We start from the raw sequence: 60,948 nt of genomic DNA, 5'->3' as shown, positions 1-60,948 counted from the left end.
AATTGTTAATTGCACTCGGCTTCTCCACGCCAAGCCGTTTTTTTGCGATTTACATGGTGACTTTTGATTGTACCTAAAATCTATTCTCCTTACTCCACGTCGCCCATTTACGGCTTGTTTGAATTAGAAACAACAGGCAATTATCGACGTTAGCTTTTGGACGGACTTTATGACATTCATTCTAGACTTTTAGCGAAAATTAGTAAAATTTACTATATTTTCCCTACTGAAGTAAAATGTTCAGAACTTCTGGAAAAATAGAAAATCGTCATTTATCAGCTTGAAACATGGATTTTCCATTGCCCAGACTTCCCAAATATCTCCCAATAACCATTGAACAACCAGTTGAATAGCCCAAGCCTAAAAAATTTATTATAAATCAACCCACAACATGCTGAAAATGACCCCTAAATATCACTTTTTTCATCCAAACTTCAAATGACCGTTGTCAACAAAAGCGAAGCGTAAAATCGCTTGCTGTGACGCAAGTACTAACTAATCTCGAAGAAGCCTGGAGTAAAATCACGCGACGCTAGGCCAAACAGCTGATTAGCAAAAGCCAATTAGAATCGAGGGTAGAGTAGAGTAGATATTGATACTAAAGTCCTGTTGTCACAATATTACGCCTAACTTTACTTATTAATCGTACCTTTTTATTTCCAAGCTTAGTAAATGGCATTATCACATTCAAGATGATGTTGGAACTTTTTGTTTCCCAGTTTTCCTCACATAAAAGAACACCGTGAATGTGCTGCTGGTAATGGCAATTTGGCAATATACACAGAAAAAAATCAAGTTATTGCAAGAGTCATTTGAAAGTCGTTTTCATGATATTTCAAAAGAAGAAGACTCTATACTCGCTTTTATAAACCCATTTTCACTTAGTGAACTAACCATAATGAAGACGCCAAGCATTATACAATTTGAACTAATTGACTTGAAAACTCATCCATCATTGAAAATTAAATTTGATGAGCTTTCTTCAGTCCCAAGTGCATCTGACATGATCAAGTTCTAGCAATCGTTACCCCGTGAAAATTTTCCAGAACTGAGAAAATTTGCCCAGGGTTTTATATGTCGTTTCGGAACGACATATAGATGTGAACAAACATTTTCTGCCATGAAACTAATTAAAAGCAAAGCGAGGTCAAGACTTACAGATTTAAATTTGAAGAATGCACTGCTCCTCTCAGTAACAAACTTAACTCCAAGAATAAAAAAACTGGCGAAAGTAAAACAGCAGCAAAAGTCTCATAAAGGCGGTACTTAAATAAAATTGATCAGTTTTATGTATTATACTTCCTTGCTTAATTTCTATTCATGTGAAGTTGTAAATTGTAAAAACTACATATACGTGTGTATATATGTGTGTGTGTTATAAATTTATATAATTTCAACAAGAAGCGGACATTAGGCGTGGGAATACAAGAGATTCAAGGCGCATCCGAAACATTATGTTTAAAACGTGGCGCATGGTATGTGAAGGGTTGGCCACCCCTGGCCTACACTAATGTCCATGATGTATATTGTAGTAAAGTGTTGAAGCGTAATATTTTTGCTAATAAATACCCTAATCATATGATGTGGATTTAAGCATGCCATTCAAATACAGAAAATATATATTACGTGCGCAAATGATACCTAAGCGTAACCAAGTATCATAAATTACCTGAAGTCAAACAACTTTAATAAAATGGTTGACACAATGACATTAAACAATGTCATTGGTTGACATTTGATGTTGTAAATTACAATGTTATATAGCCAAAATATTGTTGGCTCTGTTACAAAAAGTAATCTTTTTCAGCAAATAAACTGATTAATGCTAACCGGTTCGCTGATCTCCTAAAATTTGGTGAAACGGTTCTATAGAACCGGTGCGAACCGGCTGAATCCCACCAGTGGTTACGCCCCAATACAATGTCACGAAGAATTTCCGGTATCTAAATTCCGTCTAATAAAAGATCTTGCTATCACTAGGGATGTGACCTGCAATATGATATCTCTGCATTGAAACGTATCAATGGAAGATGGATCTCTTTATCGTGCACGTCAATACTTGCCCTATTTTTCCCTTGTAGTTAAAAAAATTACCGATACATCATCGCAAAATCGCGTTTCTGTGACTGTACTAAAACTGCTAGCCTACACAAAACTCAAAATAGAATACCAAGTATGATTGGACCCCCAATTAGCATCCGACCTGCATACTTTCTATTCCATGAAATGATGGATCGCCGGTTTCGAATACATACATGTTACATTAATTTGTGTAGGTACATTAGGTCGTCGTTAACATACAGTGCGATGGCCATGAAGGTCTCCCCGTATTCAGTCACATGCTGGCTGACATCTCGCAAAAATACAAATCTTCCGCGCGTGACGTCAATAGAGTCGTTTGGACTCGACGGACCAACACTTCAGCCTTTGTTCAGTTGTTCTCTGTGGTGATTACTTGGGATTAGTTAATCCGAAGATTGTGGTTATTTTTGTGGTTGTAAAGAAAAATGTGTGACGATCACCATCACCATCACCATGGGCACGATCATAGTCATGATCCTGAGGACAACAGTGCTCAATTCAGTCTTTACATGAAAATTGATTTAGACTCACTTCAATGTTTAAATGAACGCGAAGATGGGTCAGGAAAAACTATATTTAAACCTTGGGATGAAAGATTTAATCAGGAAAAGTGTGTTGAAAGTGACGTTGATGCAGAACTTCTTTTTAATATCCCTTTTAATGGCACAGTAAAGCTTAAAGCTTTGTCGATTATTGGGGGAGAAAATATGTCTTTTCCCAAGGAAATGAGGCTTTTTAAAAATATCCCAGATATGACTTTTGACAATACTGAAAAGGAAGCAGATCAAGTGTTTTCGTTTCCGAGTCCGGGAAATGAATTAATCCTATTAAAATTTCCCACAAAAGCTGCAAAGTTCTCAAATCTAAGCCATCTGTCAATATTCTTTCCAGACAATGGTCGAGAGTCAACTAAGATTTATTATATTGGCCTTGCTGGAGACTTCATGCAGGCACAAAGAGAGGCACTTGTTGTTACTAATTATGAACTGAGAGCAAACCCTGCTGATCACAAAACGTCTTTGTTTGACCAGTCTAGTCACATGATCAGCTAATCCTCATAATCATACAGCTATATCAGTATATAGTGTGCTGGTGTGATTTCAGGATCTGTATGGTGATGTAATACTGGTTTTATGGAAAAGTCAATAAGACTGTAAGATGGCAACACTTGGCAGCTTGGTGATGCAAGGTTTTGGACTATGCCACTCCTTTGTTTGAGATGTAGCCTACTGCTGTACTGTCAGATTCTCCTTTGGAATAGAATACTTTATCCATATTAAAGTTTTCAATCAGAGGTAGATTTTATATTTTCAGATAATTTTTCGAATATGAAAAGTTTGATTCACCTAGATGCCATAGAAATTAACCAGAGATATTTATGATATTTAAGCTAGGTGTGAATTTTATATGCAACATTTTGACACCTATAATATTATGATGACAATTTTTTAAGAACCTACCGTAAGTACTGATACATACACAGTGATACACTAGATGTGACTCAATTGAGGTTGTATTATTGGCATTCTATATCAACTTTGAAATTTTACTACTTCATTGCTTTTGTATAGAGACTCATCTGCTAAGTTGAATTAAAACATTCTCCTCACTCAGCTCCTAGATAGATTTTCAGGTTTTCATTAAAGTTTGATATGGTGATATCAAAGTCAGTTATATGGTATCATATATCTTTGTAATTGTATGAAAATAATTATTCCTGATAAAAATCAATTTTTCAAAAGTTAATAATGTCTTAACAAGCATCAAGAATAATGACTGAATTTTTTTAGCTTCAATTCTTGGCTCCCACGAATAAAAAATGGAAATGATTAGTTGTTTCATATACTGCTAAATTTCTGTCTTCATTGAATAAATATCATTGTGTCAAATTTTTTGCTGGTACAGTTTTGACATATTTATATAAGTTTGGGCTTATATGCTAGGATATCCATATTCAAACTACAGTACAGCATATATATCTTGTTAACAGCGACATACTAGATCTATTACTTATTTTGGCTTTAATAATCTGAATTTTTTATTTATTTCACATCTATTCTGCTAAACATTTTAATTTGATAGGCCTATCGTTTGATTTTTATATGAAGATTTGGATAGATATGATTTCATAATTCGACATCACAGCTTATACAGTTATTTATTTTTAGTGAAAGGCTTTTGCTTACCACCATGGGCTTTATCGATTCAGTGGGCAGAATATAGACTCGTTGCGCTTTCTGTTATACAAAAATGCAAATTTTAAATTTATGCATGAAGTATTTATGTGGAGATCAATTTGAATTAGGTTATGCATCTTCTGCTGCTACAAACAGAGCCATTGTAGGGTAACTTGGTTGGCCATATTCTATGAATAGCATTGTCTTGTCCTTGAAACATTTATTATTTGTTATCACTCTTTGTCACTTGAGGTGACAATAATACTGACTATATTTCTGAAAATGTTGTGAAACTATTGTCCCAAGGTTGATTTCAGTTATCAAATGTGAAATTTAATTTTTCACATCCAAATTCTTGTTTTATTTTTGTTAGAAGCTGTTGTAAATATTGACTGAAAATTTTTGAGCTTAAAAAAGTAAATATAATATAAAGATATGCCTGGTGTTGTTGAAGTACAAGTCAATGGGGAACCCACCCCAGCAATAGATGAAGAAGAAATTATGCCTAAAGGTCCCTATCCTGTTCCCATTGTTGTGACAACAGAAAAGCACAACTTTACTCTTGATGAAGAGAAATTGTCTTCGCTGTTACTCCAAGATTCAATCAAGGATTTACATGTTGCTGTCATCTCAGTTGCCGGAGCATTCAGAAAAGGAAAATCGTTTTTGTTGAATTTTTTTCTTCGGTATCTACAAAGTAATGGGGTAAATTTTTCTTACTAATTAAAAACTCAAGATTTCGTCTACAATACTCTCTACATTTTGATCTTCCACAAATTCAATGAAATTTGTGACTTTTGGTTTAAAAGATAAATACGATATACTTTGGTATGCAATTTCAGCGGATGATTTTGTGTGAATTTAGTTAGGTTTAGGAAACTGAATTCTATGAGAATGTCCTCATGAAATTGAACTCACTCCAAAGTGGTACCACAATTTGTGAGACTGTGATATTTGATGGAGATCACGTGGCAGCAATAAATGACCTGATCATGAAGCATTCCATGGTATATGTTACTTCCAGTTACCGAACATCTATTTCTGGTCCATATTTCATAAAACTGAATGAAACATCAATATATCTTAATAAAGAAAACAAACTTTTATTTTATTGCAACCCATAAGCCATCTTCAAATATGGCCTCTCAATTGACAAATTGAGTCGGATACATTTATTTGTGTTATAAAAAGGTATTCTCTACATTTTTTGTTATTATAGGATGTAGAATGGATGGGCCAAGAAGATACTGAATTATCAGGTTTCTCATGGCGAGGTGGATCTGAGAGAGATACAACTGGTATATTGATGTGGAGTGAGGTATTTACTTGTACCACCCCATCAGGCGAGAAGGTAGATATTTAGTTTCATCCAGGAATGTATCATTTTGGGGCTGGCAAGTGCCTTTTGCTTTGTTGAATCCATTTGTTGAGTATACAAGCAATTGCAAATGACGATGTCAAAAATTAGTGTCAAGTTAGTTGTACACTACATATAAGGATGTACTTTTTATATCTATAAGCTTATGTTGAGTGATGGACATTTTATTTTAATGTGAATTACGATTAATTGCCTTTTGACATCTTCGAAATTCATTTACTGTTCACAGAAAAATATTAACATTCTTGTTTCACAGAGGTAATCTGTCTTTCTATACATATGAATTTTTAAAAACATATGCAACCCTAATTTGATTACGGTGATTGATTATTGGTTGCTGAATCTATGTAGCAGTGGCATAAATAGCAATGATCAATATGCTCATTTTTTATAATGTTTGAAATGACATCACTCTTTGAATTAGGGTTCTGTCCGCAATTTTTCCTTGCATTACTTATTTGTTATATTCAATGTCCCATGTTTAGCTTGACCTTTGTATGACATTTGACAACTTTTATGAATTTACCTCCTGTCTGTTGTTAAATTTTTTACCACAGTGTAGGTTAAAATAAATTATCTCATCTAGTACCATTCATTAATATGGGCTTCAATAATATTCATATGGTTTTTTGTTTCCGAAACTAGTCTGATGGTTCTGTTTAGTTTTCTGTGCATAATGCGATATTATTCAATTTGCTTTTATTCTTTTTTACCTTTTCAATTTCTAGATTGCCGTCATACTTCTTGATACACAAGGAGCTTTTGATTCTCAATCAACAGTGAAAGATTGCGCAACAGTATTTGCACTCAGCACAATGACATCTTCTGTACAAGTTTACAACATTTCTCAAAACTTGCAGGAAGATGATTTGCAGCATTTACATGTAGGTTTGGTGTATTCAGCATGTATTGAAATCCCATTGATATAAAAATCCAACATGAACAGATTTTTTGACTCTTATCACTTTACTTAGATGTTGATAAGAATTTAAAAAGCTGGCAATAAGGAAAAATGCCCTGTTTCATTTTTTTTACATCGATATTGTGTGATCAATCTTTGGTGTGTGTACAAAATTTTTGAGGGAACAGTTTCAATAACACATAATATGAATGTAATAAAATAAATGAAACGGGCATTTTCCTTTATTTTCAAATTTTATTTTAGTCATTCTAAATTATTGTTGATCATCATAGCCTCATACGGGTTTTAATAATCTCCCAACTGTTGTATGTGAGAAAGGAAAAACATTCATAAAGAATGTTTGATCCAACTGAAGATCTTTAAATTGTTTAGTAGACAAATTTAATCCATAAAATTTGACATAAATCACAACTTTGTCACAAATTTTTTTAAAGAAATATTTTTTGACGTTTTTACTTTCAGTCCTAATAAAAAACTTGTCTGATTTTGTATTTTTCCTAAACTTGTTCTGTTTTATATGTAAATGAAATAAAACTAAAACATTAAAAAGATAGCTAGCTGTTTCTATCTTTTTCATTACTTATCACATTGACTTTTGTTGTACTTGTAATGCAATTTCAATTGAATCATTTCGAAAAAAGTATTTGATTACTTCAATGAATATACAAAAACACAACATATTCTCACATGGTACGATACTGTCTACCGGTATATCATAATTGAAGATCTTCAGCGCTTGGTAATTCTAATAGAGTAACTGTAGAATGCTTGGGTCATTTTGGTGCAGAAAACGCATCCAGAAAGAACGCAATTGTTTGTATAATTGTGTGAATAATCACATTGTCGTTTGACTATTTTCTCCGTTAAAGTTTTTTATTGATATCCTTCATGCTTTTTTTAAAAACTTTTTTAAAAAAAGTTCTTCTATTCTTTCATTCTCTTTAGCTATATAAATTTCCGAATTGCATTGTCATAATTATGTAACATGTCATAAAATATTATGTAACTTTTGTTCAAATTATATACTATATTTATCCTCTTTTTTTACAATGTCAAATCGACTGAAATATTTTGTTGCGATACCAATTCGTAAATACCGTATATATCTAATGACGATTGTACTTATACTCAAGCCCACTTGATTCATATGAGTAAACTTATCAAGAGGTCATTGCAATATTACGTGGAACTTGCCAACCAGATTGGTGTGATGTGTGACATTACTCATAATGAATGATAGCTGGCAGACAAAACAACCTAGACAATACAGTTACTGCAGACTGTGATATGGGGATCAATGAGTTTTTAATAATATCGGTGTTGTATTGCAATACTATCAAACGATTATATGCAATTCAGATTTGATGGCTTTGCTAAAGTTGTCGACACCTTTTCTATACACTATACACTATAGTATTTCAGATACATGAGTTAACAATTAATTTGGATCATAAGTAACTTGAACGTAAAATAAGTATATTTCTAATTTTTCTCTGCCATTTCATTTCAGATATCGCTGTAGAGAGGATTAATTTTGAAAAAAAAATTTTTTTGACTATCTATATTCTTGAAAAACACATTCTCAAATGACAATAATTTCAAATTTTGCATGTGAAATTTCAAAAATTGCAGTCTAAAAGCCTTGTTCTCTAGTGTAAATTATAAGTTCTTTATTCAATAATGTCCTACTGCGAAGCCAATTTTTAAAGCTTGTCTTGTTAGCAATAAGAATGAATTAATGGTTTGACCTTCATTATTTGTATGACTCCTAATTAGATGGATATTGAGCTGCCATAGGAATATTTTTCATAATATGATCAGCATATGATCTTGAACTGTTGTCAGTCAGTATCGAATGATACATACAATATGTGTTACAATAATGTGTTTTGAATGCAGTACTTGAATATGTTTAAAAATTGGAAAAAACTTCTGGGTTTCAGAACCATGTTTCTGATGAATACACAACACAAAAACTTTGTTTAATATGTTCATATATTCAGACAGCTATAATGCTTTTCATTAATGGTTCATTAATCATTTGCAGTATGGTAATTAACTGCTAATATAGCCTACTTTAAACTTTTTTAATGAATTCTGACGTCATTTGATGTGTGATGCTTATTTGCGTCATCAAGATTTTGAACCAGAGATATTCAGAAAGTATATAATCCTATTTAATTGAACATATTCGATATAATAATACCAACTTGGTTTTAGATCTATTTTTGATCATTTCGATATTTCATTTTCAGTACTAAAAATGTACTATAGCCTAAAACTGTTATCGGATAAAATAAAATCAATAATGTGATGCAATTTTCATATTATTTTATGAAATTAGTTCAAGAGAAGACTTTACAAATTACCTCGTATTACTAGTCTGAATACATTCTGTAGGAATATGATTAATTGGAAATTCATGGAAATTTAAATTCTGCGTTATTGTTATTTCAGACTGAATAATCCGCAACACTGTCTCTGTATGATTGATTTATGATGGTAAATTTTTATTTATTTTTTCAGCTCTTTACTGAATATGGAAGACTAGCAATGGAAGAGTTCTCTGATAAACCTTTTCAGGTAAATGATCATTTATGAATAAACAGTAAACTACATTATAAAATTATTTAGTCCGACACCTTTATCATGGTATTAAAATAGGACTGGCAGAGATTTACGATGCTATACAGTTTCAACCTAATTTTTAGGTTTTCCAGGAAATGCGTAACAGCTAGCTAGTAAACTTGAACATTTACCGGTGGTAAAATTTTTTATTCAGCATGGCATTTGAGTAGCACTATTTGATGGCTTGATATTTTTTGGCTGATTCCAACCTCTCCTTTTTTAGAGTTTGCAATTCCTTGTGCGAGATTGGAGTTATCCTTATGAATTCGACTATGGGTTGGCAGGAGGAGAAAAAGTTTTGGAAAAGAGATTAGAAACGAGAGAAGAACTTCATGACGAATTACAGAGAGTTCGTTCTCATATTCAATCTTGTTTTTCTGGTAGGTTAATTAGGATGAGACTGATATTGAAATTACACCTTAAACATGTCATAGATTTTATGGATTCTTGTCAAAATTTAATTGCATAAAACGAAATATACTATATCATTATATTTAGTCATAAGGACTTAGGTACTGTACAGTGTTTGATGCCATTCAAAACGTAACAAATGATATTTTGTGGTTCAACAGACATTTCTCTGTAGCCCACATTGATGTTTCACATATTTGAGATGATGTAAATTATAGAGTTGCCTCAAATTTAGGCTAAAACAATAGAGCTTACAAAGTGACCAGAGCAAATTTTAAACATTGGTAAACTGCTGACTATGACTATTCAATATTGATTGATCCAGCAGTAAAAAATGCAATTCTTAGTCCCGACAAGATGACTTTAGTAAAACAATCCTGCTAGGGTCTACAAAAGAAGCTGCTATCTGAAGAATGATTATATAATTGTAGCATGTTAATTGTTGACATCCGACAACGTATTATACTTTATTTACAGGTCTTTCATGCTTCCTCATGCCTCATCCAGGATTAAAAGTAGCCACCCATCCTAAATTCAGAGGATGTTTGAAAGGTCAGTTTGATCAGATTTTGACAATTTGTCGCAATGTGTTTTTAAGCTAGTTTAGATTTAAACTCTGTTTAATGCGGTGGCTTCCTTTTCAACTGCGCACGAGGCTGTAGCCAATCAGCTACACAATGTATCTGTTTTGCAAAAAAAAAAGTTGAAATAACAAACAAATTGCTAAGTACAGTAATTTAGATTCTATGAATTTTCTGAAAGACATGTCGTTTAAAAACTTAAATTCTGAATTCTGTGCACGGTTGCGGTAAACATGCACTGCATAATTTATAGCCTCATTAATAGCAAGCAGTATATCTACATTATCCATCACCAGCTCTTGCACAAAAATTCACATGTGTGTGTTAATGACCTATGTGACCATGTAATGTGATGCTCTCCTTATATAAACTCTGATTTGTGTGTTATTTTCTACTAACATAAATTGGGATTGGACTCTTTTGGTAAGATGGAGTTGCTGATAATAACCGGGGCTTAAAATGCTTTATCAGAATGTCTTAATAGTGATACAGTAGTTCTTAGCTAGTGATTTTTGGAATAGCATCTGTAAAGTTAGGCTCCGGATTCAAATACTAGGCGCACCAGTCCTTCAGTCTGATATTCCTAATGCCAAAACAGTTGGGACATGGATCATTTGTTTATGTTCACTATTTCATGGATAAATCAGTTACTTATTTCCCTGTATTATTTCCATCTAGATATTGATTCTGATTTCAAGACAAACCTCAAAGAGCTTGTTCCTTTATTACTTTCCCCTGAAAATCTCGTCGTTAAAGAAATCAACGGATCTAAAGTTACCTGTAAAGATTTAGTTGAATATTTTAAAGCTTACGTGAAGATATATCAAGGAGAAGAATTGCCTGAACCTAAGACTATGCTCCAGGTATGATATTGGATAATATGTTATGCAAAATAATTGGGTGCGAAGTATAGTATTAAAATAAGGAAGGAAGAACAAAGTCGCAATGATTTTGTTTTCAATTATAACATTATGCAAATTTAGATTCTGAAATGTTCATATTCGGAGTACAATACTATTCCTATATTAATTTCTTGGGAGTTGAAACCGATGGTTTAATCATATAGCAAACTATGATCTCTTGATCAGTCAAATTTCGTTATAGGAATAATTAATTAGTTTTAATCGTTCCAGATTGAAACTCCTGACTAGACTCAGAAGATTGAAAGATATTTATTTCAATGATATGTGGTGAAAATTAAAAAATGGTATTATTTGGGTCATCTATATCAGTGGTTTTAAACTCTTTTTTCGTGCGACCTCAAATTTTATAAATAATAAATTTCATCTTGCAACTCAACCCAACCAACAATAAACATGAAATTGTGACGCGGCTTTACTCGAGCAAAATAGATATCAAAGTTTTTACTCTATGATACTTCCCACATGTACAATTACTATTGAACAACATTTCAATATCAAATACAAAATAAACAATAAAAAATTTTCAAAAATAAAATCCATATCTTTTAGATTTTTGTTGAAAAAACAGGCAATTATGATAGATAATACGATCACATCTATGTTGTGCCTTCATTTTAGTCATATCTAGAAATAGTTTTCATGGCATGCTATGTTATTCCTACATTCAACATGGCCTATTCATTGAACTCATCAAAGCGACTGGGATCCCTATTTGCTATGCAAATTGTTTATGACTCGTCTGTTAAATTCATCTTACTCCTCGATTAAATCATAATAACCTTGACCTTGAAGCTGTTAATCTTTCAATTTGTCCTTAGTTATAATAATTGATCCTACCAATATATCTACTCTATTAATATTGGCAAGTGAGTGATAATGTTGTATTCTATTTTAGGCTACAGCAGAGGCGAACAACCTGGCAGCTGTTGCACAAGCACGAGATCTGTACATTGGTTTAATGGAAAAGGTAAATTAGACTTTGGAAATAAAGATGAAGATTAGTTTATTTCGACTTCATAATCAGCATGACAGGCAATAAAATGGTTCATATAAACAAATAAATAAAAACTAATTATGAAATCAGAAGAGCAAACAAAACCTTGGATAAGATTTAAAACTTACAGAATATGAGATGGAAGGTTTTGCTAAAAGAAGTGGTACGTGTTCACTCACCTAAAATTATTGAGTCAATTCATACACCCTCACACACAAACCGCAGGGCTATAATGAGGTTAGAAAAAGAGAAAAGCTTTGGATAAATTATATAGTAAACAAAAAATAAATAAATATGTAAAAAAAAAGAACTTAGAATAAAAGATACGAATTGTTTGCCACACCATTTTAATAATTGTTTCTAAAATCTGAAATTTTGCAATTAATCATCTTGAAGTGTATTTAATTTGTTAGTGAAATGGCCATAACTGGATATTATGCCATTCTCCCCTTTTTCAATGTATTATTCTTGAATTATAAATATATTATAAATTCGGCCATATTTTGAAGCTAACATCTCAGTTCTTTGTACTCACAACCGAAAAAGTTGTTTATAATCTTCCAATTTCGCCTGTGATCAAATGATACTTTTAATATTACGGTACATACTTTTAAATTTCACTCACAATTACAAGTTTTTCAGCGAAAACATTATAAATTATTTCAAAATACTAGAAAATGTAGGATTTATATCACTATTCAACTATTTGAATTTATATCACTATTCAATTCATTCGGGATGTCCCTGATATATGCATTATAAATTTGAATTGAGAATTACTAAAAGACTCCTTTGGTGGGAAAGTTAGAAGATCTATAATTAGTATTTTGCTTTGACAGGTTTTTAATTTTTTTCCTATATGAACTTGTGATCTCTGTATGTAACAATAAAATAGATTGATTCTGTGTCACTTTATGTAAATTTATGCCTTTGCACCAATGGCAAGCAAAGAGCTATCTGTGGATTTGGGGATTTAAAATAAGACTGCCCATTCAAGGCTCAAGAGGTAGAAGTTGGTGTCCAAATTTCTGTCATGGGATAAGTACATGTTCTATTTATTTTTCAAATGGCTATTAGGTCAATAAAAACAAGTGTTAAAAACAAATAAATCAAAACTGGTTATGAAATCAATTCTTTGAAATATTTCCTTCTGTTTTGCAGGTTTGTGGAGGTGACATGCCTTATGTCAATCCGGAACTTCTAGATGATCGTCACAATGAGATTAAGCAACAAGCAGAAGAACAATTTACCAACACCAGAAAAATGGGCGGAGAGGAATTCAGTGCAAGATATAAAATAAATCTGATAAAAGACATTGATGAAGCTTTCGATTCGTATATAAAAGCAAACGATGCTAAAAACATTTTTCATGCCGGCCGTACACCAGCTACATTCTTTGCATGTGCACTTTTGTGTTACATCATATCAGCCCTTTTTGGTTTTGTGTACATAGACTCGTTGGCAGCATTGTTCAATCTAGCTTTCGTCTCTTGCCTTGCTGGTCTTCTCGTTTGGTCTTATGCACGATTTACTGGAAAACACAACGAAGTTGCTCAAACTTTAGACAACATTGCGAATGCTATTTGGGAAGGCGTAAGTAGAATTTTTATGTTGGTTTGCTTGAACTCGGCAGTGTGACAGTCTTTCCGCACCCAATATTGTATTTCCCGGCGAATAAGTCGCTTTTCTAGACCCAAATTTACGACCTGATTTTGTGGGGGTCGTCTTATTAGGCGAGTATGATAATATTTTTGTTGTCGCCCTTATTATTCAATTCGAACCATAAAATACCTTTAGAGATATCATCCACGCATCCCCATCATTGCCATCTTATTTTAGATCGGTAATGTTCTTTTATGGTGGACGCAATCGCCAGTTAGGTTGGACACAATTGGATTGAAATTGAAAGACAGTTTGAATTCTCGTAGTTGTTATGGATTGAATAGTACAAGAAAAATCATTATAGGCTATTTTAACCAATGCATAGATTGAATATTACGCTACAAGAAGAAGTCATTGCATAGGCTATTTTTACTAATGCGTCAGCTCAAATGTCTCTGCATGGTAATTTGAGATTCTGATGTTGATGCGATTCTACCACCCCGACTTATTGGCAGGTTATATGCAAAAACCCATTTTTTTCAGGCTTAAAAACGGGCCTCGTCTTATTTACCAGGTAGACTTATTCGCCGGGAAATACGGTATGTAAAGCCTATCCCTTAGTTTTAACTCTATATTCAGAGATCAGTGATATATGACTGAGTGGAGTGTGTGTCAACTTCTTTCTTTTTTAAAATGATGTTTGTACATGTTGAACTCGCTGTTTTTTTCATTCCAGACACATTGGTCTTCTTACTTTATTTATAATATACAGAGTCAACTGTTGTCAAAAATTAATATTTTTCATAACCCCGGCCACATAACTGGTCATTTTGTAAACAATTCTAACAATATTTACCGTGTATGTGTGTATATATTTTTTGTAAAGTGTTCAACATTTTGCTCATAATATATCTAGAGACAAGTGAAGTGATATGTAGCTTCCACATTTTGAAATGACTGATTTTGTTCCAATACAGCGAATAGACCGCACAATTATATCTTGAGTTAGGTAGTAGGCATGGGTTTAAATTGTGATCCTCAAATCTACAACGAAAAGGGTCCGTCATGTTTTTTAACCATATTTCTCACCTCATGTTTGGTAAGACTGTATCTGTGTGGTCCGCTCAACAATTCACTATATTTAGGAATTATTACTATTTAACTTTGTATTTAATTCTGTTTTTAGTTCATGAATCATATGTATGAAGCAGCTGTGGAGAAGGCACAGTCGCAACCTGCCGTTCAAGATTTTACTCGTCGATTATCAACTCAAGTGCAATCAAGCTTGCAGAACAAACCTAAAACAAATTAACTGATAAAAATTCCGATGTCTCAATTTGTTCACCTGTGAATTTTTTGCTAAATATTGTGATTTATATATAAATATATTTTTGTGAAAAATCGATTTGCATAAAAGTCTATCACATATCCATTCTATGGACATTATAACACCTGAACAAATACATGCTCGATTTTAGTAGAAAAAAAAATTGTGTTGTGTGTATTAATATATTTCTTGTTGCTATAATTCCTATCTGTATTTTTGTGTGTAAAAGTCGAGCAGATTCCTTCTGTTTTCAAATTATATAGTTGCAAATGGGGTGAATAATTTATATTGTTGTTTGCCAGTAACAGAAGTTGTCTGGTGCGCAATCTTTAATGGTAATCCGCAAGAGTAGATAATATGTAATTTACAAAAGTTCGAACCAAACTTTTCATATTTTTGCTTATCTGCTTTCAGGGTAACAATTTATCGCGTTCACGAAAGTCGCTCTTGATCCACTATTCCATATGTATAGACTGTCATCTTTGTTAATTTTTTACCTCAATTTTTGTTTTTGTGTGGTGAAAAATATGTTCCATATAGGATATAGAACCATATAGGATATAGAACCTAATGTTTAACTCCCACATCATTGTCAGTCATATTGAAATTTAGTTGTCAATTTAGTCATATTGAAATTTAGTTATCAAATTTTTCACCAATTTTGCTTGCGGTGCTATTTTTCTTTATTTGTTTGTTAGCGGTCGACCGTATTCTGCGAAATGTAGTCTCGAACATGACATATTTTGATGCAATGTTCCTATATGATTATTTATATATTTATCGATTTTGTCTATGGGTATCTTTGGTTAATCTTCTAATCTTGCCATCAAAATGTTAGTTACTGTACCAATAAAAATAATTTTTGGTCTTGGTAGTTGAAATTTAAGATTGTAACCATTTTATGGATTGGTGTTTGAGGAATGATGGGTGTTTTTATTTGAAAATGATAGTGTGTTATAAAATTAAATTACATATTCTATTACAGGACTGCATGATGTGAACAAGTTGTTTATTTGTAATGGTGTATTTTGCAATGAAAAGTTGTTTGTGTTTAATAGTGTATTCGGCAAAACCTCATTTTACTGTTGACTGGAAAATTTGATGAGGAAATATGTTCTGGGATCTCAATTTTGAAATATAAAGCAAATTTGGACATATTTCTGACAATATAATAAATATCCCAGTTACTCCTGCCGCTGGTGGTGACTTGAGCATTGCCTTTATTCTGTACAATTTTTTTTTGTTAAATTTCCAAATCGTTGTTTTTGGTTAGTTATTTAATAGCCAATATCTTGTGTGTTTGTGACTGCCATTGATTCTTATAGGTTTTTCCTAAAGTAGATGTGAAAAATAAAGATAATTTATGAAAACTCTCCGAATTGTTCCACTAGGTCCTGCTGGAGAGCTGATAGAAAATAGTGAGTTTTGCCGGGTTGTTAACTTTGTGCTTACGCATGGTAACGATACAATTGCGGAACTCGGAACCCTTGTTCTAGTTTTCAAGATGGGGCGTTCCAAAATTTGTGCTTGTTGTTGTTCTCGTGTAATCTGATGTGTTTATCTGAGTATTTAGTTTAACCTGCGTGCAGAGGTAAGTTTTTTTTCAATTGATAGCTGAATAATGATACACAGCGGTGCAGACATGCGTCCAACATTAGGGGTTTTGCAAAATTACGGTACCATAACGGTATCGGCAGAGCGATCGCGGCACGGACTGCCCTACTGACGGTAAAGTACCGGTATAATAGTCTACTCATTGTTAAATTAATTGAAGGCCAGTTTTATCAATTTTTATCACTGATATGTTAGGTTTTTTTTTAAATTTTATTGGTGCTGTGGCGGGTCACGAATAAAACGAGGCGGGTCAGTGGTTCGCCTTCCCTGGACTAGGCCCTATATGTAGCCTTTTATGGTAATTCTGTTTTCTATTGTAATGAAAAGTATGGTACCAGTACTGTAGTTTCAACATCTGGCATACAATGATACATACATACAGACTAGGGCTGGGAATGGTTAACGGATTTCAGATGGTTAACGGTTATGATTTATTTTAACCGCTAACTGACATCTCAGGTACAAATCATCTTCATACCGTACAATATCGTCAAATATGATTACGTCATTGCAAATTTATCTCTTGCGGCGTTTAATTCAAAAAAATATTACTAACTGTGTGGGTAAGGAATCAATAAATGTGAAAAATAATGGAAGTACCAAGGTTGCTGATAATGAAAACTTACAATGATAAATTCAGAATCAGTTTTCGGTCGATTTCGAAATATATTGTTCACGATTTCATTGCAAAATCGGATATTCAATGTCATACAACAAGTGTGCAGTTGATGCCGATTTTCATTTTGATATATATCTCGAAGTAGAATTTGCACATCGAACTCTAAAAATTTGTCACATAAATGACGTTTAACAACGGAATCGGGTTTTCTAAAATATTTCCGCATGCCCGAACCAAGCTGCCTATCTTTTGCAGCAGAGGAATCATGAAACTATCTCGATTCGTGAATAATTTTGAGCGATACCGGGATAAGAACACGCGAAATTGCTTTATAACCATTGTGACATAACAAGCTGAAATTATAATTATCACATCAAACGTCACGCGGCGGTTGACCGGTTAATTTTACCCGGTTAACGGTTGAGGTGTTTTCCCTGAAATTCCCAGCCCTAATACAGACATAAACCTAAGTCTGCGATTACTGTTACAGCAGTACAGTGTTAGGTTTCATTTTATCACAGTGCCAAACAATATTATTGTTATTATTATTTTTCTCCTTCTATTCTAACCCCAGAACTCCGATTAATAAAATTTTGTTTCACAAAGGAGACTATAACAGTATAAACGATCCCTTGATTAGTGGTCAGTGTTCAGAACCAAATGCTTTAGTGTCTGGGCTAATACAGTAATATATAAAAATTTTCATTTTGTCCAGATAGTAGCTGGTACTGTAATATCTAGTCAAAGTGTAATTCGTTGGTTCCACAACAAAAGTACAAAATGGTTCAAGGGTCGTTATCTGCTTGGGACTATGTTGTGTTTGCATTGACATTACTGATTTCTATTGGTATTGGTGCATTCTATGCGATTAAAGCAAAAAAGGAAACAACTGAAGATTACCTTTTAGGAGGAAGAAGTTTACCATGGTTTCCAGTCGCCCTTTCCATGACCACAAGTTTTATGTCAGCGATAATAGTTCTTGGAACTCCTTCAGAAGTTTATTATTATGGAACAATGTATTGGTGGACTGGTTTGACGTATGTAATAATGACTGCAATTACTTGCACCATTTATATTCCTGTTTTCTGCAATTTGAATTTGACGAGCTGTTATAAGTATTTGGAACTTCGATTCAACAAAACTGTTAAAATAACTGGAACTTTTGCGTATTTAATTCAAACTATTTTGTACCTTGGTCTTGTTACTTATCTTCCAGCACTGGCATTAAATCAAGTTACATCTCTGAGCCTGTGGGGATCTCTACTTGCAACTGGATGTGCTTGTGTATTGTACTCAACCATTGGCGGTATCAAGGGAATAGTAACGGCCGACTGTTTTCAGCTTCTGATTATGATCATCGGTCTTATTGTTGTGATCGTTAAAGGTTCAGCAGATGCAGGTGGAATGGGGAATATACTTTCAGATGCAAGAGAAAGTGGAAAGATGATTTTTGACGATGCATCTTTTGACCCAAGAATTCGACACTCTGTCTGGTCACTTTTAATAGGAGGAACTTTCACATGGGTTTCAAATTATGGAATTGGTCAGTCCCAAGTGCAGCGTTATCTCTCATGTCGATCACAGCGTGATGCGGTTATTGCAGTTGTAGTAAATTGTTTTCTGCTGAATGCAATTCTTGCATTAGTTATGCTGGTTGGATTAATTTGTGCCTCTCATTTTAGAGACTGTGATCCCTTATTAACAAAAGAAATTTTCCGCCCAGATCAAATGGTCCCACTTATGGTTGTGCAGAAGTTTTCCTCTATACCTGGAGTCACTGGTCTGATTATTTCGGCAGCCTACAGTGGTACTTTGAGTACAGTTTCTACTGGAATACATTCAATGGCTTGTGTTGTATTGGAAGATTTTGTTCGTCCATCATTTCCAATCTTAAGTGAGCATAAAATGACATTGATTTCCAAAGGGCTAACACTGTTTTTTGGACTTTTTACAATACTTGTTGCTTTTGGGGCTTCTCAATTATCATTTATTTTGCAAGCTGCTTTAAGTGTATGGGGAGTTGTCGGTGGTCCACTTGTTGGTGTTTTCACATTAGGAGTGATGTTTCCTTTTGCAAATGCTTATGGTGCTTTGGTGGGACAGTTTTGTGGCTTTTGTATCACCCTCTGGGTAGCTGTAGGTGCTCAAATAAACAAAAATGCAAACGAGTATACAAACAAACTTGAAACGTCCACAGAAATGTGCAATTTTGCTCCAAGTAATGCAACAACTGTAACCACTTTTACTTCTGCTGCCAATGCCTCAACTATTACTAACACTGTGGCCCAAGAGAGTGATGGAGAACCAATTCAAATTTATTTTTTGTCCTATCTGTATTATGGTGTGCTTGCTTCTGTTGTAACTATTGTTGTTGGAGCTGTTACAAGTGCAGTCACAGGATTTAATATAACAGACAAAAATCTGCTTTGCCCTCCCATCAGAAGTTTGCTGAAACGATTCAATTCCCCTTTCGTTTATGAAGCTTCTGTTTACGAGAAGAAACCATATGAAGGAAATGATGCTTACAAACCGGGAATGCTTGAATCTAGTAAAAGTGAAAAGTTGGAAGTTGAAATGCTTCCTCTAAAGAAAAATGAAACTGATGTTTGTTAATGAAAAAGTGCAGCAATGCAAAAATTGTTTTGAGGGTTTTTGAATGTACACATGTGAAAATGTAGCAAGCGCTATTTCGCAGACTCGATTAAAGCCTAATTCACTCGTTCTAATACAATCCGAGCAAGACTGAGTAGTTTGTTTTCAACAAAGAAAAGACTACAAAATAACATTCTAAAAAGAGGAATTGTAAAACGTAATAAATTTGACTTCAGGTTGTCATCAGATCAGTCCAGTTCATCTACGATTGGCAAGTGACAATTAGCGATACATATCAATTTTATGCAAATACAGATATTTTCTCATTACCAAAACTAGAAAAAAATAGTACTTTGGTTTCTGGTGCTTTATTTACACATAAAACTCTACCTCTTCATGTATTTTTATTATTAATTTGTTATTGCTGCCTTTTTTTTCATTTTGAAAAATTGGTGGAAAACTTCAAAAATGAGATTTCAATTGCAGAACAATTTATATCTTTGCCCATTTTGATTGAACTTCCAATCATGTTTTCTTGTTATTTTTCACATTTATTATGTCTTTTTTAATGAAATTTGATATTGATATTTGCTTTAATACTGAAGTTTGTAGGATTTGTGGCAACAATCGGTTAATTAACGGCTTATAGAAATTTCAGTATCTTTTTTCTTTTAGTTTTACATATTTGACACCTAAAGTAACCACACCACAAGTATCGACTTACATTTAGAGAGTTGGCTCATTTATGGATTTTAAGATTGGTGTAGCCTAACTGCTCAATCTCACCACAGAGAAAGAGTTGAGCATTGGTGGGAAAGCCTGAAATATATAAGTAAAATGTAAAAAAATGCTGTAAAAAAACCCTTTTTGCTGTAACTGGATGAAAACTGTTAGTTTTTCATCATTCAATCATGGATGCATAGCGTGCCTGGGATCTTTTAAAGTAAAGATGTTATGATATGCTTCTAACTAAATATGTCTACACAACTTTTTTTTTTACAAATCTCCACAATTTCGTTGTAATTCAAAGTATATACATGCCGACATATTGCCAATATTTTTTCACAACTCTTTCCCTGTTTGCAGTTACATTTTTGATATACACAAACTGAACGAACTTTATAACAACTTACCAGAACCAAATTTGAAACTATTTTCAAAGTTCAAAAGCCTGTATTTTTAGTACATAGGGACAATAGAAATTGTCTTCTGGAAAATAGTCAAAACTTGCTGATAATTTGCTGATTATATTTCTGGTATATGAACACTGGACAGTGAAGCAGAATGTACTACTTGCAACAACCAACGCTTTTGACTTGTTAAGATCTTTTGCTAATTTAGGGGGAATTTCATAAACAAGAACTGACCCACTGAAAGAGCGCGCTTGACCTCATACCCCCTCCTCCCCGCACCGCTGCAATTCCTTTCATTCATAATATTTGAAATCAAAACGTATAGCAAAATTCAAGCATATCAAATTCGGACATTCATTGAACCTTTCTAAATCATAATGACAACATCTTTAAAAAAGGTTGTATTATTTATTGTCATTTTATTTCGATTAAACATAAGAATGAGATATTAATTCAAACTCCTGGTCAAATTGAGCATACTATTTTTGGAATTGATACCAACAATAGTTAATCGGAAAAATATTCAGGTCAATTTTACTCTTTTTTTGGAAAGTAATATGCAAGCATTGGATATCCTTATATTGAAATTCACGACTTGAAACACTTGGATTAAATAGACATTATGAAAACATTAGCAAAGTGTTTCTTTTACATTTGTGCATTTGATATATTCAGAAAATATTGCAGTTAATTAATATGCTGATTGATACACTGTAAAACATTTATAAATTCTTCAATGTTGAGGTTGCAATTTACTTGACCCATCCATAAGTGCTTCTTTTGCAAATTTTTTTTGTATAAATGTGACTTTTTTGTTTTTTTTTACATTTCTAGGATTGATGTGATGTAACATATTATTACATTTATTCCTAATTATCATAATACAAAAATGGCATCAAGAAATTTAATCACTAGGATATCCGGCCTTCAAACAAAATTGAACAAGTCACAAGCTCGGGTTAGTATATCAACGTACATCTAAATTAAATTCGATGTTAGCGATTTCTGGCCCAGTAGACCAACTGAAGTTTCGATTGTTTCGATCTCCAACTAACCATTTTTGCACGATCTAGTTTACAGTTTTTGGCATAGTTTGTTATATTAAGCATTTTTAATTGGCATAATTCGAGGTCCCAATCTCTTAATTAAGTTTCCTCCCCATAGTTTGTGGAATTTGCCATCAACCTATTTTATCAAATATTTTGTTTTATGCAAAATTGACTGCCTAAATTTATCTCTTGTAATGCTTTCTTTGAGTGCCAGCCTTGAAACTTTATAATTATTTCATGCTCCAAATGGTCCAAATAATCAGGATGTTTACAAGTACAATTAACCTAGTTCTCCAACTAACAACAACATACAATTTCCATGTAACAGGTTATTATATTGCATTACAGCTGTCCTCAATCTTATTGTTGTTGACCTTATTTCAGTCTCCTGTCTCCTATTACATCTTATAGCGAGTGTTACACTTTCTGAAAAATGTATATTATTTGCAGTGTTTTAGAATGCGTCTTAATTTGGAAACTACCGTATATGCTTTCACTAATCACGTAGATAATCAGAATTTGCCCAAATTGCAGTTAGATATTCTAGAATGAGTTATAAAAAATATCTTGTAAAATATTTAACTTTTTGAATATGGAAATGTGGAGTTATTAAAATAAGATTAGCCTTGGACATGTAATGAATACCTGTTTTTAGTGCATATGTATTAACCTTGTTAAACTTCTAGTCCACTTCAAGTTTTCAGTTTAATGAAATTTTGGTTTTTATGTTTGTGATTAATTTCAGATATTGATAACAAGAAGATGCACGACAAGTTGCATGAAAAGATCTGATGACAGACTACTTCCAAGTTTGTAAGTCTCTAGAATAGTTTTTAGATACTAGTTTCAAAATCATGTATATTGCCTATTCACGGTTGAATATATTTTCATAATTATTGCTGATTTTTCGTTGCTAAATATTTGTCATAACTCTGTAATCTGTAATATTTCTTTCCCTGATCCATTTTTATCCAAATACAGCGTATATAAAAGGATTACCGGTAGCTATTTTCAGATATAATACATAATCAGCAATAAACTTTTCTTTTGTTTAGAAATTCAAATAAAATTGAAAGAACAATTTGTATTAGGAAAGTTCATGGATATGGCAGCCCAGAGGTATGATATGTTGCTTTACATTGCATATTCATTACTTTATAAACTTCTTAGTGCCCAAGATAGTCTCAAATATATTTAAAGTACATTCTAATTCTTTTTTTTGCATAATTTTAATTTCAAGTAAGTTTGGAATTGAAATTACTAATATGAACTTAAATTTGTCAATCATAGTGTAACTTTCGCCTGGATTTTATGACTTTTTAAACAATTCTGAGTTCTAAATAAATAGGTTATTAAAGAGAATTTCTCATTTTATGCTATAGAGCTGTATTTTCAAATAACCCATTTCAGATCATAGAGACTGATGAACCTGATGTTTTATATAGAGGAATTGATGTTTTTATTAAGAGCCATGAGGACTCTGTACTCCAATCATACACTGACTTTGCTGTTATGGCTGCAAATGAACTTGGTATTAAAGTAGCAGGAATGTAAGTGTTTATTATTTTTGCATTGATCTTTTTATGCATTTTTTTTTTCATTTTACATTTTGAACCACAAAAACCTGCATTCAGTAAAATTCAGCCATACTTTTTCTACTTAATATAACCTGTTCATCAAAAATATTTTGATTGAAATGTAGGTTTCGTATTGCTGTTTTATAATATTAATATAGTTATTGCCAATTTTGAAGGATTTACCAATGGCATTTCATCAACAGCTTCAATTTTTCATACCTTCAAGCAGGGATGGCCAATTCGAATAAAGTATTCGAATGTATTCGAATATCTCGCCATTCGAATATCGGAATTCACGTTCATAAGAATATCGGATATTTGTGTGACGTCACACATTTTCGACGCCGCTTTTAAGACGTTTCCGTTGAATGAAAACATTCTCGTTAGAAACTTGCGCGTAATTGTTTTGATCACTTATCAGCGTAACGTGTTATTTAGGCCCGTAAACGCCTTTACGCCTTGTTATTTTCTCTAAAAAGAAAATTTTCAACAAATTTGTTCCACGATAACGATAACATTTATTTTATTTTTGTACGCGCACGGAATTGTGAATCTGGTAAATACGTTAATCGGGGGCGAGTTTCTAAAGACAACGCAACTTTTTGATTGAAAAGCGGCAATTTAAAATACTGAAAATAAAACCGTAAACAACATAATTTTTTTTGAGGCCCGCGAAAATTTAAAAAACGCTTTTCTAGGCAGGGAAAATCGCAAAATTTCGTGTGCCTCTGGCACACATTATGTTTGGTCGGTGTTTAGAAACATATCGTCACTAATTGAGGGCGGGATTTGCCTGATTATCCATTACTTTAAATTGCCGTCGAATATTTTCGTGTTAACACGATACAAGGTTTGAAACGCGACTTTTTCCCTGGTTGTGAGGATGTGTAGAATATAATTAATCTAAAGTATATTCATTCAATTTTATTGTGATGAAATAAATTTTACTCTGAGCATTTCGATCGAGCGGAGTCACTGTTTACGAGTACATCTGAATATTTGCCGAATTCGCAAAATACGGATCTGAACATTATTTAATCGGGCAGTTTACCACACGTTTTTATTCTTATGATCGCGGATTGCAATGGTATATAAGAGTGGTGAGGATTTTATTTTGTCGACGCAACCGCAGGTTAAATTGAAGACCCTTAAATTAATAAGAGCAAGACATTTTAAATATGCCGTGTCGGTCACGAATTCATCACTTTGCACAACAGAAAAATATATATTCGTTGTTATATTATTTGTTGTAAAAGTCAACTCTTTTAACAGGTGGCATAATCGCAGCGATGAATATGTATTTTTAATTTACTGCTAAACTTTATATGTATATTCATTGTATGAAATGAATTCTCTACACTTAACAGGATTTTATATAATTATTTGAGATTTTTCCAACGGCGATAACGAGTTGGCAAGATTGCAAAAATACATATTAAAATTAAATACATCAGGCAGTTTATCTCGTAATTTTAGGTCACATATCGCCGTGGACCGAATAGTAATGTTTTTTTTGACGTAAAAAGAAGCAACCGCGAGTTATGTTGGACACATTAAATTAATATATAAAGATATTTTAGAATCTCGTAGTTGTCCTGGATTGAATATTTTACGTAACAGAATGATGATTATACGCTGAAAAGACGGCTCTTTTAACGAGCGCGGAATCGCGGTGGGTGTTACAGGCGGCAATGGGAATTTCCGAATTCGAAAATCCTGGCTGCGCGCTGGCAGTGGTGGTCATCTATTCTCTACTAATTTATTTCTAACTCCAAACACAACAATATGTTACACATAATAACAATATGGTTCACATAAATTTATATACAAATATACTGGTAGGTAGTAGAATACTCTAGGCTTAAATATTAGAATTTTTAAAGGCATAATGGATTTTCGATTGTTATTGCCTGTATTGCCAATAAATTTTATTACTCTCAGAAAATATACACAATTATCTCAATACAAGTAGTATTTTTGTCAATAGACTAGACTATTATCGTAATATCATGGTACCAATGACAGAAAGCGTCCTTGGCTATCTTTTCATATGGTCATTTGTACAAAGTGAATAATTTTAATAAACTGACTGTGTCACAAGTTGCTATTATTTTCTATTGATAGTTATAAACTATCAATTACTTTGTGTACATATACTGTTGGTTTGTGGCTTCATTCTGATATTTCTATTGAAGCTTATTTCCTAATTTACTGGGTTTTAATCAACTAAAATTTTCGATTTTAGAATGTATTCGGAATTCCAGATTCGAAAACAATATTTTAGAATGTATTCGGAATAGTTTAGTATTCGGAAATGGCCATCCCTGCCTTCAAGTTGAACTTATCTCCGTGAAATCTACTCTACAGATGTAGTTGGCCTACATTATAATTTTCTATATCTTACTAAATTCAATACATTCTTTGTCAAATAGAGTGCATTGGCACATTGCAGTTTTATCTGGTTCAAAATCACTGGTCTTCATTACCATGACATCTCACCAACTTCCAGGATTGCCAAACAAATATGCATTCGAAGCCTAAATTATTTTATATTTCTGTGTTTTTAAATCTTACCATTGTTGTTATTTTTTAGACTACATCCAAAAATGATCTTGGATAGAATAACATTATTGAAATCAGTTCATGTTCACAAGAAACATCGAGCTCAATATGAAGCCCAAACTCATAAAAGAGTAATACAACTTCAACATTTAACAGGTATTATTTTGTCCATGCAACCCAAAATGAATTAAACCTAGCTATTATTATTGTAACAAGAAAGTCCACCCTTCAAATAGTTGGATTAAGGCGGTATTCAAGAATTTCTATATTGTTCATCCACTGTGATCTGAATAAGATATCTTTTATATATTTATTACTTATCGATTTTAATCGGTAAGTATGTTGATATGTATTTGTCTGTCTGTTAGATGCACGCGATATCTCACGAAAGCGAGGTTGAATCTGCTTCAAATTTTGCATGTGCATTCATCATAGCTCGGATCAGAAGCCTATTGATTTTCGATGAATTATGTCGTATAATTAGCGAGTTATTAATTAATTAGTGATTACACGGTGTCACTATGAAGTAAGAGCGCTGTTTTGGGGGATCCCCTAATCTTGGATCGATAAGTCTTCAGTCTCTGACCGATATTCTCGTTTACATTTTTATTGAAATCAGGCAAAAATTTTAAGAAATAAATTCTGTGATTTTTCAATGGCCTAATTTCCTCATTTCAGGCTCCACTGCTGATGTTTTTCTTTCCTATATTCAAATTAATATTCCTGCTGGTGTTGCCATGCAAGTTCACAAGGTAAAGTAGTTTTGTTCTCCTTCTTCGCCCATTTGTCGTTTCTAAGTATTATTGCACAGGAAGGTCGATCTGTATTGCTGTCGCAAAAATGAGATCTTACACAAACCCTATGCCCATAAACCCACCCAGCGAAATATTTTCAAGGTCTTATTAAATGATGGATTAAGAGAAATTATCGGTTCATACACTACATGTGAAGGAAACTAAAAGATGTTATGTTTCAAACATGTTTCTTATGTCTATAATTTGTTTTTGTATGGATTTCATTGCTTTCATATGCCAGATTTCTCACAAATTGTGCATTGTAGTTTCAATCATAACAGTTAGGAAATGGGACAAATTGATAGTATTTTAGGGGGAGACATTTTTGCAGACCATAGGAGACAAGACTAGAATGAATGAACAATGTAAAAAGTATAGCATTACATTTTCTGTATCAATTCCCTGTCGAAATTATGTCTCCATTTTCAAAATGCCCATCTTCAGTTGAAGGCCTGAAATAGATTCTCGCATACTCCACAATCTATTAATACAAGTTACTTCCTACTTTTAGCGGTTGTATTCCAATTTCACATTCTTCCCCTTGGCTGTAATTGGCTCCTTCATTACACACCCCTTTGCTTCAATTCAATTCACAGCTGAAGAACATGGACTGTGATGGACGTGCCCGGATACCGGGCCTATGTTAGCAATAATCGTTACTATTTTTACCAGTAATCAGGGAAATTGTCTGCCATCCTGTTGTAGAAATTGATCGGTCCTTAATATTAGAGACTTCCATATCAGCAGTGCCTTTCCCCATTCCAATAGAACGACGGTAATATACACGCTGACTTTTTTTTAAATTGTGATCTAAGTTTTACATGATTTGTCAGATTAATAAGCCATCAACACTATGATCCATACCGTATGTTGAAAATATTACCTTTCCTGAATTCCCAGCCTGCCAGACCCATTTTGATATATTGTGTTTTCCCTTGTCTGCCTGATCGCAATAGAATACACGTGATTGATTTTACAAAGGAAAACTAGATATGTACAAAGTCAATTTGTTGATGTGGAGATGTTTTGATTAGATTTCACGTCCTGGTACAACAGTGCGTAGGTAGGCAACTATCTAGTGACCACAGTCAGGAATGTGTTTTCCCGAACCTACGTCTTATATGGTGTGTTCGATATCGATAGCTCTTTCCGGATGTTCTAGCACAAGCATCGACAATCTCTTTAAACAATTAAAATCTATGTCTGTTAAAATTGACCCAATTACGTACGGTAAAATGCGGTAAATGTCCATATGACTGGGCGCCCATCTTGTCTTCTTCGGTGTATGAAGTCATATTGTTTCTTTCAGTATGCAATTGAAAGTTTACCCAAACATTTGGAAAAAACGATGGAAGAAAAATACGATAAAATAACGCCCGAAGATGAAGCGTTGGCAAAGAAAATGAGCGAGCGAATGCGACATTCGAAGTTATCGGAGAACAGAAAATTCGAGGAGTATGATGTTACAAAACCTTATTTAATCGGAACTGCTGGATGAAAAGTGATGCTCATTTTTTACGATAATTATTATTTTTTTCAATAAAGGTTCTACTCTCTCAGTTGTTATTATTTTTGCTGTCACCCGAATAGTAATGTGTAACTTTTTACTGATGAATTAAATAATCGAATGCATATCTACACCTAAGGTTTTGTCGGAGATCACACTGACCATCTCATTCGTACTTGGCGGCTCTCAGCCTTTGTAAAGGTGCATGTCACCATGTTTTATAAAGGGTTAAACGTCCTGTCTTTGAAACCCAGCAATCATCACCTGCAGTCCTAAAACTAACGCCTCCACTCGGTCAGATTGGGACTTGAGATTCAGAATTTGTTCTCAAAGCGGCCTTAAATTGTATTCAAAGCCTATCTTCGCATAGGTCATCCCTTCTTCGTCGTCGGACCATTCCTAAATTCATTTTGAACATCACCATTTTAACACTGCTTAAAATGACGAATTCTGTGTCAAAAGTCTGGACATCGGAGTGATATCGATTGCTCCTCTAGTTTTAAGGTTGGTTCCCAGTCGGACGCTGGATCGTGGAGGCGTGTTATGGTGCCGACTTGAACAATATGTAAGGTAGATTAGGCTCAGTTTGCACATGTTAGTATATCTCTTTGCAGTATGTTTTCAGTCATTTTATTGTAATTTAATTCAACAAAAGAATATTCTGAAATGCGACAAGAAAAGGAACAAAATAAATAAAAGAATAATTGATTGACAAGAAAACAAAACACGGCTAAATGAAATATAATTAAATATCTTGTATCAGAATTTGAAAATATATTTGGAAACATGATGCGGTTTGCCGGCTTCGTGTGACTTATTTTGATATTAAAATTAGCGATGAAGTGTCCGTACAGACAAGCTTTGGGCTGAACTGTGAAACGTTAATTAAATTTGTATATTTCAGTTTTGCTGGTTTGTTAAGAAGCCAAATACCATTGACAGAATTAGGTGGCGCCTCACATTCCGCGTGTTTAAATTTTTGGTTTCTTCTCCTTGTTACAACACAAGAGTTTACGAAAGGTCTTTCGAAATTCTTCGCTGCACAAAGCATAACACAGAGGGTTGATTGTTGAGTTAAGATAACAAAGCCAGTATGAAATTTTCCACAGCGTGTCATTCACACAACTTTCGCATAGTGTTGATACTAAAACTAAAATATTATAAGGTAGCCACGTGGCCACGAACGCGATTAAAATTGCCGCCAACATCCGTGCGGCTTTATTGTCTTTACGGGAGACAGCGGAAATTCTATCTTTGACGTTTTTGCTAGTAGCCGCGAAAAGTGCGGTCACGTCGCTAAGACGCGCTGAAGATGACGAGCTTGAAGTTGGAGCCACACCTTCTGACGCAGAACTGGTACATCGCGATAATCCACGCTTCGAAGACGCGCGGCGTTCTGACATGTGACGTTTTTTGTTCAGTTCCACTGCGAGTAAGTTTTCACCCGTTCCAGGGCGAAACGCATCTGCGCTTACGCTTCTGGCTAAGGGAGAGTTTCGCCTAGTCTTCGTAATGGGTGTATTGCTAGCCGATGGTTGAAACGCGATTCTAGCTCCATCTACACCGAGCCCATTTGCAAATGCAAGAGATAAAAATGGCTTAGAAACTTCTTCTGATACATCGGATGCGCCATCTGACTCTTCGTCTTCAGAAGGATTATTTTCTGAAGTCGGCGAAGTCACTGTTACTGCTAACCCGTCGTAATGTAGCGATTTGATTACATCATCGGCATCTCCTTTACTTGCCAAGTGATCGTTCTTTTTCGATAGTTTAACGTCTTTCATTAATGCATGGCTCATTACTTCAGAAAGCAAATCAAATGGATCCGACGTCTTCTGCCAGATGCGTTGCTTATTCACATTAGATTTCAACATTGGTTGGATTTGTTCGTTGGTTCCATCATTATTATCTGTTCCTTCGCCCATGTCTGAATATGTCGCCTGATCTGTCGTCTCATACATATTCTGAGACAACTTTTCAGGCTCTTCTTTCATGACTGAGAGTCTCTTTCGCATTTCTCCCGATTCCTCGTCTGCTTCTAAATATATAAATTATACACATGTTAGGTACTGAATACACAGCTGTGGTCCGAGCACCAACATTTTACGTATGACCTATTCAAACTACTATTACTACGAACTGTTAAAAGTACTTGGATGTAATTGGACGGCACGAAGTATAGTGTATGGTCGTTGATGTTCGGGTAACATTTTTTATTAGAAAAAAATCGCCACTTCAGATTTCTTCTGAGCTATATGAAGCTCAATATTTTGCCCAAAATTTTGTAAAATGTAACGCTTCCGTGTGGCATTACGTCAGACCAGTACGACATCTTTCGGAGTCTCGACAAAGTTGGTGATTTTGAAATAACAGATTTCAGTGTCAGTCGCATCATTGGACCTTCATGTCCATATATTCGGATATATATTTGAGCATTGCTGTCGTGTTTTGCATATATAATAATGAATGTTGTTTTGCTACTGCGACAAGCAGCTTTGTTAGTTTTTTGTTTGCGTTTTATATCGAATTCCATGTATAAAAAATGAAATTTTTTCAGGCTAGGAAAGTGAAATTTTTATATATGATACCACGTGCTCATATTGAATTTAGATCAATCTGCAATTTATATCGCAAAATCTTTTGCTTCATTTGCAAGGTTTTGCTTACAAATTAGAGAACCAAAATTTAGTTTGTAGCGGTATTTTGTAGTGTAATTTACGTACGTGGAGTAGGCTACAGTCACAGCTAAATATCCCAACAAACTATTATCATTTGCGGAATATATTTTGAATAATTTCTGACCGGCGCTATAAAAGAGATTCGAAAATGTTAGACATTACCTTCAGAACGTTTGTCGTCATCTCTATTACTAGAATTGGCAAAAGCCCTCAGATAGTTCTTCGTAGACGTGGCATTCGATGATCCAGTTCTCCATTTACTGACTGCTTTGAAAGCTGTTCTGTAACGTTGGTGTTGAACATTCACTCTATATATCTTCCAATTCAAAGTTATCATTACAGCTGTTGGAATATAAAATGCTGCAAGTGCTGTGCCAAATGTAACCATCGGGCTGGTGTAGATAAATTGAATATGACATTCGTGCTCCTCAACCGATCTTTTACCTATGTATTCAAATATATAATGTGAAAATGTTAAAGAAAAATTGATACCCAACTTTTTGAAATAAGTACGCATGTTTGTCACAAATATAGGGATTTTTGTGAGTGAATATAATTAACAGCAGCTAATTGGCGCGGGGAGTGTTGATATCACAATTTCCATCGCAACGCTGATGGCTTCGCGGTGTTAATGTCATGGAGGATGTTGATGTGAAAGCAGATTGCTGGACTGTCAGTGTGGATCAAGCAGGTAAGTAATGGTTACTTTACCATTCAATCTTGCCCAATCTGAAACGATGGACCTGTTTAATATTCTCAATTTGACCTTATGCCTATGCTTGACTTTATTCATTTGGTGGTTGATAGTGATTGTAATGGGCTTAATAACAGATGGTAGAATGCCGCAAAAGACGCACGTCCCAAGTGCTTGGATACTGGCATTCCCGAGTTTTTATTCCAGTGCGTTGTTCACGGATAGGGATGGATTTTCTGATGTGATTGTACAAAAAGTCTTTCTACGAAGTATGGAATAGCATCAGGGACTGCATGCATTGATTGCAAAACTGCTTTTAGAAATCCAAGTGAGTGAGATTTCAGCAGATGGCTTCGAGGTTTAGCAGATATGGGGTAAAAATGAGCTGAGTTCTCTCTGCACAAATGATGTAATAGAGATATATATAAGCATACTGCCATAAATCCTGGTAAAGGGTATAAATTACCTTCAATAATAGGCCATAACAGAATTGCAGGCGCCCACAAGAAAAAGCTGAGAATCCACGCCCCTGCAATCATCTTCCGTGCTCGGCTTTTCGTTCGCTTTGTCCTGTAAGTCAGCGGTTTTGTTATAGCCAGATATCGATCAACACATATGATCAGAAGATTCATCACTGATGCGTTGGAAGCGACATAATCAACAGTCAGCCAGAAATCGCACACTATTGGCCCCAGCGTCCATCCACCCTTAAAAATACGAATTGAATGAGAAAATAAGAAATAGCTACAGCGAGAGCTTCAAATATATTTTTCATACGGCTTTCGAAAAAAGAGTAGCTTATGTGCGGGCATCTTGCTATTCGTGATATTTTTTATTAATGTTGTCCGCAATCCATATTGCAATCGTGAAGGTGGTGAAAAAAAAATTCAATTTAATGTTGAATAAATAAGAAATTGCAAAGCCCGTGAAATTACAAAACCTCACAATTTAATATGTTTTGAACAAAAATTGTTTTCAGGTTAAATGCAAAACTTTCTCAATATGAAATGTCAGGCTTATTATAAAAAGAAAACATTTGAATATTTTCCTGACAATATGCTTCATTTTTTGAGCAAAGCTGTATCGGCCAATGACGCACAAAAATGGTCATATTAAGGTTTGCCATGATACAAAAAAAATTTGCAATATAATGTTGGAAAAATCCAAATTTTTTTTTACGTAATTCTACATTATTTATTTAACGTATATTAATATAATTATTTAACTTTGATATTAACATTGTCCTATATTTGGTAAAGCGTAAATTACGTGTGATAAACCAAAAATAAATCCTAACGAAGTTTGATATATATATATATATAATATCATTCACGATGTTTTTGTAGAGCGGCATAATATTATCCTTATCTATACTGAATAATATAAATTGCATTTATTTTTAGTCTATATAAAACCTATGTGAGAGACTTATAACTTGTTTGAACGGACTGCCGTGAAATTTAGCCACCAAAACATTTTCTTGGGTATTGATTAGTCTTTGCCTTTGCAACTAATTTCTAGAAAACAACAAATAGAAAATGAGACGCGGAACGAGTCGGGCTTGAAATTTTGGTCCAGATCCACATACAGGTTTCGGTTGAAAAAATAGTTTTGTTGTTTAAACATGATTGTAAGATTTCGATTTAGTAAAACACATCAACTTTGCCATGGATAATAAACGCTTTAATAAGAGCTCAAAATAAATAAATATATGTGAATATTTTCAGTCGGTATTCAATATTCAGCCCGCTTACAATGGACAAAACTATTAGCATATTCGATTCGATTAATATGTAAATCCCATCCTATGGTATACATGAATTTTAAGCTATATGTTCGAGCAACGCATCCCCATTAAAACATTCGGGGCTCCCGAAGTATGCGAACCAAGATGGCGGACATCGGAATGTAATATGTGTACTAGGTTAGGGTTAGGCCATAATTTTAGGTATAAATACTACGGGAGGCTCTTGGCTAGTCTTCGAACTGATAATAGGACTAAAATAAGGAAAATTGGAAAAAAATTATCGCCTAACCCTAACCTGTTACCCATGTTACGTTCCGATGTCCGCCATCTTGGTTCGCATACTTCGGGAGCACCAAACATTCTTTATTAGCGAATTTATCCTTTGCTCAATTTAAACTGGGTTTCAATGTGTGTATTCATCTAACTATTATGCATGTTCTTCTTCTGGACATATGTTTTATCACCGTGTCGACATACTGTTTAAGTCACATGATCTTTACTTATACACAAGCGAGCTTAGTCCTTTATTGTGCTCTAATCAAACATAATTGGCTAGTGATACTGGGGAGAAATATCCCCTCGAGATAAGTTCGGAGAGGATTGGGTACTAGCTATTAAAAGTTATTAATTCCACGGAGTTGCGGGATTCCATCTGTCAGCGGTTTATGCCGTGTAATCTACTTTTACATGTAATCTAAATTACATCAGAAAGGTATTTTTCGTTCCTCCTGCCAGTAAGGAATGCCGATCCTCTTTGTGGTCACGCTGATTACAAATTACGACGAAAAGATTTCATTCTATGTGGACCTTGATGCAGAAACGCAAGAGACCCGAGTCAACTGTGTTCGCACGAGATGTCGCCCGCAATGTCCGTTCACTTACAAGGGTCAGTCATATCGTATATGTATCGAGTCACAAAAGTGTGCTGTTTTTGTTGGTATTGATATCGGAGAATGGGTTTTATTGTTTGTACAATCCATCGTTGATTCAAATCTAATTGAAGGTTTTCCTGATGATATGAGTATGACTATGACTCAAAAACCTTTTTCGTATCATGACTACTGCAATCTTATGAAGGCGGTTCTCATTTTATAAAATTTATACATTTTTGATATTTACTGTATGTTTCCATATTTTAAACCGGGTTGCCAATAAAATTAAGTTTCGTTCCGTGTTTGATCGATCGGACAACTATCTTTCTCAATAATTAAGAATAAAAATCAATGAAAACACCCGACGTTCGTTCAAATACGATCGATAAATATGAGGCGATGGGATTGGATCTACACAATATGTAACAAAACAACCTCTTTTTAACGAAAGGGCAATGGGTCTCGAGTTTTCATTTATGCAAATTTTGTCGATGACTTTAACAAAGCGAACGGCTAGAACCTGTTCCTCTGATGCCCCCGAGTTAATAAAAGGAAATATTATGGCAACAGCGCTTTTGTATAGATTACAATGCAAAACGTAGTCCAAGTTGACAAATATCATAATGGTTTCGCATCATCATTCTAAACATTGATATAAGGAATATTTGCTACCTAAATCGTTAAAACCACACGCGGACTCCCAGTTCTGCAATTTACATTATCATCTGTCTTTCAGAACAATACCGATGTCAAGATAATCTAATTCAAACGGTGATAAATATTACCATGAAAAATTCAGATAATCAGACACACACATTTGCTTATTAGCCCAATTCCTTGTCGAGGATAACATGTATCGCATGTTAAGATTAAGATAGTTAGGAGGCATCTCACTGATCCAGTGATAAATACTATCTAGGGCTATAATCCTCGTTCAAGTAAGTCTACAGATTCTTCTAGCCTTTTATCAAAATTAAAAATATTTTTGAAGAATGCAGAGTGATTTAGTATGATTGTGCCATGCATTGTAAGTTTACTATATTTTCCGTGCAATATCTTAATCAAATAACCTTTCGCACCACCCTTGACCCGAATGCAAGCAGTCGACTGGACTCAACACACCCAGAAAATCGGTGAAACCGAATTGGTGAATAAAATTTGATGAGACATTTTTGTGAGAGAAGTTGCGTGAACTCAGAGTTGATAGCCAAATATTGTTCAAATCTTTAATGTAATTCTGCCGTTTTTGTTAAATTTACTGAACTCATAATCGTATTTTTTGACAAATTTAATTAAAAACATACCAAGAGACTGAAGAGAGTAAATGGATTCTCCCAACGCCCCAACCACTGTCAGAACTGTCAAATCTATTAAGAAAGCTGACATAATCAATAGCTTTTCTGTGAATTTTCAAGGTATCGCATTTTAGTTTTTTGAATGTGTCTGCGTATAGTGAATAAATCTATATACTGTACTATGAAATTATTATATACTTGAAACAATTTTTTACATAGCCTATCACGTCGCAATACATATACTTGCATTTTTTTATAAGATACATGGGGAGTTTTTATGAGTCCCAGACGGTAGCACAGCTTGGAAAACAACATAATGGCTATGTGATCACTCAGCAAAAATTGAATTCCGTATCGATCGAGGTAAAATCGTTGTATCGAACATGAATAGACATTTTAATGCCAGAATTAATATCGACCAGGCTCGTGTTTACCGGCAATATTACCCTGACACCCTTTGTCAATAAATGTTCGAATATAAAGTTGAAATGAAATAAAAATAAATAAAAAGTTAATATTTCACTTTTTTTTGCATATATTTTTATTTTTTGCTTTTCAATGTATTTCGTTCACAAAAAACTCTATCACTCCGTTTATTATGTATTATTTAACGTCCATTTTCAACCAGTCAATGTCGGTATCCAAATACCTAATATCTTCCAAAAGTGCCTCTTTGGGAATAAAGAATAATTACACTTGGTCGTATTGTGCCACCTGATCTCTATCATAAAATACGATAATCGATTTTGTGATGCAATGCGTTCAATCAAGTTTCAACCGAAATATAAGGGATTTACTGAAATCCCGGCTCCATTTCTTGGGAAAATATTCCAAAAATAACAATGACCTCAATAACAATGGACTTCACGGATACAATAATTGCTTATTATTTGATGAGGTAGCTAGTTGAAAGTCTGACTCTATGAATTGCGCCCATGGATCCGTTTGGTAAATTGTTTTTACCACATGACTTGTTGGCAATTGCTTTTCTTGTGATACTGGACCAATGGCTTCGATATTTTAGTTGCGAAAAAACGCTCTTTTTAAAGGTTATCATTTGCATGTATTCGAAATTTCAACTGCATTCAATGATACCCCTTTATTTTTCACAATTCTTAGTTTTAGAAATGCGCCACAAAGTGTGTTTTCCGTAAAGCTATTCAGACAAGTGAGTGCTTAAAGACCATTGTGTTGCAGCGGTAACTTTTAATCCGTAGCATTCTTTCGAACTTTTCTATCTTGGTATAGAATGCCGCAGCATTAATACGTTTATCTTAAGCGCTCGTGAAATTTACATCAAGGTTTTGTTCCATTCATTGAATATACAGAGATAAATCTTTCCTTTTGGGCCACCATCATCACTCTCCTATGTCGCGACTCCATATCATCGTTCAAAAATATACAAAATAGGGACGTTTATATATAAATCGATCATTTTCTATTATCATCTAATTTAGTACCGCTTATGATAAAAAAATAAGTTTACTTTGCTGCAATACCTTGACAACGAAGGTGGTGAATAAATTCATTGATATGAGACCAACAACGACGTCAGCACATGCGAGACTCAGAATAAAATAGTTCGTTATCGTCTGAAGTTTTTTGTTCACCCTGAAATTAACAAATTAGAAATAAATTATTCAAGCTTCAATATTGGATTTTAAAATTTCTGAAAGTTGTATAAATAGAAACCCCTGTTTATATAGGGTAGTGAGACATGAAAATAATACTAGACTTTTTATTATAAGTAATTATCTCATGAAAATTATCCGTTAGTTAGATCAAATATTGTTTTAAATTACTTGTAAACAGCAGCTATTCAATTAAAATCAATTTTAAGTAAACTATTTCTGTAAATTTATTTCTGTTGAATCCCGTGCCGTGTTTGATGACGTCATAGATTTTACACGTTTTGCAGTTTAGGTGATGCAATTGATGATAAAGTTGTTCGGATATTTATGGGAATTGTGTTTGGTCTCATTTAACTAAATGGACAGAAATCAAATAAAGATGTACAGATTAGTTCAATAAATACTCTTATTCATTTACTATACGTAGTGGATTGATGATTGCGCATTACCGAAACTCACGCAATTCCAATTAATATTTTTTGAACAGTATGACGCTTCATTGTTTATTGGATAACCAAACTTCGCTAAAAATCGAACGCCCGACCTGTCGAGACATAAGTGGGGTCAACGGACAAATTTGTTCAAACAGAGGAATCAATTTAAAGATGCATTGAGAGCAATTTTTTGAAGAGGTCTAGTTCAAATAATATATGTTTATGAAATACATAGCTCAATCAAACATTACTTTTACCGGGCCTATATTTAAATATCACTCCAAATGTTTTGTAAATGTGCAATAAAAACTGTAAGTAATAGTGTTTTGAATACATTTTCACATCAATCAATTTCGTCTGAAATTACTGGATACCTGAAATATACTTAGATATTGAATGCTGTCATTAAAATACCTAATAATATTTTCTCGTGTCCAAAACAAGGAAATGTTTATATGCCATCAGATTGTGTTTTTTCGAAACTGATTCTGAGTTCATGGGAATATTTTACAAATATCATATATATATATATATATAAAGTTTTTCTTTCAGCATGATGTAAGGGGATCGCAAACCGTTTTTTTTCTAAACTGGAGTGCTAAGGTGGGCATAGTTTCAACTAACTTCATTCAGAATGCGACGGTTCAGTTCAATCCCAAACCAAAAACGAATTATTCAAGTCTTTTACTTAAAAACGAAATGTATCTTAAACCTTCCGGCATGTTTGCTAATTTCAACATTTTTTTGAAAGTGACTCTCCGCGCTGCTAAATCTAGAATTAAATCGATAGGTGGAGATTGTATTGCCGATTTTCGTCCCAGCACTTAGTAATTGCGATATTACCGAGTACCTGACACCGTTTTTTCTAAATAGTATAACATTTAAACATTCATATTCTAACCTTACCAAAAATAACAAAAGCGCAATCACTTGCCTGAAAGCTGCTATGACCAACAAATTTCCACCAGTAGTTAGCAAACTCAATCCTATGGTAACGAAGCATACCAATATTGCTACATTATCACTAACAGGATCGAGTTCCATGTTTGCCACGGATACTTCGTTTAGTCTTGGACCGTTTGAAACGGACATATTCCCAGTAAAATTAGCACTATCATCGTATTGTCCACTTCCTTGATTTTCATTAAAATAGTTTTCCTTTAAAATATTGGCAGCGGAACCTTCTATATCTGCCTTCACTTCCACGTTTGAATAGTTTTGATTTCCAAACTGCATTTCTGATGTTGTCGATGCTGAAGTACTCACTACATTCATTAGTTATCTTTGAAAAACTACAAAAAAGCAACATATCCTACAATAAATCTGTATTAGTAAATAAGTGCAAAAATGACTTCAAAATGGAGTTCATATATACATGATTTTAAAATTATTTCAATATAAATTTTTTTCCAACTATCAGTTAGTGACACGCGAGACTAATTACCTATCATCCTTCCTCTATACATTTGCGTGGTGAATCCTTATAATATTTGATGTTGTAGCAAGAATAAAGATGGCTATTATATGTGATTAGAGAGATTCTTGCTGAATAATAACACAAATGTATGCCTGCTTGAAGACAAATGACACCAGATAAAACGTTGCAGAATATAATTATAACTATATTTCATTCATTCATCCTTGGTTTTTGATTCCTATTTTAATCAATTCGAGATGCCAACATCTCATAGCAATTACGGTTGTAGACGTGCAAGCCCACGGCCATCAATTAATTTGAATGCGTCGCCACCAAAATGCCAGTCTTGCATGCCGAGTGAAGATGGATTCCATGTAGACAGACCGTCTCCTTCATTACAGAAGTTAATATTTGTAAGTGTCCTTTCTCCTAATTCTACCTTATATTAAATATAATTTGATAATGCTTAGCTCAATAAATTAGTCGCGAATAACTTATATGTACAATGAAATATACTGTAATGAAGCCAAATTACTACTATTTTTAGAAGTAATTTAAATAAATATAAAATGAAGTCAAAACTTTTTCACCTCTCTCTTGTACGGGTTATTACCTATTGCATACAAATGAGAAATGACGTATTTCTCGCGTGGGACCAAATTGTCGAAGAAACCGATGGCACTAGTATGGTTTCAATTAAAATCCCGCACATCCTCTTGTAATTCATTAATGTCCTTCAACGGGTTCTGGAAACTGATTCAATAATCAGCATTCCTTCAATTACCCAAATACTGTCAACGGCGAGCACGCGTCCACGAGCTCGCAGTTTTATCCCGATACGGGAATACAATATTACAATACTATTACGCAATGTTACTTCGAATAATAATTAATCATTCAATACGCATATAGTAATACCGTAAAACCCAATGCAAGAATATTACACATAAGCATGCTAAAGTGTTACATCCTGTACGCTGACACAGTTTTTTTATTACCATGCGGAAGTCGATTAATATACCTGGAACTTTACTAATTGCACAGTTAGTACACTTCATAAAGCTGTTAAATAACATATAAATAGGATCTTCTTAGAATGTCGGTTTCACGTATATGCTGGTTATATAAAAAGAAAAAAATCATATAAATCCAGCTTAGAAGTCACGCTCGTGTGACTATTTTATTTTTAATAACAACCCACCATGTGAAATATCAACCCTATATTGTTGACAAATTTGTATAATTGCCTCACCCTGATAGGTAAAATATGGAATCGGGATTTACTGCCGTGTAATGCATCACCAATAATTCTAATTGATTTCAGAAGCTATTTTTGAATTATTCTCGCACCTTCTTTCAAAACAAGGCTTTGTGGTGACAGCCACTGATATTTTGCTTGGAGATGAGTCTATTTTACTCCCGAGTGAGTGCGTGTGACCTTGCTTTTAGCAAAAATAAAAAGTAGCAAAGTGTTTTACTAAAATCTACCGATCACGAGTGTTTATTATATATTTTTGCACAATGTATGGCCAAGACTAGACAGTATTTGTCTAAAAAAAATAATACGATTGTTTATCATTACGGAGAACAAAAATTTAGCGCTACTAGCAATAAAACAACGTATCTTCCTGGGTATAAACGGCTATACACGTGTACTTGCTCATACCCTTGTTCCGAGGGCGGTTGTTGACTTAAAATTTCATAAAACGCATCACTTACTATTAATAAAATCAGTTAAAATAATTTCAAAACTAAGTCGTTTTTTAAGTCAATGTTTGATAATGGCAGCCAGTTTACTCACATATTTGAAAAGAAAACCTCGTTTATCGACTTTTGTGACAAAATTTTCACTTCATCTCCATATTCTCTGCTTTTCTTTATAAGAAAAATTTATTTTTAACTTAATTAAATCTGACGTGTATTGCTATAAAACGCAATATTGGTTTTTCATATTGATTTCAAGAATTAAAATACAACATTATTTTTCCATTTACGCTACAAGAAACTAAGAAAATTAACTTTTGTTTTAGAATTTGAAGTATATGTGTGAGTTGCACAAAAGTAAAAGACTTTGATCATAGAATTTGACTCAACAATATTGTCTTCAAACTATAGATCCTTGTTCAAATTCCTTCTCAACATCTAAACCGAATATTTCGGGTTCTATATGTACATAAAAAATAATAAAAACATATTTACATAAATATGAACAGCAAATGCCTCAACATGAAACAGTTTTTTTCTCCGACACGGAAGAATAACGCGTTTTTAATGAACAGTAATTACTTGAAATGAGCAAATATTACCGGAAAATTAGTGGAATTATTGGTATGCAACAACAATGTCTTAATTTATTTTAATTAATATAATTTGTCAAAAACATACATTAGCAATTTTCAACCTGGGCGGGAAAATATGGGTTAAACTGGAATTCAACGCTCTGCGATTATTACGAATAACAAAATTTTGTGTATATATATGAAACGTTGAAATAAACTTCGAATTTCACTAATAAATAATCAAAATTAAAAAATGGTACATACTAATTTTCTTTAGCACGCCTACCTTGCTTTGCCTCCATGCTGCTTGACAGAATAAATTATGTTCTGTACATAAAAATATGCTATGCTTCACCTGTGTGCGCTAGTATATCTAACGAAAAATAAGGTATGTTCCAGAAACACGAAGATGACCACATTGATCCTGTTCGTTCTTGAATAAAAGCCGTAAAACCAATTTACTCCATTTTGCGACCTGTCAACCTAAATGCTCTTGGGAGTTGATGGTGAATTCATTCACTAATCAAGTAAAGGTCGTTTGTTAGTCAATTTGGTTATATAATGTTCTTCCGTAAGATTGAAGATAGGGTTCAAATGGGTTCGAAAATATAGCTTATGTTTGCATAAAATTTGTTCATATGAAACGACGAATTTTTATATTAGAGGAAGAACGTATAACAATATTACAGTATGTCAAAATTAAAATTGTACCCCAATGTTTTAATCAATTACCATTGAAAAATTGATTTTCTGTAGGAAATCAAATAATAGCAAAACCAATGGAATTTCACTGTAATTTATTCTGTATAATACTCCCGTCATCATACCATTGACTTCTCTCCGAGGACTTTATAGATTTGAATTCCGCGGATGAATATTAAAATTAGAACCGATCATGACTTCCACCATCAACCACGCCTTGCATTGGAACGAATAATTAATTGGTCGGCAATTCCAGGCGGTGATTTGATTTATTATTGTACCATTTTATTGGTTTTCCTTTTTTTGCATAAACAAAGTCCTCCATTTCATTGACAACTGGTACTGTCGTATAAAGTGGGGTATTCAATATCAAACAAACAAAACTATCAACTTCTTCTTTTGGACCTTCAGAAGTATGTGCACCAAGATGGCGCACAACCTGAACATAATACGGTACCAGGTTGCTTCTGGAGCGCCCTTCTTCTATATCGGTATATATTATTGGCATTGTATTTCATGTATTCATATTAAATGTCAAAGATAACTAAAATACATATATTCAGCTACTTGAACAAGGTAATTTAGTATTGCTACTGAAAATGCCATATAAAATTGTAAAACCGTGTACAGTACATCCATAAATTTGTCACAAAGTTTGCTTAGAAAAGCGGGTATTTTTTTTTTTTTAACTAACAACACCAGTCAAATTATTTTCTCTTGTTTTTACTTTTTTTTTTAATTTCATCTCGCGAGTAGTTTTTCATAATATTGAAATATTGGCAAATTTTTTTGTTTTTTTTCAAATATTTATTCTAAAAAGATATTGCCAAACATAATGCATATGTCGTAATAAATCACAACTAGATTATTTTCCTTTTAACGACAGGCGCTTATCCCTAAATGATCCACTAGAGAATGTCTTACTGAGCTGATCTGATTTACAAGCCAAAACAAAATTATCTGGCAACAGAGGCCGGGTTTTCCCGCGGTATGGTGCCAAACAAATTAACCTTACGCAGCATTTTTAGTATGTAAAACCGAGTTACCGTTTGATAGACTGTGACACTGTGTATATTAAAAATATGAAAATGACAGCTTCTCGTTGAGAATGATGAGTTTGATACTTTCCATTCCATTGTGATAGCATTAGAAGCATCAAATGGTTGTTGTGACTCACGAGTCAACGGATCAATTAGTCAGTGCCCTCGAACGAATAAGTTCTCTTGAAATCACACACTATTAACAACAACATAAATTATGTCGATATAATTTCTAGTAATTTTGTTCTCAGGTCGCTGAAGTGAAGTAAGTTACGAAGTCAAAAATTGATTTGGTATGTCGTTAAGATACAAATTTACCATATACAGAGATGGTTCAAAAAGTCTTCGCACTTTCACACATTATTTTCCGTAACTGTCTGCACGAATTATGATCAAAGTAATCCTTCTCAGCCACACATCATATAATCTTACAGTTTTTTTAAGAGTATCTAAACATGTTCTGGGGCATGCTGTTCTTAACCACATGGCAAGTTTAATTTCATGGAGAAATACATTTTTAATTAAGCGATCGGAAAATGAATTATTCCACTGGGAACTAGAGTGAGAGTTCGTGGCGAGTTACTGTTGAAAATAATAGTGAACTCAAGTTAAATAACTGCATATTATTATTACCAACTTCAATGGTTTAATATTAACCTACTAACAAAATGTTGTTTTTTGTTTTAACTGCTTTCATTTTGCTGTTAATAGAAATTCCCGTGATTAAGCGTATCGGAATTGCAACGATACATCATCGGTTATAGAAAGTACACAACGGAGGCAAATAATTTATTGTTATGCTTCCAACTATTTTCAGTCGTTAACTATTCAAAAGTCTACTCGGCAATCGATACATGATATCATTTATATATAACGATTGAAACGTAAACATTACCAAGCAGTAATTCGCATATATACGTATATGTTATTTGTATGAATATCATTCTATACATAGAAAATCAGAGTGAGCTATTTTTTACATGGTATATCAAGGCAAAGTGCCTTGCTAAATTGCAGTCCTTATAACCATGATACATGGTATTATTGTCCTGAAAACACACTCATTAAAAATGGTTTTCACCAAAAAAATCAGTATTTCGTAATTAACCGAGGTTATACTTGGAAACATCGCATTTCTTCAATTACTAACACTTTTCTCTAGCTTTCCTTGCATATAGTACAAATCGTATCGACCATATATGACCATACATGCTATTTTTTGCTGCCTGTATGCGGGGTTATTCAACTTTCACAAAAGAAAAAGTTCTAGCTCGAACTTGGATTACAAAGTTCTCCGCAACTATAAGTATTATACATATTTTTAACCGACGCGCTTGAACGTTCCAATGAAAGGTTCTTGTAACTACAAAAATATCAGATTTTCTTTGATTTGCTTTATTCAAATCAATACTAGGGCCCTCAGTACAAAAATTGGAAGTATCCAAAAATATAGTCTCACACTCAACAATGAGCTACGCAAATGGCCTTACCCAAAAAAGCTAAAACACGTTTTCTAACATCACATTTCTTACTGAAACAAATACCCGAGACCATTTCGATCTGATGATCCAATATCATCATTTATACGTAAACCTCGGAAAATCACCATTACCACTAAAGACGTAATGGGTTATATTGCATTGAGGTGAGGAAGATGCAATCAATCATCAATCCTTCACCATTAAACTTTATAGAACGTTAGCTCACGGTTCCGCAAGTGATGCACGAGAAAGAGCTGTCACGATTATTAAATATCTACCCAACGATGTTTTTCCCTCTCTTCATATCACCTCATTCTGATCTAATGACGTGTTTATAAAGTATAATAGTGTTTATAAAACTGTGGACAATTAATAAGTTTTTTAATTTTAAATTACAAACGAACATGCAGCTTTATAATTGAGGTAATTTTAAACAATTTTGATGACGCTATAAACAATCGTATTCACGTCTGAAATTACTTAGGTTCTATTCCCAGTTTTCATTATACATAAACCACATTATAAATTACGCAACGCAAGCACAACACAAATGGAATAGAGGTTAATAAGAATGCGAGTAAAATTATTGCAACCCGGGCGTCTACATAAGATGAATAGAATTAGACGAAACCGCAAGTACCTATAAAAATACAAAAGTAATGAAACAAATACAATGCATCATAATTAAGCTATTTTCTCTTCCGGTGTCTATCAATAGTTTTGATAACGTAGGTACTTACGTATATACCAATAAATATAAACAATTTTCCATCCAACTGGATTTTAAGTTCTTTGTATAAGAATGATATATCTTTAATAATTATTTGTACTAGTATAAAATCTGAAGAAGACTATGTGGTCTCCCGACTGGGAACCGCTGTTCTGTAAACATTCTTTCGCATGTTCGAAAATAGGAATTGGTACTATTTACTTTGATTGGACCATTCCAGCTTCTGATCTTCGAACTTCAATATGCCGTGGTTTGCCATATGATCAGGTTTTCTCATCTATATTTCTCTGTCGTGGATAAATAATATAATCCTATCGTGAACCATTCAAAGACCCAAGTAAGCACTATACATATGCCTTATTTACTCTATCTTCGTTTTAACAGACTACTAAAGTACTGTTCGGTGTGTTTTCCCGAGATAGTCTTATTCATAATTTATCTCTTTTGCAAAAAAAGAACATGTTCACGTCTATATACCCATTGGGATAATTAAAATGTAGCTTCTGCTATAAATAAAAATGGTTGTAGACGTCGTGGCCGCGTGAGTGTAGTATGTTTATACCGACTTAGCGCTTTCCGATTTTTAATTAGAACGATTATTTATAAACATGTCTATTAATATTAAAATTCATGAATACAAGTGATCATTAAAATAAACAATAATTCAGAGAAAATATTCAAATACATCGGGATATTGGAAAGCAATTTGAAGCAGGTGTGTGAAAAAATAAAACAAAGCAACTTCAAAACGAGATAGCGATCGGAGACCGCCGACTTGTCGATCTTCCGAATGAAAAAAAAATTTAATTAATAAATAACTCGCTAATTATAAAAAAAATGATAAAAATAAAAAAATTAATTGAATAATTAATTAATAAATCGCTAAATATACGACATAATTCATCCAAAATGGCCCATCCTTCTGGTCCGAGATATGATAAATGCACATGCAAAATTTGGAGCAGATTCAACCTCGCTTTCGTGATATATAGCGTGAAATACGAAAGTGTCTAACAGACAGACAAACAAACAGACAAATACCTATCAACATACTTACCGATCAAGATCGATAATTAAGAAGTTATATAGGTAAACGCCGAAGAAGCCGCTTGATATGAGGTAAATATGGGCCAGAAATTTGACGAGTTACGAAAAGCAAACTCGAACCTGATAACATAGTATAAAGAATGCAATGAAATGAAAAATAATTAATTCGAATCTCTCCGAATCGTACCAATTTATAAGTATTATCATCTTTCGTATGTTTTGTAATCTCTTATACAAAATCAATGTTTTAGAATCCATTTTCAAATTTGTTGATATTAGACGAAAGCTTGTAGTCGACCTAAGATTCTCGGCCTGGCTTACAACTCTGGCGTGACCAAACTTCAAAAATTCCTCGCTGCCATATGCGCTCATTTTAAAGAAGATTTCATAAAATTGAAAATTGCCTCTTTCAAGAAACTTGCAGGATATATAATAGCTGGCGCTAGGAAAGCACACAATGCATATAATTAACTTTCTAGGCTCCATAATTATTTCTCATGTTGAAAGTGGGCTACGTGATTGACGTAGAATAAAATCGATATAAATCATATAAAACACCCCGGATATTTCTCGGGACTAAAATACATCAATACTGAAACATTTACTCGCGAAAGCGAACTAGTCTGGCATTTAAAATCCGATGTGCATTATGCAGAAATTTTGTGGAGTCAGTACAAAATATTTAATTATTCGTTCTTATCAAACGTCGATTGCGTCATATTGATATGATTTTGCTATTACCCCATATAGACGAAACGCATAATCCTGGCTTAACGTAAATAAACAGTCAGGTATGATTTTATTTTTTGATTCAGTTTTAGCACCAGAAATTGACTCGCAATGGTAGAAAACCATTGCCACTAATAGTTTTATTAGATATTCTTAGAAAAAAATTTCTAACCTAATTTTCTGCACAGAAATAAATTAAAATTTTGGAGTGAAATACATTCCGATGACAAATAGTTTTTTTTGTCATACGTTTATATTTCAATCAATAAACTTTTCATCTTTCATATCGAGTTGTTTTCAGTTTCAACGCAGAATGTTTTGTCATTAAATCTACTTTCAAAAAACTTTGCGTCAAATCACGGTTCAACACTCTCGAAACTAAAAATTTAAAATCGGATACCAAATATAATCGAATCGAAGTCTCAAATTTATAAAACCGGTCGATTTTCTTTGCAGCATTTGTCGAAATACATCTGTTATTCTAGCAAAGATCTTTTTTAGTCAATATATACTTATATTTTAGAAAAATTACCATTCACTGCATCCAATATCCATAAATGACTTCCAAAAAAATAAGTTCTGTTAAAAGTAGCTGTAGCTGAAAGTCAAATTCATTCACGCAAACAATTCTTATCCGTCAACACTAATCTAACTCTAACATTAAAATTTCTGATAAATATATAGTTATGTGTATTGTCAATCAACCAACAATAAAAGGTTGAATGAATTCTATGTTGTTTTTGATACATTTTTACACACAAACACATAGGTCGCGTTGTCAGAATTTTTTTCTATTTTTTATTTTTACTCCCACAATCTAATCATGTACAATAGGGAATGAAACAAAACAAAATCTCCAAGCATCAAAAACAAAATACCTGAAATGTTATATTCAATGAACTCTTCTGTCAATTAAAATATTTATTTCTCACGATAACAAAAATTAAAAAAATGAGATTCCAGCATTGTCAAAAAAACGTAGAAACAAACATTCATGCATTCCGCAGGAATATGGCTGCTCCTTAGAATCAAAAATCTGAAATACCATAAATCAAAGATTTGGGATTGAATCAAATACATATGTACAAAGTATGCATAAAAACCATTTATATTTAAAAGCACAATATTGACATTCATATCTAAAAACGGCGTGACGGAGCATACCAGCGTGACATTCGAATGACAGATAAAACATATGCGTTGGGAATATATTTTGGACTTGAATTCATGAAAATCAGAAATGCTTTTGTATCTTTTCACTGTAACAGATATTTACCCGTTTATTTAATCTTATTTGATTCTCCAAAAGCAGGTTTTATATAATCCAACCACCTGAATCTATCTTCAAGAAAATATTACAGTTTATATTATACAGTTACAAATATTCTATATGATTTGTATATTGTAATCTAAAAAGTGTAGGACTCATCCACGATCGTCCGTGGTGTTTATTAAAAACTTTTATTAGCCTTAGCAAATCAGTGCCTTTTCTAACGATCAATGCCAAGTTGCGCGTGATTTTTCAAATATTATTTACACGGAGAAAAAAAACTACTTCCAGAAATGTTGTGAAAAACTTTCACTCTTTAACTCTCAAGTCGAAGCTGATTAAATCAAGTCAACTTATTTTCAATTGTTACAAGTCTATCAAGTTCAAGTCCTCAGATAAAAATTCGGATTTATAGAACAATATACTGCGAAACGAAGCAATAATTCTGCTTAGTAACAATACAAGTCTGAAACAATGCTAACAATTTGAAAAAAACTAATTCAACAACTAATATGCAAACACAGTATCCATATTCATCATCATTGATGTGCTGACATGCAAATTATTCAAACATGCAACTGGTCAAATAATTCTGATCATATCTGATGTTTCTTTTAACTACCGTTACCTCCGTTCTCAGATTATCACCAGCTGTTGGATATAATCCTGGATTTAACAAATTAAATTTACCCAAATTCCACCTTCAAAGCAAATTTGAATTTAGAGGATTTTAAAATGCGAGAATGTCGTTTCAGTGTACAAACATGTTTTGAAAACAATACTGTATATGTCAATGTTGTGGCCCCAAAATCGATTTAGAAACCGCAGTCGTGACTTTTTAATTTTCTGAGTTTTTCAGGTGACGCTCTTACTCCTGCGAGTGGGGTTATTTATAAGTGCACAGAGTACAGACCCACCTTCCTACCTTCTCTGCTAACCCACAAATCACCAAACCTTTTAACACTCCAAGGTTGAAATATCGAAAATAGATCAGCACTCTTCTGTCATTATTTACTGAGCTATTCTGTGACATTTTTGTTTTGCTTTTATCTGTCTGTGAAGTTATCGATGCTAAATGATGGTAAATCCATCCCAAGGGATGAATATAATTCGAAATGGTCATTTGCCGTCCATGTGTGGCAATCGCGACACACGACAACATATTCCCAAAAGTGCAGCGAAAAGATTTTTTAAGATTAGTAATGCGGCAAATGACTTACACCACGACATGCGATTAAAATCCAATCAATGGGTGAATATGTTCAGGGAAAATGCGCGAACGTGACTTTGTATATTACCACAAACAATCTCAAGAGGATAAAATTATTGAAACATAACTTGATAAACAAACGAACAGGGCATGAATCTTGAAATCTCAACCTGCACTTATTGCTCGTTGATTAAAAAGACGTAAGTTCGCTTTCAAGTGGGTGTTTGTGTGGCTGCCAATCTCTCATAAATATGAAATCCTAACATTCACGTTTCAATATTAAAAAAGCTAGATCAGCATTTCTTAATCCGAGGTAAATTTACCTTTTGGGGCAAATTTCTCTATTTTCATGTGTAATTAAATCCAAAGTGAAAACAATAAAAAATCACATCCGAAGCACGAATCCGACTTGACGTTGAATCCGATATTCGTTGTGTCTACTACTCCACCAGACATTGAACAGATAGTTGCCAATAAAATAATGAAGTAATTTGCTTATTTCTTTTTTTAATGAATGAGCACCATTAAGTAATTTGGGGGTAAAACTAATAACCATCTTTGATAAAAGAGTAAAAAGTACGCGAAAGGTTAAGAAACACTGCCCTAGAATTTGAATAAGTATAATGACAACAGACATATATATGTTTATGTAATACAAACCGAACTTAAGTATTTTGAACTCGTTCCAAAGAAATTTCATCTGTTACTAGAATACATGCCAACAGTTTGTCGATATTTCTGTAACGCATGTTTTGTGAGCAGAAAGGCAACAAATCAATTATCATCTTCCTTCGAACTTTGACCTAACGTATAACTAATGAGTCATATTTTTCTCGAAACAATTTTAATCTCAATTTGAACGATTTTGATACGGCTTTCTTTTACAATTAATGGTATGTGTCGTGAAACTATTTTTTAGACTTTGTTGTTTCAACTTTGATCCTAAGATTCGGAGACAAAACCGGCAAAGTGTAAACGCGGTGGTTTGGAATTAAAAATTATTTAATTTGAAAATGTAAAAAAGGGCTTTTCTCACGAAACTGATTGTATATTCTAAAATGAATAAAAGAATGTCTATTCTCTTGTACAGGTAGGTAATGTTGTAACACGTTATATTTTACAATGTTAAATCCGAACAAATCGATGATGTACTTTTCAAGAATTTATATTTCATATAGTTCAATCACCTACCAAGTTTGGACTTGAAGCCTTCGAAGCAAAGACTACCTGTGGCCTTGGCATATTATCTATTCTCCTGTCAATGGAATTACTTTAAAAAAAAGTCGTGGTAATAATGTTGTCATCTTAAAGCCATAATCACAATATTGGATTACCCAACACGACTCTAACAGGGCGAAGTTAATTACCATAACTGCGGCATGGGATGGAAAGGTGTATGCATGGATACGAGTACTCAGAAATTTAAGGATTTATTGAACGAGATCTATTTTCGCAAGCTATACAGAATAAATATAAATCTATAATATCTATAACACCGATTGACCTCTCCTGAATAAGCTACCAAAACCAGGGGTTCTCGAACTTTTCAATCCGCGCCCCTATTTCAGAATTTGTCGCGCCCTACCTCAAAAAATAACTATAGCTAACAAAAAGCTACAAATAACAGATAGTAAGGTGAAAGTACGTTTTATTCAAAAACACGTTGAAAATACATGGGTGGAACGTAAATAATGGTATAAATGGAAAGATTTTGAAAACAAATGAGGCGGGCGAGATCAAATCTAACAAATATTTTTATTTTTAATTAGCTTCATGCCCCCTCAAAAAATTGTCCACGCCCCCCTTGTGGGGCCCTCCCCGCTGTTTGAGAACCACTGTACTAGACGCTTTGTTGATGCAAGTAGGAAAAACCTTGTTCTTGCGGCACTTTCTATAGGTTGGGGCATATGAAGCACCTGACACATTGGTGTCGTTCGGAAAAGTTTTATATGCACTCACTGATTATATTGTGAGAGAATAACACAAGTGATATTCTTAATAATAAAATATCTTATTTGTAGTTTGGGCAGTATCGAAATTAAACCTATGTTCGTAAATTCACTTTAGTATCTCGCAGAAGTGTCTGTACAGGTGGTCCGATCAAGATAATTTTTGAGATACTGATAAGCAAAAAGAGTTTGAAAGAACTTTTAAACTTTCTATTTATCTATAATGTTTATTCTCAAAATATTAGCCCAGTCATATGGTTTATCTTTCTGTAAGCAAATACTTCACGAATTCAAATCTAATCAGAAAATTCGACCTTTATAATCACGCGATAACCTAAGGAATCTCCTACAAAGTCAATTATGAATTTCATAGTAAATATTGATAAGTTAGTCATCGAAGAAACGCTCCATCTAGAGTTGTGTGTGCCGGATTCAAAACGCAAGACGGAGCTCGTGTCACGAAATTGAAAAAAAAAATTGGAAAAACGGAAAACATTGTTATGCAGTTCGAAGTATGACAAAGTATTGAAGTTCCCATTCATGCCGTGCAAAATAAATACCATTTCAAATAAAAATGTATATGTTCTGTTTTTAGCCCTAGGTGGGCATGAGCCAATCCAAAATCCCAACCTCCTTTAATGTCGTCGTACATGAACTCAGAAAAAACATACTTCTAAGACATGATGTCATTGTTTGCATTAAAAATTTGGATAAATAAATATTTTCTGAAGTAACTCGTTAAAGTCATATTGTCCATGAATAATCACCTAATCGTTTACTATGGGAGCCAGTATCGAGTTAAGCAAGCGGAAAAGATAGACTTGCACATTAATCCGCAGCAATCAGAATCGCCGATTTATCTCACTTAGCATTTTTTCAAAATAATTGTTGGATTAATTCGTCATTCGCAATCGCATTGCAGACGATCAAGACGTCAAATTTTTGACTCAAGCGTTAGAAAAAAAGCACACTTGGTTCGTCTCGTCCTGCTTCTATATCAGCAAATTACTGGAGATCATGACATTACCTGCTTTTCTGTTCAACTTAGTTATTCTACGTAAATTAAAGCCGCCGATTTATACGGACGAAACAGCTAATTATGAAAACGATTTATAATACTCTTAAAGTTTTGCCGTTGTCGCTAAAGGAAAGCTGATAAAATGATTCGTGTAGAGGCCCAATTTGACTTTGTATATTGACGTAATACGACGCTCACTCGTGCCTTTGCTCTGAACAAGGCTGGATAAAAGCGCCCACTGATATCCAACGATATCAAGAATCTCTCTACAGACGTACTCCGCTGCCGAAGTTATTTTTCCAAGCTATATATGCCCGCATTTTCATTTATCTCGGTTGTTTCATTTGAAGAAAAGATCATTGAAAGTAAGCCAGGGAACGTCGGGTTATCATTATCCCATTCAAATATAGAGCAAAATGGTGTTGAAAGAACGTAAGCATTGATTTTATTCAAATTTGATCATTTACTAGCATGGATTGGTTTAGGCTAATCGATTTTTTATTCTATTTCCTAATCTTACAAGTATTGTATTACATAATTGATTTTCCAACTCAGTCCGTGAGAGAACGACACATGCCATATTACCACACACAGTTAAACACTTCGAGCTGTCAATACCAGATTAAAAAAGCTCGCAAACTTTCTTATTTAGTCTGTCTAACATTTACGGGTGATTACCGACTAGCTAACTGCACCAATGACCTCTTTACAAGTCCAACTATGCGTAGTATCACCACCCGGCTGATAGAAGAATTTCAGTTTTGAAAGCAGAAATGTTTGACAGATGACCAATCATTATTCTTAGTCGCGGGGCTCCGTATTCTATTTCCCGTTTTAATTTTCACTCGAAAAACTTTTAAATAAAAATTTTATATTTATGTAAGGACCATTAACATGTCTTGAAATTCTAATGTTTAAGTTTTTACTGTTCAAAACAAACATAATTAAAATACAATTCAAGCCAGCTAGGTCAAAATATATGTATGAAGTCGTCTTTATACTTCGAGGCCAGAGCTAGCACGAAACCATTTTTATTAAAACACATACAATTACTTAATTAATGAAATCACACTAGCTCACTTAAGTTTATTTACCCAATTGGCTGAAGATGATCAAAATCAATGAAATTCATCTATGATTGCATTTCTACAATTGTTAACTAGGATAGTGCCCAAATGAAAATCTATAACATCAGTTGGGATAGGATAGGATTTACATATTTATCCCAGGGGAGAAGAAAGCCGATAAGACGGCTTATTCATATGGTGAACTACGGCCTCTCGTTCGGTTACCAGTCAAGGTCGGATATGGGATTAGTTAGCCAGTTATTTGTTTTCGGAAGCATGGACTTGATGGTGGAGGAAGCCGTAACCATCCAGCGGTTACGTGAACTTACGTGCACGTAAGATATAGCGATGAAACTAAAGGACAGATCTTGATCAGGGAGCATATAAATCGCATGATATTATAGGGCCATGGGTGGCCAATCTGCTCTCGACCGAGATTGACTAGAATCTTCAAGATAGCTCGCGATCGACTGATCGGTAATAAGGTCATGCCCAAAAACGAATTAAGTACTAAATATGCAGATAACTGTACACAATCAGACATAAAATTCCACCGCTGCCAATAAGCACGGCTCTGTGGGCGCATTTTAAATAGAATCGCCACAAACACTGTTTTTTATGTTCCATTTAAGTTATTAATTTGATTATTTAATTGTAAATGAAGTCAAATCATTCAGATATAGGTCCTTCCCTAATTTTTATTCGTAAGTGTTAAATATTCCTCAAGAAACCAAATATTTATGTATTATCTGAACAACAGCTAAAAATAAATATTCTCGAACCATATGTTACATGACTGCTTTGCATACTGCAGAAGTTATTGTAGGATCGTTTGTGCAGTCAAGAAACGCGATATTTGGCACTTCATTTCTAAACCTTGGCAGCGGCAAAACTTGAATTTGTTACGTAATAATATGCTCTATCGGGCTTGCCCAGACTCGAATACGGTATGTGTATATCGTATTTTGGCATGTACAGTACTGTATTCTTCCTGTTTTAAAACACACAACCGGTTTAAGGCAATTTTTTGGTTATGTTATTAAATTCACTCAACATCAGGCGCGATCGACTGCTCGAGATGCGGCGACCGATCGGACGATTGCGATCGACGTGTTGGTCACCCTTGATATACGTTATGTCAAATATTCGAAAAATTATTTTCGGAACTGAATACAGTGATATCGTTTACGTGAAATGCTTTTCTATTTGAAAATGTTGTTTTGAAATGTCTGGTCATGCATAAAGTTTTTCAGTACGGGGGAACGAAATATTTCAGTAATGACATCCGGTGGATTTCATTTCGAGATAAATTTCAGTTTGTCTAAACATTTGAACCATGGAACTCGGGTATTATCTAGCCCCTAGCGACTCGAATATCTAGAAATAATGATTTCAATTGCATTTTATTGAATGCTAATCGAATTATTATGTAGTTTTCTATAAAATACATTGGTTATAAAGTCGTTTTCAAAACAAAATTTGAAATACACTACCTAAGTTTGGAAAGTTCTGGATGCAATTTTTTCATCGTTTCTTTCAGCAAGAGATAATTAGTAATAAATTTCAAAATCAAAAAATTGGCTGAGTGTTAGTGAGTTTGTGGTTACAATGCAACGAAATCATTAATATTCCGAAATATCTTCACGTAATCCCATATGTTAAACAGTATTTGTCATTTTTAATAGTATGCGCACTTTATCCAAAAATGTTCCCTTAAAAAATCCACTTTGCTTATAGGAAAAACTCGAGCTTTAACTAGGGTTACTAGGCTGATATTTCACGCCGCTAACAACACTGGCCCGGAATCCAATATAGGATTCCCGAAATTGCGCAAACTCATTCCAATCGTTAGCAGAAATTGACTATTTTTATCGTGTTTGTGTTAATTATTAACAAAATCTGCCAGTAACTAACTAACTTCTGAATGTCACTTAAACTCTTATTTCGATCGAGCGAATTTAAATAAAGTCAATAAAATTCCAAATCAAACACCCCGGCTGCTAATAATATACTCGCAATGCCCTTCCGTGAAACAGCTTCATCCTTTCTTTGTTTCTCAAGACTATTCCACGAAAAAGAGAAGCAATAAGCTATCTGATATCTAACTTGGGCATCAATTTTCTTGTTCAAACAATATAATCACGTTTAATGGCATCCCTAGCGCAAACGGGGCTGGTAAGGTGACACCACTGATTGTGGTTACGTCTGAATGATGCCAACAATTTGGGGTAAAGCAGGACAGACATAATAAACTTGATATTGGGGTAATGATAGTTGTAAAGGAATGCGGATACGCTTGATTGCGCAATGAGGGGGTGTAAATAATATATTTGCTGCCGAATTTATACAAAACTTAGAGAATGCTTAGAATATAGGATTACTCATGCTGTTGTGAATTTTAAACGAACTGAAGCATGCGAATATCTTTTTCTGATATATATTTACTTGTACTAGGTCATACATGAATCCCTCAAAATTTGTATGTCGCTGGCGATGAAGAATTTTCAATTTTAAAGTCTGTACTATTATAGTCATCTTTCTAAGTCCAATTATTCATGTATTAATGCTATTCAAGAAAAATGCGTTAAGGTTTGGGTGGATTCAGTTACTGCCCTAGATCCACGTATTTTAATACCGTGACTTTGGTGATTAGGCTCTCATATTAATGTCTCATTGTGTTAGGATTTGCATACACCAAACATGTGTCGTTGATTGTATCGTTCTTTTCATGTTTCTCGGCTATTCAATCGACGCTATACCAGAACCGCCCAGAGAGATTTTCTTGTTATGTAAGTACTCGCAATATCTGAAATTTAGTTGACTCTAAAGTCTAAATCGTTTCGTAATCATCATGCAATGACAAGTGTCAATCAACAATGACGATAGTACATACATACATTACAGTCATCACTAATGTCATGTCTACTACGTGGTATCGCGCAAATTTATAATACACAAAGCGGTTTTACTGTTGTTGCAGGTGTGTATACGAAAGGTTAGTCAGCTTTAAAAAGTACTTGACTCGATATTTCGAAACTCATGCGATTACGTCTAGGAAGTTTACACAGATACTAGTGCCATATGGCAACAGAATGACCTATGATCTTTGGATCATATATAGACACTGACTTAAAAAGGAAAAGATTTCATACTACATTGTTTCGGTCTTCGTTTCCATATATTTGAGCTCTCCCCTCTATTAGTTACCACGACGTGCTGACTTTATTTAATGAATTGGCTTTACTTCGATCTGGCAAATACTCACAGACTTGCAGGCACTAATTTCAGAAGTTGATGCCCAAACTCAAGCCTGGAAGTAAGGTAAATTTGACTTCGATCAATATCAAAATGTCTAATCCTGCCCGAACTCCCTATTAGCTTTGATATATATATGTGATAAACGAAATTTCATTCCACGAGAAAAAATGATTTATTGAATTTGAACGATGGATTTGTGAAATATTAACTAAAACACGCAGTTTCTAACTTTCAGCATATCATCTTATTGGTACTGATTTACTAACAAAATACCCCAAGAGAGGGATAGACTGGACAGCACTACTGATATATCAGTATTAGTCTTTTAAATGATTAAAGTGTCGTAACGTATTCTTAATAACTTCATAACTTAATAAAATATTTCCGAGTTTTTTTCATCTAAAGAATATTTTCCGTTCAAAGCAAATTGATCATAAAATGAGTCATTGGATTTAATCTACATTCAGTCTGAAAACAATGTGTAATGATCCGTTTTATTCATTGCAATGGTTGTGGATTTCTTTCGTCGTCTTCTGTACACGGGTGATATTGTTCACAAGCTCCCAAAATTCCTCTCTGAAACATTAAGAATGCAGTGATCACAATCTACTGACATTGACACAATTAAAATATGAGGATTCGAACTATCAATTATTTCGTGAAATAAATGGCATAATATGACGACATTAATCTATGCGCAACTTCTGCAGCGTAAATTTGTACAGATTTCCATACTAAGTGCGATACAATATGATATTATTCTAAGAAAAATATATCTGAAAAAAAACGGAATTTTCCCCGCAGAACTTCAGCTAATTAGAGTTCACTACCTCGTGAATTGCTTCACGCTAACTACTACTTCAATATACGTGAACCAGCATTTTCAGGTTCGCAATGCACCACCATATTTACATAGTTTCAGAAATGCTTGACATTTCAGTGGCCAAACGCAACTTTGATATGAGGAAATTCTCTATACTGACTGAGTAGGCATGCCATTTGCTTTGAGAAAATTCATTTTAGGAAAGAATCGAATTGAACATTGTGAGTATTGGTGTATGCTACTGAAGAAGTGCAAATCAAACGTTTGTGCAACATTGTGCAAGGGCGACCTTCTTGAAATCCAATACCATTATACAGGGCGGATGTTGAATGGGCTAGATTCTATATAGAATTACCGGTAAAAATAACCTCTTTTGACCCAGAAAAATATTTTTCTAGATTGAGTAGTATGTTCTCAAAACTTACTCATTTTCTTTGGATATGATGTTGTAGAAATCATTGGCCTTGAAACCATTAAATCCTGTGGTAAAGCAGAATGTGTATGCGCCAGCATCTAGAGTCATAAAAAATTATAAATATAGGTTACTATGAGAAATATTTCATGAATACAGGCAATGGTGGGATTCATTTTTTTTGTCAGTCGGTTCCATCACAAAAATCATATTTTTCACCCGGTTCTGTTACAAAAAGTCATGGGCAGTAATACTGACCGGTTCGCTGATCTCATAAAATTCCATGAGACGGTTCTATAGAAACGGTGCGAACCCACTGAATCTCACCACTGGATACAGGGCTTGTTGCACACGAAATGTATTGCCAAAATTGGTATTTTTCATGTTGATGCTGTTATAATGATCAAAAATATTTTCTTTTTAATTACTGTATGAATCGCTATAAATGGAATGATTTTTTTCAATAGTTAATAAGCGTAAGAGCCTCGCAAAAAGCTGACAATTTTAATTAATTTATATTTGTCTTGGATCCCAATGTCTCGTTGTTTCCAACAGGTTTAAAGAAAATGCGACATCACGTGGATATTCGTGCTCTCTCATTTAAATAGTAAATTACACTGGTCGTTCTAAATAAATCTCTACAAACTTTTCCAGAACAGCCAATCTCCTGCATCCATTTCTGGCACCAGCAGTTTTTTTGCTAGGACGTCATCTCCGTCACAGGTTGGCCCAGTTAGACGAGCGTAATGCATCACTGGGTTTGCAGATCCCTAGAAAATAAAACTGACTCGTCGAAAAACAACAACGAAATCACAGTAACAATGTTTTATTTCTGCGTATATAATAAGTATAACAAGTACACAAGCGGGATAAAATGAACGTTTTAAACGTCTATCTGTAATCATAAATCAAGTTCTCGTCGCATATTTATTTCCTACTTTGACACTGCTAAACATTGTGACCTGTACACTTATTTTACCTTTACAACAAACGGTTCTCCTTCACCCGGCATTAGATCACTGTAGTACTTCAAAGAACCATGTACTCCATCACCTAGCACGTATTCGATATCGACATCTGCTTTATGTTTTGGCTCTGTAGAATAAAAAAAACACCTTTCAGATTGCATTACCAAAGGTGGATGTAAATTCCGATTTACCAAAACAATTCACATTTTAGTAACTCAGAAATATGAATTGCTTCATTAGATATTGAGTCATATACTAGATTTTATAACTGTTATGTTTCTATGGAGAGATGTTTCTAATGTTTCGATAAATTGATTGAATAATTGGTAAATTACAAAGCAAGACGTTCTGGTAAATTTCGTCGAAATTCATAAATCATAAGATCTAATAAAAAACGTAGACCTTACCAAACTTAGATAGCACAGAAGTTGCCAATGTGAAGGCAGTAGACGAGTAGTACCTTCCAGGTTCAGCGATTATTTCTAGATTTCCGTATTCTTCAACTGGAAAGTACTTTTCCAGGTTTTCATTGACACAAGCAGAAATCTGTCGTAAAAGTAAATTATGTTCATGATGATTTTATCAGCGTAGATCAGGGGTGTGCAAACTGCGGCCCACGGGCCAAATGCGGCCCGCAAGAAGAAGTTGTGCGGCCCGCGGAGAAATAACAATTTCGAATGGTGTACCCGCAAAACGAGTATTTATTTTTTTTCGTCGCAAAGCCCATATCAGTCATATTAACAAAACAAGCTAGCAAAATTCTGTGGCAAAATACACGATTTATATTACAAAAACGTGTTTCTCACTGCATTCGTTTGAAGTCGGTGTGACAAAAAATTTAAATAGCAGTTTCTTCAGAAGTTTATGCGTTTTAAATCTACTATTTCTGCAAGAACCCCTAATAATACCGTAAGATCAATAGCAAATATAGACAGTTTTTGTGCTTGCAACTACCAGTCACGACCCACTGTACTATTGAAAATCAAACGTGCAACCAATCATAAATACCCACGGAGAGAATTTGAGAAATTATTCAACACGCCTCATCTCGTGTGCGCATTTACATTCCCGCAAGATTATTAAAAATACTAAACCTCAATACAATAAAGCATAGAATGGCTAAATGTTCTACAGAGAAATAAAGGATTATTTGTATTGCTCATTATTATATTTACAGACATATGTATGCTAGTACCTCTTCAAACGAAAGCTTCGATTTTAGAACTGCAGGGAAGCCACCACCAATATCTAGAATAGTAAAATTCATGCCAAGTGTTTTGGCAAATTCAAATAATTCTTTTGAATCACGAATTGCTTTCGAGTACGTTTCTACACTGTTTATACCGGATCCGGGATGAAAACTATAAAAGAATAAATAAGTCGAATTTATTTTGGGAAAAATTGACGAGGATAAAGATGGGGGATGATATAAAATTCCTACCACCAACGTACCAAATCCCAATGATGTTCATTTGTAATTCTTTCGCCATTTTCATTAAATCACGTGTTTGGGTCATTGGTGCGCCAAATCTCTCGCTCAAAGGAAAGTGTGCTGTTACGTCGTCTGTTTCTATGCGGAGCAATAAACTGTTCAGAAAGAAAACATTACTTCTTGTCATTACTACAGTTGATGGAAGGAAAAAATTGAATTGTTGGAATATAGATGTGGTCGTATTTACCGTTATACTAACTCAAAAATCTTGGTTTTTAGAAGTTTCCGAAGAA

The 60,948-nt window shown here is 33.8% G+C and overlaps 5 protein-coding genes and 1 pseudogene across 6 annotated transcripts in view; 4 read left to right on the top strand and 2 right to left on the bottom strand.

Moving 5' to 3' along the window:
- Positions 1 to 1,944: 1,944 nt before the first annotated feature.
- LOC120326102 (PITH domain-containing protein 1-like) lies at positions 1,945 to 4,635 on the top strand. The gene has a single exon (XM_039392331.2). It carries the CDS (start codon positions 2,508 to 2,510, stop codon positions 3,132 to 3,134), a length of 627 nt encoding a protein of 208 aa, XP_039248265.1. The 5' UTR covers positions 1,945 to 2,507; the 3' UTR covers positions 3,135 to 4,635.
- On the top strand, positions 4,572 to 16,395 carry LOC120326100 (atlastin-2-like). Its single transcript, XM_039392329.2, has 10 exons — positions 4,572 to 4,964; positions 5,479 to 5,610; positions 6,366 to 6,521; positions 9,086 to 9,142; positions 9,411 to 9,567; positions 10,076 to 10,150; positions 10,858 to 11,042; positions 11,998 to 12,069; positions 13,258 to 13,689; positions 14,885 to 16,395. Exons 1-10 carry the CDS (start codon positions 4,695 to 4,697, stop codon positions 15,008 to 15,010), a joined length of 1,662 nt encoding a protein of 553 aa, XP_039248263.2. The 5' UTR covers positions 4,572 to 4,694; the 3' UTR covers positions 15,011 to 16,395.
- Positions 16,396 to 16,601: 206 nt separating this feature from the next.
- On the top strand, positions 16,602 to 20,282 carry LOC120326099 (sodium-coupled monocarboxylate transporter 1 pseudogene; annotated as a pseudogene). The gene is made up of 2 exons (XR_013475078.1): positions 16,602 to 16,616; positions 17,974 to 20,282. The product of XR_013475078.1 is annotated as a sodium-coupled monocarboxylate transporter 1 pseudogene (transcript).
- A 1,535-nt stretch (positions 20,283 to 21,817) lies between these two features.
- On the top strand, positions 21,818 to 28,524 carry LOC120326101 (small ribosomal subunit protein uS10m-like). The gene is made up of 7 exons (XM_039392330.2): positions 21,818 to 21,941; positions 22,778 to 22,845; positions 23,088 to 23,151; positions 23,443 to 23,582; positions 26,203 to 26,327; positions 26,850 to 26,923; positions 28,275 to 28,524. The coding sequence occupies exons 1-7, from the start codon at positions 21,873 to 21,875 to the stop codon at positions 28,461 to 28,463; spliced, it is 729 nt and encodes a 242-aa protein (XP_039248264.2). The 5' UTR covers positions 21,818 to 21,872; the 3' UTR covers positions 28,464 to 28,524.
- Positions 28,525 to 29,145: 621 nt separating this feature from the next.
- LOC120326098 (muscarinic acetylcholine receptor M2-like) lies at positions 29,146 to 39,164 on the bottom strand. Its single transcript, XM_039392326.2, has 5 exons — positions 38,758 to 39,164; positions 37,258 to 37,369; positions 32,311 to 32,551; positions 31,313 to 31,594; positions 29,146 to 30,510 (listed from the first exon to the last, which is right to left on the bottom strand). Exons 1-5 carry the CDS (start codon positions 39,096 to 39,098, stop codon positions 29,444 to 29,446), a joined length of 2,043 nt encoding a protein of 680 aa, XP_039248260.2. The 5' UTR covers positions 39,099 to 39,164; the 3' UTR covers positions 29,146 to 29,443.
- An 18,020-nt stretch (positions 39,165 to 57,184) lies between these two features.
- LOC120326953 (antizyme inhibitor 2-like) overlaps positions 57,185 to 60,948 on the bottom strand; it is an 8,499-nt gene continuing 4,735 nt past the window's right edge. The window contains exons 5-11 of the mRNA XM_039393311.2: positions 60,676 to 60,810; positions 60,419 to 60,584; positions 59,631 to 59,769; positions 59,235 to 59,350; positions 58,902 to 59,025; positions 58,269 to 58,356; positions 57,185 to 57,596 (exon numbers count right to left, since the gene is read on the bottom strand). Of these exons, the coding sequence (XP_039249245.2) occupies positions 57,515 to 57,596; positions 58,269 to 58,356; positions 58,902 to 59,025; positions 59,235 to 59,350; positions 59,631 to 59,769; positions 60,419 to 60,584; positions 60,676 to 60,810 (850 nt within the window). The 3' untranslated portion in view covers positions 57,185 to 57,514. The remainder of the gene's footprint in view (positions 57,597 to 58,268; positions 58,357 to 58,901; positions 59,026 to 59,234; positions 59,351 to 59,630; positions 59,770 to 60,418; positions 60,585 to 60,675; positions 60,811 to 60,948) is intronic.

Source organism: Styela clava, chromosome 4, assembly GCF_964204865.1.
Source record: "Styela clava chromosome 4, kaStyClav1.hap1.2, whole genome shotgun sequence".
NCBI lineage: Eukaryota > Metazoa > Chordata > Ascidiacea > Stolidobranchia > Styelidae > Styela > Styela clava.
This window is presented reverse-complemented; position numbering and strand designations above follow the sequence as displayed.

Excerpts from the sequence above, each read along its gene's own strand:
- LOC120326102 (XM_039392331.2), top strand. The coding sequence starts at position 2,508 with ATGTGTGACGATCACCATCACCATCACCATGGGCACGATCATAGTCAT.
- LOC120326100 (XM_039392329.2), top strand. The coding sequence starts at position 4,695 with ATGCCTGGTGTTGTTGAAGTACAAGTCAATGGGGAACCCACCCCAGCA. Across the intron at positions 6,522-9,085 it reads ATGATTTGCAGCATTTACAT|CTCTTTACTGAATATGGAAG; the intron begins GTAGGTTTGGTG and ends TTATTTTTTCAG. Across the intron at positions 11,043-11,997 it reads AACCTAAGACTATGCTCCAG|GCTACAGCAGAGGCGAACAA; the intron begins GTATGATATTGG and ends ATTCTATTTTAG.
- LOC120326101 (XM_039392330.2), top strand. The coding sequence starts at position 21,873 with ATGGCATCAAGAAATTTAATCACTAGGATATCCGGCCTTCAAACAAAA. Across the intron at positions 23,583-26,202 it reads GGTATTAAAGTAGCAGGAAT|ACTACATCCAAAAATGATCT; the intron begins GTAAGTGTTTAT and ends GTTATTTTTTAG. Across the intron at positions 26,924-28,274 it reads TTGCCATGCAAGTTCACAAG|TATGCAATTGAAAGTTTACC; the intron begins GTAAAGTAGTTT and ends TGTTTCTTTCAG.
- LOC120326098 (XM_039392326.2), bottom strand. The coding sequence starts at position 39,098 with ATGAATGTAGTGAGTACTTCAGCATCGACAACATCAGAAATGCAGTTT. Across the intron at positions 31,595-32,310 it reads GTTATGGCCTATTATTGAAG|GTAAAAGATCGGTTGAGGAG; the intron begins GTAATTTATACC and ends TTGAATACATAG. Across the intron at positions 30,511-31,312 it reads TGACGACAAACGTTCTGAAG|AAGCAGACGAGGAATCGGGA; the intron begins GTAATGTCTAAC and ends TTATATATTTAG.